We start from the raw sequence: 72,089 nt of genomic DNA, 5'->3' as shown, positions 1-72,089 counted from the left end.
ATGGGAAATCTTTCCTTTTGGAGAGATAGTTTGGCTTGGCATAAAATACCCAGTCAATGTTCTAAGGCTCCTTGACTGAGCGAGACTTGACTTAAAGGGACATCTCTTTGCTTAAAGTGACACTGTCACCCCCTTTTTGCATTCTGACATTTCTACACAGGTGTAAAGGGTAAATTTAGTGGTTTTTATACCTTATTTTATATCATACGTCATGGTGCTTGTTTAAGTAAAAAGTCATCTTTTATCAACTGCAGATTGTGTTAAGTAGGTGGGGCCTCGCGGCATTAGCGCCACTTAGCCCCGCCCATAATGCCACAGTTGGCCCCGCCCCCTTGCCGGCCATTGGAACAGGCTGGCCGGAAGGTCTAGACCCCACCCCCTTTACATCGACCAACCAATGGGAGTCAATGGGGCGGGGCCAATTGTGCCATTGTGGGCAGGACTAAGTGGTGCTAATGCTGCAAGGTCACGCCCACTTAATACAATCTGCAGTTGATAAAAGGACACTTTTTACTTGAACAAACACCATGACGTATGATATGAAATAAGGTATGAAAAACGCTAAATTTACCCTTTACACCAGTGTAGAGATGTCAGAATGCACAAAGGGGGTGACAGTGTCACTTTAAGAGGCGTGTGAGCTATTTTGCATTTCCTTTTCCCCCCAGAATTCTCAGTGGAGCAGCAATGGTTTGTAAGTCTCCACACGTCTTTATGACGAGCTCTCCTTAAGGAGAGTCACTACCCCTTTGACCCCTGACTATCACTTAAAACAGTTTAAAAAAAATTAACACGGAGACAGAAGGCTAAAGCACAGGGACATAGCATATATACATTATGTAAAGTGCATATAATGTAGGTAAGACCTGAGCTACAAACAATCATAAGTAGTATGTGACCCACCATAATGCTGAATAAATATTATTGCACATACTCTTCATGGGTTATTGTTACATACAAAAACCACATAGTACAGATTTAAAAGGATGAGCAAACTGAATTTTGTGAACCAAGATTTGTTGTTCAGTTTGGTAACTAATCGAACATTCTGAAATACATTGGATAATGGAGTGGAAAAACTTTGAAACATAGCCTTAGGAGAAATGCACAAGCAGCAGATTTTTTTAGAAATTGCTGGTACTGAAAATCCCTTTTATTTTTCTTTAATGGGTTGCATTTGCAATATACTGTATGGATGGATCTTTGCAAACTCTATTCAGATGAATAGGGCATCCAAATCTTCGTCATGAATTCCGTTCACACGCAGCAAACCAGGCGGAAATTCTCGGCGGAACTTGTACAGTGGACTGTGCTCGGAATCCCGCCTGCCTCACTGTCTCAATGTGATGTCTAAAGCGGCTTAAAGCGGAGGTGCGCAAGACATCACATTGAGACAGTGAGGAAGGTGGGATTCTGAACGGAGTCCATGGTGCGAGTTTATCTCAGAATTTCTGCCTGTATTGCTCAGTGTAAACGGGCCCTTAGGAAACATTTACATGTGGCCTACTATATTTTTTTGTGGATTTAGTTACTGTATGTATTTACCATGAGCTTGGTTCTGATTTGACCCTCTGCAGAGTAAAGTCCACAGCAAATCCACCAGATGTGCAAAAAAACAGCATGTTTTATGCCATGTTCACACCACGTTTTTGAATCTGCGCCACGCTCGCTCCTTATCACCGACAACCGCGAATGCAGCACATGGGGACCGGGACTCTGCCAGTGAGGTAGGCGATACCCTCCACAACTCCGGCCCCCTCCTAACACTGGCAGCGACCCAAGAAAATAGCACCTCACAGTCCCCTAAATATGGCCGGAGAGACGGGGAGACGCCATTACGGACACATGGGTCCCTAACTGACTTACCAAATGCATCCGCAGTCAACTTGCTAGATATGGATCCTCCCTCCTTGCCTCCCACGCCACTGTCATGGAAGATGCAGCAGGCACCAGATAAGCATCCCCTCATGGAGGGACGTCTGCATATCCCACAAGCCGCTGCCCCGATTTCTGAGGCCACAATGCGTTTGCTCCTGTCTGACCTAAAGATTTCATTTCAAAACACCATCCAGAAGCTGGTAGACAACATACAAAAAGATATGGGGGATCTTGGGGATCGCACGTCCCACATTGAAAACAAAATGGCGGAGCTCACTGAAGCACATAATGACCATGTGGATATGTCCACTGAAATGGAGGCGGATATAGAAGCCATTAAGCTTAAAATGGCGGACATTGAAGACCGTTCTCGCCGAAACAACGTCCGGCTGAGAGGGGTTCCAGAGGAGGTGAGGAGCGATATGTTGCATGAATATGTGGTTGACTTTCTATCCTGTCTGATGCCCCATGCCTCGCAAACTGATTTAATAGTGGACAGAGTCCCTCACTTGCCAGAGCCTAAGGGGTTGGCCCCGGACATTCCACGGGACGTGATCCTGCGGATCCACTTTTTCCATGTAAAAGAGAACCTAATGTCTGCCATGAGGAATGCACCGATCCTCCCTGAGCGGTTCAGACACGTTTCAGTATATGCGGATCTGTCGGCGGTCACTTTGGCCCGCAGGAGGGCCTTCCACACTAGTACGGCCACACTCCGTGCTAACGCTATACAGTACAGGTGGGGCTTCCCGGTGAAACTCCTCATCATCAAAAATGGCCAAACAGTGGTGGCCAACACACCGGAGGCGGCTATGAAGCTGTGTGAGGAATGGCAATTACAACCTCCTTCCCCACGTTCTGCACCGGCCAAGAGGATTGGCTCACCTAATGTACCAACGGAATGGGCCACGGTGTTCCGCAGCAAAAGACGCACTAACTGACTTAGCCGGTTGGGAATTCAAGTTTCTCCTGTGACCCACCCATTGGAGTCTGTTTGAGTTATACTATAGTTGGGTGTGCTTATCACCTAGATGCCGATGTTGGCACATGTTATTCCGGTGATTGAACCCGACCCCCCAGTAGTGGGTAATATACCCGCTGGACACAACTTTGTATCCTTCAGTTGGTTATATTCTGTTTTGAGTTATTTGTTTTGTTTAGTTTTTTTGCACATCCTGTTTTCCAGCATACCATGTAGCTATGGAACCACCTACCTGGGAGCCTGCCTGTATGTTAGATGGGGAAGTGGGTTGCTGTGGCGACCGCATGTGTGAATTAAGCATTGTTCTTAGACCACTGTTATGGTTTTTACAGTCACATCTTTGAATGTTAAGGGGCTTAATTCCCCGTATAAAAGATCCCTGGTCTGGAAGGAGGCGATGTCCACGTGCTCTGACGTATTTTGTATCCAGGAAACACACTTAAATTCAGAAGATCTGTGTAGACTGAAAAATAAAAAATTTCCTCACATTTTTTACGCACCAGCAATTAGGAAGAAAGGTGGGGTATCTATACTGGTCAGAGACTCTATGGCCTTTGCACTCCACCAGGTTAAGGTGGACTGCAAAGGCAGATATGTAATACTTGTATGTTCCATTAATGACTCCTATTACACAATAGTCTCTATATATGGCCCTAATGCTGGCCAACATAAGTTTATGCGGCATCTTCTTAGAGTCCTGAACCCGCTTAAAAAAGGATCTCTCATAATGGTGGGGGACTAAAACAAGGTGCTATGGGCAGATGTAGACTCAACCACGCCATGTAAAGCTGTAACTGCTATGTCACCTTTTACGCTTACTATACATAACAATGACCTGCACGACATATGGCGTATTCAACATCCCGGTGAGTTAGATTACACCTTTTATTCACACTCCCACAAAGTATACACTAGACTGGATTATTTCCTGGTGGACAGAACTTTAATCCCAAGGGTTCGGTCGTCTAGCATTGGGTCCATTAGTTGGTCCAACCATTCTCCCATATCTATAATGGTTCAGGAAAACTTTTCCTCTGCACGCAAGTCTCCTTGGAGACTACAGACTTACATACTGCGGCACCCTAAATATGCCCCTGCTACCAAGCAAGAATTTCAAAATTACTTTGCTCATAATGACAATCATATGGTTAGTGATACTACTTTATGGTGTGCCTTTAAGGCCACAGCAAGAGGACACTTTATAAAACAACTATCACATGAAACTAAAACTCGGACTGCAGAGCAAAAACTCGTATACCATACATATTAGCTTCCGATAACTCCCGTATTGCTGACCCTGAAGGTATAGCGAATGAGTTAGCTAAATTTTATGAGAAGCTGTATAATTTACACAAAGATGGAGATACCATACAACCGGATGAGACCAGTATTTCTAGGTTTTTGGATAAGTGTCATCTACCTAGCATTACGCCTTTACAACTAGAAGAACTGGTACGTCCTATCACAGAGGTGGAGGTATTGAGGGTGCTCAAACAAACAAAGTCCAACAAGGCGCCTGGCCCAGATGGCCTTCCCAGTGAAATTTATAGACAGAATGGGACACTGTTAGCTCCTTACCTGTCTAGAACTTTCAATGCATTTTTTAAGTCTGGAGTTATACCTAAGGAAATGCTTCAGGCATTGATTATTAAACGGCCTAAGCCAGGTAAAACCCCAAATACTCCAGCCAATTTCCGCCCTATATCTCTGCTTAATGCAGACCTAAAATTATACTCCAAGGTCCTGGCCAACTGCCTTGTGGACGTATTGCCTACTATTATACATTATGATCAGGTGGGTTTCACGAAAAGCAGACAGTCCCTGGACGGTACCAGGAGATTCCTGAAGATTATAGCAACAGTGGAAACCCGGCGAGCGCCTTCTCTGCTTCTTACCTTGGATGCGGAGAAGGCATTCGACAGGGTACACTGGGGGTACTTACGTCAGGTGTTGGGGAGGTTTGGGTTCACGGGGGGCATCCAGACGGCGATAATGGCCCTATACACGGTGCCCACGGCTAAGGTTTTCACTGCGGGCACATTGTCTACTGAATTTTTAATCACCAATGGTACACGTCAGGGGTGCCCCCTGTCACCCCTAATCTTTACTATGGCAATGGAGCCGCTGGCCCAACTTATACGTTTGGATACAGATATTAAAGGTATTACCATTGCTGATGTCGACCAACGCATAGGCCTGTTTGCTGACGATGTAATTTTAAGCCTGGCTTCTCCAGTAGACTCCCTGAAAGCAGCGACCAGTATCATGCAGGAGTTTGGGAGGGTGAGTTATTACAAGATTAATGCTTCCAAATCCATGATCCTCAACATGGGCATTCCGGCCCAAACACGGGATATTTTACAGGCCAGGTACCCATACAAGTGGGCTGATGGTCAAATAACATATTTAGGGATACTATTGACCTACCCCCTTGCCAAACTCCTTTCGACCAACAGTACTATGTTAATCTCCACAATATCCAGAGATTTAGAAGCATATAATAAGTTACCCATCTCGTGGGTTGTTCGCATTGCGACCACCAAAATGATGATCCTCTCTAAAATATTGTATTTTTTTCCTAATTTGCCTATTATTTATCCACAGAAAATCCTATCTCGCCTTCAGAGGCTCATTAATGCATTTATCTGGAAAGGACAGCATGCTAGGGTCAAAACTAGCATTTTATGTTTGCCTATAGCGAAAGGGGGTCTGGGGTGCCCTTCTGTAAAGCAATATTACCAGGCATCGATTTTAGATCAAACGAAATTATAGGCAATCGGGGATGAGTCCAGACAGTGGGTACAGATGGAGAAACATATGTTAGGATGCAGCTCCCTGAGTGAGGTGTTGTGGGAGACAGTACTCCCCAACGCTACAACCGTGAGAGATTTTGGGGGCCGTTCTCCAAAGATTAGGGCCACCCTGCAACTATGGCAGCAGGCTTTAACTTTGTTAGGCATACTCCCTCTTAGGCTATATAACCTACCCATAGCTGTTATACAACGTAAAATTCCCGATGCTAGCTTTGGGGGGTGGATAGGGGCTGGGATTACTAAGTTGGGACAGCTATTTGACATCGAAGGGAATATATTTCCCTTTTCCCATTTCGTCCAGACGTACCAGGTGTCGCATAAAGAATTCTTCAGATACCTTCAGCTCAGACACTTTGCAGGAAACCTGCCAATGAGCGAGCAGCAGCCTGGTAATCTGTACAAAATGTTCTTCTACAACAATAGGAAAACAGTTAAGGGTATATCCATAGCCTACAAACACCTGATAGACATGACCAGCGGCCCAATGCCTTACATACAAAAATGGGAACTTGAGTTGGGAAGGCATTACTCGGATGAGCAATGGGCTCAATCAAACACCCTCCCTAGTAAACTCTCCAAATGTGTGAATCACCTGGAGGCATCACGAAAGCTTACCTATAGGTGGTACCTAACCCCCTACCGCCTCTCCCAAATCTTTCCTGGAACATCCTCAGTATGCTGGAGATGCCAGGCCGACACAGGCACGTTATTACATATGTGGTGGTCCTGCAGCAATGTGGTTCTTTTTTGGAAACTGGTCAAAAGACTGGTGCGGAAGGTTTTGGGTTATAACCCACCATGGGACCTGGAAATGGTCTTGTTGTCCTTGGGACTGGGAGATCTCCCGTGGGAGGACCGGACGGTGTTGTTTCACATACTGGTCACGGCACGCTCTAAAATTGCTCAACACTGGAAGTCCCGGGACCTGCCCACGATGGCAGAGATTAACAGCATAGTCCATAGATAGTATATTAGAACATATGATGGGGGACCACAGTATGTCTGCAGATAAGAGTTTTCAAGTAAAGTGGTCCAAATGGTTGAAATTTCAAAACCTTGTACTCCTTTAAGCTTTGTGTACCTTACCCATCCTCCCCACTTCCTCTGTTTTCCAGCTCCCTTTTCCCCTTCCCCCTCCCTTCCTTCCCCTGACTCAGGCCCCTTACAAGGTCAATCTGTGTATGGCAATGTATCAGTTATAACATGGAACCATTGGTTAATTTTTGTATAACTGGATGTGCATTGTTTTGTTCTGTTGCTCTGTTTGGAGCTAAGTGTGTTTGTTGGCTCGGTTTCGGGCCTGATTTGTTTATACCCGTTTGTGCTGCGTTGGCAGCACTAGTTCTGTTGTATTGTACAAATCTGAAAATTCAATAAAAATAATTGAAATATAAAATATAATAATGTAATGTAGTGCTGATGTTGCCACTGACTTCTGTCTTGTCAAGAATGAGATCCGTCTGGATACTGTTAGAACAATTAGAACAGGTTAGAACAGGAGACACATCATTACTTTCATATATCTGTGACTCCAGAACATAGAAAAATGCTTTTAATATATAGTAAGAAGAGTCGAAGAAACTTTCCTGAGTCCCTGTAGTGCAGCAAACTGTAACACCTCCTTACTTCCCCCTCTTTGAATCCTTGTACCATAGAATAAAAATATTTTTCTACCTTTTGGAAGTACAGTTGGATATATGAAAGGTACCATGTGTCTCCTTGTCTTAACATCTAACAGTGTAAGCAGTTTGGAGCATGAATTACAGCTGACAGATTCCCTTTTTTAACAATACAGAAAAAGGAACCTGTATACTTTTTTGTGTCTTGTTACAGTCTGTTTTTAAAAAACAAACCACAAACAACAGGATTTAAAAACATTGCGAACCTGTTCTTTGTAGCAAATTCTCTGTGACCATATTAAAAAAAAACACCAAAATTTACCATGTGTGAATCTCATATTATAACTTCATATTGCGCATCTACTAATACAGAGAAATACGTTTCTATCTAAATCTCTGATACAGTGGTCCCTCACGTTAGAATATTAATTGGTTCTAGGATGACCATTGGATGTTAAAAATATTGTGTCTTCAGATCAAAATTCTATAGAAAACTGGTAATTGTTTCTGGAGCCCCAAAATGTCATCCTTACATGGGAAAAAATGTAGATTTAAAGGAAAATAATCAGATAACTTATATGGATAAAGCAAGTCCTTACAAACGTCAGAAAGAATGACTGGAAACTGTAAATTACTCTCTATGTAGAGGACTGGAGCATTTCCAGGGTCCTGTATAGGTCACACAGGGTCTCATAAAAATAAAAAGAAGCTGCCCTCATCTGGTGCCTAAAGGAGCAGCTCATCCTGGTGCAGGTAAAGAGCAGTACAGGACATGTAGCATCACAATGTACTGTAGAGAGGCTTATACAAAGAGATGCATATACAGGGATATTCACAAGTAATAAATACAATAATTTTTCAGTATTTTCTCTAAAAATCTATTTTTCCAAGGCTAAATTGAATAAATTTGTAAATCTAAGGAACCTGTCCTGGGTGTCCCTTGAAGCATTAATGATACTGAATAAAGTTTGGAGTTTATTTTATTCTTTAGAAACTCTTGCTGAAGTTTATTATTCTTTATGAGAGGTTTGGAGACTCGTGTTTTGCTCTATACAGCTTGTTTGAAAATGATTGATTCAAAATCTGTAATTGTTCGAGGGCTGGGGAGGGAGTTGATATGAGCCAGATGGTTAGCTTGATGAAATTGATTCAAATGCTGCTCAAAAATTGGGCAAATGCATTGATTTAACTTGACTGGCAGCATCTCTAACCTGCCAGGGGAATCGCAGTACACTGGGCAACAATGTTCCGGAAAAAAGGTTTTTCAGAATAAGGCATGTTAAATTTCTGATGTATAAAACTTGACAAGTTGAATATTTGCATACATTTAACAAGATCTAAACACTTCCTTGGCTTATTATTCTATAATACTAATAAGTCTGTACCCAGAAACTGCCATCTGCAGGCAAAGGGGTTATTGCAGACTTTCAATGTTTTTTGTATTGACCACATGAGTGCCTTGCCCTATTTTCATGATTTACCCTTAACGACAATGGACGTAAAGTAAAAGTATGCCATGGAAGTCTGTGCCTTAATAAATTTACGACACTAACTGCAGGGTCGGGTCATCACTGTTAATAACAAACAGCACTGATCGTTTTCCCGCCCATCATTAACCTCTCAAATGCAGCCAATAGCATAATTTTACTGTCAGTCACTGCTGAAGGTCTAATACTTACCCTTGTGCAGACTAAATGGCAGTCTGGTCATAGAGTCTGCCTCTCCCCCAATAAAAGTTTAAACCATCCCCTTTAACCATTTTACAAATAAAACATGTAACAATAAATAAAAAACATTGTGTATCGTAGTGTGCGTAATTGCCTGATCTATTAAGCTATAAAATACTATTCCCATATGGTAAACAGTTCAAACAAAAAGAGGAAAAAACTACAGGATTGCAGATTTTTTGTCACATAATTTTTTAGAAAAAAATAATAAAAAAAACCTATTTTTAAAAATGTAAAATATACTAATAAAAGCTAGAGCTTTCGGTACAAAAAATCATATCCCAACAAGCCTGGTAGATCATAAAATTAAAGTTCTATTGCTCTTAGAAGGAGGAAAAAGTGAAAACGCTAAAATAAAAACTGACTCTATCCTTAAAGGAGAAGTCAGGAGAATTGAAAAATTTCACAGCCACAGGGGCAGGGGGATACACAACAATCATTATTTACCTCTTGCCATGCCCAGGAAGCACCTCGTCACAGGCTATGGGACCCCTGCCTGAAGGCAGTCATGATGTCATTGGAACTTGTGGGAAAAATGCCCCACCTGCCCGATGAATTGCCTGCTAGCCAATCAGTGACTGCAGCGGTGTTCTAGCCACTGACTGGCTGAGTGGGCAGTCCACCAACTGGGTTGTGTCATTGGCTTTAGAGGAGATCCAGGAGCCTGGCGGTGGTCCCAGAAAAGTGATCTAGTGCTCCAATGGTACGGGGAGAGGTGAGTAGTGATTGTTTATTATGTTCCCCCCTTCCCTGCTGGATGAAAAATTTTTCAAATTGCCGGACTTCTCTTTTAAGACCAAATCCACTGTGTCCTTAAGAGGTTAAAATTGTGCTTTAAATAGATATATTTCACTGTTTTACTGTAAATTCTGTTGCATCCATGAGCCAAAAATATGTTTCGTGTTATTGTCAAATGAACCAATCAGTCAATTTCTGAATGAGCTCCCTAATAGAAGGGATATTCTAAAGAAAAAATTATATTATTATTTTAAAATTATGCCAGTACTTATAAGCTGGTAGAAGACATGCTGTTCTTTCTAATCCAACACTATACTCCCAGCTGCCCCCTCTGTCTTTGTCAGAAACTGCTCAAAGCAGAAACAAACCCTCAGAGCAACCTCTTCTGCTCTAGAAAGTTCTTAACACAAACAGATTTCTTTAAAGTGACAAGAGACAAGAATAATTTGCTCATAGTAATAATTAAAACTGAGCTTTAATTTTTAAATTGCTTTTCTCAAAATAAAAGCTAAGTTGTAATGTTTTCTTGTAATGTAAATGTAATGTTTTGTGATTGCAATTTTTGTCTTTTTTATGAATCTCGCAGCAGCAACCAGGGCATACAGGGCAAAAAACAAATTTTAAACTTTACTGGATGTTTTTGGTTGTCATGATTGACTTGGCATTGGCTACAGCAGAACAAAGTGAAGGTTCTGGAGTGGCCAGGAGTGGTCTCCTGACCTCAATATCATTGAGACACTCTGGGGAGATTTCAAGTGTGCAATTTATGTAAGACAGCCCAGGATATTACAGGAACTGGAGCGTTTTTGCCAAGAAGAATGGGCAGCTTTACCATCTGAGAAAATAAAGAGCCACATCCCCAACTACCACAAAAGACTTCAAGTTGTCACTGATGTTAGAGGAGGCACTATATGGTATTAAGAACTGGGGTGTGTAAACTTTTGATCAGGGTCATTTGGATGTTTTTGGTTGTCATTATGATTTAAAAAGAGAAAAAAACAGTAGTTTGACAGTAAATGGCAAAAATTCTGCCAGGTCTTGTAAACTTTTGAGCACAACTGTAATATATATGTATATATATATATAAACTCACTGGCCACTTTATTATGTACACCTGTCCAACTGCACGTTACCACTTAATATCTAATCAGCCAATCACATGGCGGCAACTCAGTGCATTTAGGCATGTAGACATGGTCAAGACAATCTCCTGCAGTTCAAACCGAGCATCAGTATGGGGAAGAAAGGTGATTTGAGTGCCTTTGAACGTGGCATGGTTGTTGGTGCCAGAAGGGCTGGTCTGAGTATTTCAGAAACTGCTGATCTACTGGGATTTTCACGCACAACCATCTCTAGGGTTTACAGAGAATGGTCCCAAAAAGAAAAAACATCCAGTGAGCGGCAGTTCTGTGGGCGGAAATGCCTTGTTGATGCCAGAGGTCAGAGGAGAATGGGCAGACTGGTTCGAGCTGATAGAAAGGCAACAGTGACTCAAATAGCCAACTGTACAACCAAGGTAGGCAGAAGAGCATCTCTGAACGCACAGTATGTCGAACTTTGAGGCAGATGGGCTACAGCAGCAGAAGACCACCTATTACTAGCATGGTGTACCTAATAAAGTGGCCGGTGAGTGTATATATATATATATATATATATATATATATATATATATATATATATATATACATATATATTTTTTTTTTACATGACATTGGAATACCCCTTTAGGTATAATATCTCTTAATACACAGTAGGTAAAACAAAAAAACAACAACAACCTTACAAATAGTTAAAAAATACCACCTTCAGTTAAATGTGACCTCTTACATCACATACTGTACTGCAAATGGATGTAGTCAGTTTATTGAAATATACTTAGGTTTCCCAGACGTGCCATTAAAATTCAATCACTTATAAATTTAAAATGCTGCATGTTCACTTCAATTAGTCCACAACCATGCTGCATTCTAAATAGAAAGTCAGGAGCTCAGGAAAATTAACAGTGAGCAGTGAGAGATTTCTAATCTGTGCCCAGGAATGTACTGGAGTACAGACACACAGGACATGGGTTTCCTAGCAGGTTCAAAGGAACTTGCAAACTTTTCTATATTTTTGTCTAAAATAGAAATTTTAGACTTGGTCAATTGTTTATTGAGGACAATCTCATATCACATATCTGTGAGTGGCAAAAGTGGGATTGGGAGATAATTATATGGTGAAGTTAGGGCCTTTTTTCACGAGCGATATGCGTTCGCAAATAAGTGCCGATCAGCGAGTTTGACAATGGCTTGTAGTATATTTACAAGGTTTGATTATTGGCATGGCCAGACCGCAATTGATGGGTGTATCGTCTTTTTAGATGTTTAGACTGGCAAAGAATGATTTTATTGGCCACACAAAAGATTATAACAGCCGACGAATAGGCGTTTGCTTGCTCATCTGGTGATCAATGGCCCTTTTAAACGAGCCAGTTATGGGGTGAATAAGCATTCCTAAAACACTCTTTAATCGATCATTAATCTCTAATCGGTCCATGTAAAAGGGCCTGTAACAGGACATGGCTGTGTCTGTTACCCCTACCGGTTAAGGTTCACACCATGTTGGGATCATCTCCCGCTTCTCCTGTGACAGCCTTCTTGCTTTGAGCTGATCTCCTGCTGGTTTGGGCTCCCTCTAGTGGCAAGCATGTGCCTGGTCTTCTGTATTTATAGCCCAGCCAGCAGGATCTGGAGGCTTCTGGCAAGTTCTGAGGGTGTATATATATATATATATATATATATATATATATATATATATATATATATTCTCCACCTCCATTCCTCTTTTCTCAGTAATTGTTGTTAATTCTTAGCAATCACTTCTGTGCTCCTTGGCTTCCAGCCACTTCCAAGCGATCCTCAGTTATCTGGATCTCCATTCCTTTTCCAGCTCCGACCCAGTTGTATCTGAACTACCTCCTAATGTGCATCCCACACTTCTACCAGAGGAAAAGCATCTATTACTGGACTCCAGCATTCCTGCAGTTCTTTGGTTATTATTATTATTTATTTTTAAAGCACCCTTAATTCCAGAGCGCTATACAAGCAATAGGGGTAACAAACAGGAACAATACAAGATCAAAACACATTACATGAAGGGAAATGGCAGACTGGTGCATGGGGGAGGAGGACCCTGCCCACAAGGGCTTACAATTTATAAGTTGGTGGTCACCATGTTCCTTCTCTAGCGACCTGGGAGTCTCCAGGAGTGAAGTCCAACTGGCTTTGCAGCCAGCACTAGTGAACACTGGGAACTCCTTAGACTCCGTTCCTCAGAGAAGGGATTTCAGCACTCCTCAGTGATCCAGAGGATCCACCTCTTCGTGCTTGTCCGCTGATTACAGGGCCCTTAAAGTAACGTTTCCCTCAATGGGATGACAATCAGGTGTGAGTGAGCTGTTTTATTTAAAGGGGTATCTCAAACATTTGTTGTATATATCTTTAGGGAAAAAGATTCATTTTGTGTTAATGAGTCCAGTGAACAGTGTCACTCAATTATAAGATAACTCTATGGATTCCTTAGGATGGAAACATCAGAAACTTAAATCTATAAATTACAAGTTCTACTGAATCTTTTCCCATAAAGATATATATAATGCACTGAGCTCTTTTTGCTCTATAACATGATCCCAAAAGCTAAGGTAGGATTTTCACGGTGGTTCCTTTAACATGTTTAACTGTGTTAGTTGGAAAATACCCCATGAATTATGATAGCAGTTATATATTATGGGTTTACTGTATACAATTGCATATGTGGATTGTTGTGTTGCCTAAGAACAACTCCATGGCAAGCTGAAATGTTGCAATGGGTAAAGAAACACATCATTTAACTGGAACGCCTCTCTTCTCTTGTACAACTTTGAAGTACATTGCATTACATATTTTTGAGGCTCCGCACCGTAAGCTGCATTGAATTTTAAACCAGTGCTGTTATATCTTTCCTTAATACACATACAGGGACACAAAGATTCACAGAACAGATAATTTTACTTTTTCATTTGAATTTGTTGTGTTGCCTTGGCTTAAAAGACACTAATCTTCCTTATCATAATGTAGCATTAAATATCTTGAAATAACATTACAATATGTACATTGCCTATTCAGTATTTACAGTATATAAGTACAGTATATAAGTATATATGAGTTTATTCAGTATTTACAGTATATAAGTACAGTATATAAGTATATATGAGTTTATTCAGTATTTACAGTATATAAGTACAGTATATAAGTATATATGAGTTTATTCAGTATTTACAGTATATAAGTACAGTATATAAGTATATATGAGTTTATTCAGTATTTACAGTATATAAGTACAGTATATAAGTATATATGAGTTTATTCAGTATTTACAGTATATAAGTACAGTATATAAGTATATATGAGTTTATTCAGTATTTACAGTATATAAGTACAGTATATAAGTATATATGAGTTTATTCAGTATTTACAGTATATAAGTACAGTATATAAGTATATATGAGTTTATTCAGTATTTACAGTATATAAGTACAGTATATAAGTATATATGAGTTTATTCAGTATTTACAGTATATAATTTGCTAATAAAAAACCAGGTTTTGAGAGTATCATACAATTCCTGTTGTCTTGTGATTTATTGCTGTAAAATAGTTATTATTGTCCAGTGGTTCCTTTCCCATATTCAGTACCTGGTGTCGGCTAGGTATTTACCTGCCTACTGATTTCAGTGATGTGTTTCTGCAGGCATACATTTACAGAATATGTTTTTATAGAAATGTGCTGTTACATAAGCTTTATGCAATTATTAGATCATCTGGCATCTACCCCACTTCTTTATGATATAGAAAGAGTGTCTGTTTTATGACAGCAGGAGGACTGCACAAGAACACAATATATCTAGGCAAGGCAACCAGTTGTGCCTCTCTACTTTACCGATTGTTCTTGCCTTCCTAAATATAGAATTTTAGAATTTTTATTTTAAACAGACGCAAACTCAAAAAAATAAAAAGTATTAAAGTTTGAGACAGTAACAACATATATGGAGAGGATATGCCAAACTGTTCTTTATGGGTCAAATGGTAATGTTTCCAGTGCCACTCAGAGGGACCAAAGTAGATGAGTACAGAGATACTTGGGTGGCCTGTTAATACAAGATTGAATTGGTCTCATGATAAGGAATTCATTTGAAACTTAACCCATACATAATGCTATTTTAAATATCAGGAGGTACTACAATTATAAAAACACTCTTTAAAACAAAAAGATAAGGCCAACGAGGTATTCCTCTGTGTACCTTGCTATCTTTATGCCAGGGGCGTAACTACCACCATAGCAGCCATAGAGGCCGCTATGGGACCCACCACATAAGGGGGCCCATCCCTGCAATACACTGGGCCTTCTGAGCTGTCATCATACTACCAAAGGAGTTGCCTACCATGGGAGACACTATGTACTGAGGGGTAGGATAATAGGGGAGCTATTTTGGGTGACACTATATATGAAGGGGGGGGGACACTAGGGGAGATGCCTACCATGGGGGACACTAGGGGAGAGGTCTACCATGCGGGGCACTGTCTACTAGGGGGATAACAGGGGAGATTCCTAACATATGCTATCTACTGGGCAAAGGGCTAACAAACAGGGGGATGGCCTACAGTGGGATGGGGGAGAGGAGGGGTTCTCAATCAAAAGTTTGCTATGGGGCTTAGCCCTTTCTAGTTACGCCCGTGCTTAATGCCACCACCACCGCCCACCACAATGTACTGCATTGCACAAGGACCTTTCCGCTTATCCAATTCATGGCGGCAGTGCCCTGCCTCAGCCACTGATATAGAAATGAAATTCTCCAGAATACCCCTTCTGGCTATGTTCACACACAGTAAAAAAATGGCCGTTCCGTGACCCGGCCGGTCTCTGAAAAGATCATCCTGGCCGGTACAGCAGTACTGGCCGTATGATCTTTGCAGCTGCAGAGTTCTGAAGTGGGCCGCTCGCTCCGAAGTGTGCACTGACAGGGTTTTCTGCGGCTGCTATTCACTGAATAGCGGCTGCAGAAAACTGGAATGTCAGTTTTCTTTGGCACCGCGAGAGATCCCGGCCGGAGCGTATACTATGTTTATACGCTCTGGCCAGGATCCCGTAGAAAGCAAGGCAACGTATGTTTTTGTACAAAGTACGGCCGATTGCCGATTGCAACAACGGCCGTACTTTTATGAAAATATATGTTGTGTGAACATAGCCTTAGGGTACACACACATATTGTATTGCAGCGGTATAGCAAAGTTTCTCACAGTGAAATTTACTGTGATTCTGATTAGCATTAGCCTGTGTATGGCACCCTATTCTTGCAACGGACTCTATAGCTGCATAAAAGGGAATATATAGTGCTACTGTTATGTTACAAATAATAAAGACAGTCTGTATTATTTTTACCATAGCAGCATTATATACTGTATTTTCTTTTACACCACTATGGACTCATAAACTTTAATGCTAATCAGAATCGCAGTGGATTTCAATGTGAGACTCGCAGTGTGAAATACGCTGCAATACAGTACATGTAAATATACAGTTGGGCTGGGTTCACACACAGTAATTTTGCTCAGTATTTTGGTCCTCATATTTCAACCAAAACCAGGAGTGGATTGAAAACACAGAAAGGCTATGTTCACACACTGATGAAATTTAGTGGATGGCCATCATTTTATGATGCCCATTTAATGGTCGTTATTTCATAACAACGGCTGATGTTTTAAAATAACGCCAACTATTTGCCAATAAATTACGGCCATCCACTAAATTTTATCAGAGTGTGAACATAGCCTTTCTGTGTTTTTAATCCACTCCTGGTTTTGGTTGAAATATTAGCACCAAAATACTGAGCAAAAATACTGTGTGTGAACATAGCCTTAAGGTTAACACTTTTACTGTTTTCTTTCAAGCAGTCATTATAAACTTGAGCCTGCTTGGATAATATACACTGCAGAATCTGTTGGCACTATACAAATAGATATTATTATTATTATTACTAATAATGTAAGGGGTCATTTACAAATTACGTGCACAATCCATAATTACAGACAATGTGCTATGGAAAGGGTTCGGAACTTCCGACATCATCATTCATTATGATGCAGTGAGCTCTAAAACAGTTTAATTTTAGATGCTGAACATTTGATGATATATATATAATCAAATGTTCAGCATGATGATGATATATATATATATATATATATATATATAATATCTTAGATGAATTCATAGGACCAATTTTTCTAGATAAATGAATTATTATTATAGTAGTATGTTCCCTACATGGTGTAAAATCATTTCATGGGGATCCTCAAAAATTTGATCCTATCTGTGAGTGTCCGCTACTTTTCTTCTATCTTTGTGGATTGCTAATCTACTAATCCAGTTGAGCACCACCTGGGATCTGATGAGCTGTTGGCTCCGAGTGCTGGAGATACAATGTGTGCAGTGGAGGGATCGGAGTGCTCGTCTTTCTTCTACTGGGTTAATGATTTCATGGGGATGTGTTCACACAGAATTTTTTTATTAGAACTATTGAAGCCGAAGGCAGGAAGAGATTATAGATGGAGGACATGTCCTAAAAGAAACACTGAAATATTTCCTCTTTTTAAATCCATTCCTGGCAATGTTTTATAAATTGTAACCAAAAAACTGAATGTGTGAACACACCCTAATAGATTTGTAGAGAAGTTTTTTTTACTGGGACAGTAACAGTGACAGTGACAGGGACAGTGAATAAAATGAGTAACATTTTAGGAAAGTGGAAATACTTTTTGCCACAGGGATTACATAGGTTGCACACTGTGCTCTGTCTTCATTCATTTTGCTTAAGATGGAAGAAAGTGTGATTAGTAAAGGCCGATCATGTGACCTACTTTCTCATAAACAGGAACTATAGATGGAGAAAAACATAGTTGGGTTTTTTTTTTTTTACTACTATAGTTATTCTACTCTATGTTGGTGTTCCATGTAATTTCTTACTCATTAGTTTCTAGCTGATTATTAGCAGTAATGAAATATTACTTCTAAGGGAGGTCTAGGTCAGAGATCGCTCAGTGTTTGTGGTGGAACCACTGTAATCAGAGTCAAGAAAAAGGATGTATGTCTCCTGTTGTATTTCTTTTTTCTTTTTCTTTTACATAAATTTGAATAAGTTACATAAGAAAGTCTATCTATCTATCTATCTATCTATCTATCTATATGTTTATGTGATAATCTTATGAAGTTGATACCACAGTTACAAAACACCGTGGTCTTACCGTGGTCTTATGTGACTGTCAGCCGGCTGGCCGACACGCAGCTGAGGCGCTCTGCACTCAGCCTGCAGTGCACCAGCTGCAATGTGGCTGAACTAAGGAGGCTGGACCAATCAGCCTTTGGTCCGGGCTCCTGGTCCAGAATAAAGTTTAGTCATAGCCAGTATGAGATCGCTGGCTATTAGGTTAACGCCTGGTCCCAGCTCCCCAGCGTCTGTTCTTGTAAACCCCTTCCTACTCCGCTATTGCTTCACCATGTTACCTGACCTTCGGCCTGACCCTTGACTATCCTATTGCCTTCTGATTTTGTGCTGCGCTGCCTGTTGGTTTTGACTTGGCCTGGTTGTTATTCCTTATTGTGTTTGTCTGTCCGTCTTGGTTTTGTGTTTCACGTATACAGTACAAGGAATGTCTACGTGGTTGTCCACGGCCGCCTAGGGCCGATCGAGGCAAGTAGGTAGGAACAGTGGGGTGGGTGCAGACTCAGGGCCCACTGTCTTGTCCTGTTTGTGTCTACCAGTCCTGACAGAATAGCCAGCCCAAATACTGCCTTTTGCCTCATGGACAACAGGACCGCCATGTCCAACATTGTGGACCAAATGCAGCGACTCAACACCATGGTCCAGGAGCTCGCTGTAAGAGTCCAGGATCAGGAGACGGCAGCCCGACAGCTTACTGTGACCTCCCCAGTACCCCCCGATCCACCCGTTCAGCTCCCAGACAAGTTCTCGGGGGACAGGAGGAAATTCCATACCTTCCGGGAGGGGTGCAAATAGTTTTTTAGGTTACGGCCCCGCTCCTCAGGAGATGAGACCCAGAGAGTAGGCATTATCATGTCCCTTCTGCAAGGGCCACCACAGGAATGGGAATTCTCCCTACCACCTGACTCCCCTGACCTAGGGACCACCGACCAGTTCTTTGTAGCGCTGGGACTACTGTACAATGACCCGGACAGTGTGACCAATGCTGAGCCTCAGCTGACTGGCTTGAGACAGGGCCGTCGTCCAGTGGAGGAGTACTGCTCTGAGTTTAGGCAGTGAAGCGGTCTCTCCACATGGAACGACTCACCCCTCCGATTTCAGTTTCGAGTGGGTCTTAGTGACCGACTGAAGGATATGTTGGCAGCATACCCCACTCCCGACTCGCTCAAAGAGAGCATGACCTTAGCTATTCGAGTTGACCGAAGGTTAAGGGACCGACAGAAGGAGAAGGGTACTCCTGACCATTCTAAAACCTCTATCTCCCCTATTCCGTACTCTAAGCCTCCCCTTCCTGTCTTACCCACATCCGAGGAGCCGATGCCAAGGCCCGATGAGCCCATCGCCTGCAGAATAATCTGTGTTTTTACTGTGGAAAGACAGGACACCAGGTTCGGCAATGTCCCTCCAAACCAGGATCACAGACTGAAAACTTCAGCGCCTGAGAGACTATCGAGGGGGTCTTTCAGGCGCACAGGCCTCCCCAGTACCCCCCGAACCACCCGTTCATCTCCCAGACAAGTTCTCGGGGGACAGGAGGAAATTCCATACCTTCTGGGAGGGGTGCAAATTGTTTTTTAGGTTACGGCCCCGCTCCTCAGGAGATGAGACCCAGAGAGTAGGCATTATCATGTCCCTTCTGCAAGGGCCACCACAGGAATGGGCATTCTCCCTACCACCTGACTCCCCTGACCTAGGGACCACCGACCAGTTCTTTGTAGCGCTGGGACTACTGTACGATGACCCGGACAGTGTGGCCAATGCTGAGCCTCAGCTGACTGGCTTGAGACAGGGCCGTCGTCCAGTGGAGGAGTACTGCTCTGAGTTTAGGCAGTGGAGCAGTCTCTCTACATGGAACGACTCACCCCTCCGATTTCAGTTTCGAGTGGGTCTTAGTGACCGACTGAAGGACATGTTGGTAGCATACCCCACTCCCGACTCGCTGGAAGAGAGCATGACCTTAGCTATTCGAGTTGACCGAAGGTTAAGGGACCGACAGAAGAAGGGTACTCCTGACCATTCTAGAACCTCTATCTCCCCTATTACATACTCTAAGCCTCCCCTTTCTGTCTTACCCACATCCGAGGAGCCGATGCAGGTGGACGCCGCCGATGCCAAGGCCTGATGAGCCCATCGCCTGCAGAATAATCTGTGTTTTTACTGTGGAAAGACAGGACACCAGGTTCGGCAATGTCCCTCCAAACCAGGATCACCGACTGAAAACTTCAGCGCTTGAGAGACTATTGAGGGGGTCTCTCAGGCGCACAGGTAACCTTCAAAAATAAGCTGTTGTTGCCTATTTCTTTGGTGTTGGGAAATAAAAGTATAAGTGGGTACGCCCAGATCGATTCTGGATCCTCAGCAAATTTTATTAATCCCATGTTTTTTTCAGGTTTAGAGGTATGTCCCTTACTGCTCCAACGTCTAGTTAATGTCACTGGAGCAGACTTTGCCCCCTTTGCCCAGGGTGATGTACGGTATATGACCCCCTGCCTGGAGGTTAAGGTGGGGTCCGTCCATATTGAAAATCTTGATTTTCTTATTATGCATAATTTATCGTCTGATGTTATTCTGGGATTACCCTGGCTGGATGCACATAACCCGGTCTTTGATTGGTCCAGCAGGGAACTTGTGCGGTGGGGGCCTGGGTGTGCTTCCCATTGTATTGCTGTGTCTCTTACGGAATGTTCCCATGCGGGGGGGGGGAGATTCCTGAATTCTTGGCAGATTATTCTGATGTGTTCGATGAAAAGGCGGTGGACGGGTTGCCACCCCATAGACCGTATGACTGTGCCATTGATTTAGTTCCCGGTGGCAAATATCCTCGGGGTCGAATTTTTAATCTGTCCAGCCCTGAGAGAGAGGCTATGCGAGAGTACATAAAGGACAGTCTACGCAAGGGCCACATACGTCCATCCTCTTCTCCCATGGGTGCAGGCTTCTTTTTTGTGGGCAAGAAGGATGGGGGTCTCCGGCCCTGTATTGATTACCGGGAACTGAACAAAATTACTGTTAAAAACCAACACCCATTGCCGTTAATTCCAGATCTGTTTAATCAAATTGTGGGTGCTAAATGGTTTTCCAAGGTTGATTTGCGGGGGGCTTATAATTTAATCAGAATTAAGGAAGGTGACAAGTGAAAGACCGCCTTCAATACCCCAGAGGGCCACTTTGAGTACCTTGTGATGCCCTTTGGGCATCCAACACTTTGTTAATGACATCTTCCGTGAGCACCTTGGATGTTTTCTTGTTGTCTACCTTGATGATATTTAGATTTTTCTCAGATTGGTCTTCCCATGTAAAGCATGTTCGCGTGGTAATGGAGCTTCTGAGATAAAATTATCTTTGCGCCAAGGTGTCGAAATACCAATTCGGTATTCAAGAGGTCTTGTTTCTGGGCTATAACATCACTCCCAATTCATTTTGTATGGATTCCCTTAAAGTAGCAGCCATTGAAAATTGGGAACGACCTAATAACCTGAAGGCCTTACAAAGGTTTTTAGGTTTCGCGAATTATTACAGGGATTCTCAGTAGGGATGGTCCGAACCTGCCGAGGTTCGGGTTCGTATGAACCTGAACGCTCGGCATCAGATTCCCGCTGTCTGCCCGCTCCATGGAGCGGGCGGATACAGCGGGAGTAACGCCTGGAAAACTGGGATACAGCCTATGGCTATGGCTGTATCCTAGTTTTCCAGGTGGTCCTCCCGCTGGATCCGCCCGCTCCACGGAGCAGGCAGACAGCGGGAATCATTACCGAGGGTTCGGGTTTGGACCATCCCTAATTCTCAGTCATAGCCAAACCTCTCACGGATTTAACCAGAAAGGGGGCGGATCTCGTACACTGGTCCACAGAGGCAGTCATGGCATTCGACACCCTTCAACACTGTTTTTTTTAGAGGCTCTAGTACTGGCCCAACCCGACTTCGAGCGCCCATTTTTTGTAGAAGTGGGTGCATCCGAGGTGGGCGTGGGAGCAGTATTATCCCAGGGAACTGACACTCTTACCCATCTTCGGCCAGTTGCGTACTTCTCGAGAAAGTTCTCTTAAGCAGAGCGCAACTACGATATTGGGAATAGAGAATTACTGGCTATTAAGATGGCATTCGATGAGTGGAGGCATTTCTTGGAAGGTGCCAAACATAAAGTCACTGTTTTGACGGACCATAAGAATCTGGTTTATCTTGATACCGCTAAACGTCTTTCTCCACGTCAGGCCAGATGGGCCTTATTTTTTACTAGATTTGACTTTGAGATCACATATCGACCTGGGTCTCGTAATATCAAAGCGGACGCCCTCTCTCGCAGCTTTGATCTCGAAGACATTCCTGAGAAACAGGTCGATATGATCTTAAAACCTGGTGTTGTGGTGTCCGTCCTGCAACCTGATCTGGTGACACTTGTGGCCGAGTCTCAGGATTTAGCCCCCCATAACACTCCTGATTCCCTCTTGTTTGTGCCGCCGAACCTTCGCCTCCGGGTTTTGGAGAAAATTCATAGTTCCGTTTTGGCAGGACATCCAGGAATTGCAGGCACTAAATATTTGCTCTTGCATCATTTCTGGTGGCCAACCTGTACCTGAGATGTCAAATCATTTGTTGAAGCATGTGAGGTCTGTGCTAGGTCCATGGTTCCCCGTAGGCCACCGGAGGGATTGTTACATCCTCTGCCGGTCCCTACAAGACCTTAGACGCATTTATCGATGGATTTTATTACCGACTTACCAGTATCTAGGGGTAAGACTGTCATTTGGGTGGTGGTGGATCGGTTTTCTAAAATGTGTCACCTCATTCCACTGTGTAAACTAGTTCCTAGCGCTCGTTTGCTGGCCACGCTATTTATCAATCATGTTCTTCGCTTACATGGTGTCCCGGAGAACATTGTTTCCGATAGAGGTGTCCAGTTTGTGGCTAGATTCTAGAGGGAGTTTTGTGGTAAGTTGGGGACCACTTTGTCCTTCTCATCCGCCTTTCCAGCCCCAGACGAATGGACAGACGGAGAGGGTCAACCAGTCCTTGGAGCAATTCCTGAGATGTTTCGTAGCTGATACTCAGGATAGGTGGCGAGATTTCATTTCTCTAGCTGAATTTGCTATTAACAACCATGAGCAACGTTCTACTAAAATGTCACCATTCTTTTGTAATTATGGTTTCAATCCTAGGTATTTGTCTGTTCACTCTGCGGAATCTGTTAACCCCTCAGCTGAGGCTATTTTTTCTAAACTGTGCACAGTTTGGGCCCAAGCTCATCAGAGTCTTACCAAACATTTGCTAACAAAAGAAGCATATCTGGCCATCAATATGTAGTAGGTGATAAGGTCTGGCTCTCTACTAGAAATCTTAAATTAAGGGTACAATCTGGGAAACTGGCGCCCAAATACATTGGGCCATATACTATTGCAGAGGTCATTAACCCGGTTACTTTCAGACTTAAACTACCTACTGCGTTGAGGATTCATTCCGTATTTCATAAGGCTCTGCTGAAGAAATATGTGCCGCCGGTATCCCCGTCGCCTCCCCCTGCTACACTCGTCATTCAAGGGGAGTTGGAGTATGAGGTGGAGAGAATACTGAACTCTCGTTGGGTACAGGGCTCATTACAATATCTAGTCCACTGGAAGGGCTTCGGACCAGAGGAGTGTACATGGGTAACACTTAGGGAAATGCACGCTCCTCAGTTCGTCCGACGATACCATGCCGTCTAGGCCTGGTCCATTGGATAATAGTCCTGAGGCCCCTCATAAGAGGGGGGGGGGTAATGTCAGGAACTCACCTTGCCTGGCTCCAGCGGAGTCTGCTTCCAGCTTGGCTCCGGCGGCCGGCTCGAGAGTGCGCTGTCGCTCCCCCCGTCGGAGCCGAGTGACGTCACTGAGACCCGACGGCGTCCCTAGCAACCGGGGACACCGTGGTCTCACGTGACTGTCAGCCGGCCAGCCGACACGCAGCTGAGGCGCTCTGCACTCAGGCTGAGTGACAGGTCGCCCTGCCACTCAGCCTGCAGTGCACCAGCTGCAATGTGGCTGGACTCAGGAGGCCGGACCAATCAGCCTTTGGTCCGGGCTCCTGGTCCAGTATAAAGTTTAGTCATAGCCAGTATGAGATCGCTGGCTATTAGATTAACCCCTGGTCCCAGCTCCCCAGCGTCTGTTCCCGTTAACCCCTTCCTACTCCTGCTATTGCTTCACCGTGTTACTTGACCTTCGGCCTGACCCTTGACTATCCTATTGCCTTCTGATTTTGTGCTGCGCTGCTCGTTGGTTTTGACTTGGCCTGGTTGTTATTCCTTATTGTGTTTGTATGTCCGTCTCGGTTTTGTGTTTCACGTATACAGTACAGGAAACGTCTACGTGGTTGTCCACGGCCGCCTAGGGCCGATCGAGGCAAGTAGGTAGGGACAGTGGGGTGGGTGCAGACTCAGGGCCCACTGTCTTGTCCTGTTTGTGTCTACCAGTCCTTACAACCTGATTCTATATTCTTCAAAGCTAATATGAGATTACAAATGTAGGAAATTGGACAAGACTCAGACATACACAGGTGGTAGAAAATACTTTTGTCTTTTGGCAAAATATAAGAAGTAATTACAAAGTGTAATTAATATTTTCACTTATTCAAATCACTTAGAAAACTTTGTAGATTTCAGGCATAAAAATATACACCCATACCAGTCATTGTCAACCTTTTATTCCATCAAACCTAGACAGCTCTACATCATATTTTGACAGTGTGATTAAATCATCATTTTAGACACAAAGCTGTCTGTCAAAAATGAGACTTGGACACCAAGGGAGAAATTAGGTTGGAGTAGACTGACACGCTGAAGTGCACTAAACTATAAAAATGTCAATGTACTAAGTGGTTTCAGCAATTATTTGTATAAAGTGCCAGATCTAAACTATTCCTGGTCCATGTACTAAAGAATCAATCACACATAACATAAACAAAATGAAAGTGGAACTTGAGTTCTCAAAGTTTTTGTTTTGGTAATTTAGATGTTTAAGTAAATATGTCACCCCCTGACTGCCGAGCTGGGCAATCAATATACCAATAAAAGGATTCAAAATATTCCTTTGTTGCCTTTATCTCAATGTACTGTATGCCTATAGAAAAATCTCTAAGCAAGGGGTCAATCCAGCTTGTCTGGATCCGGTTGACTGATGCATTTCAGCTAAGGGGCCTATTCCACGGAGCGATAAATGGGCGAATCGGAGCAATAATCGTCCGAATCGGCCCAATTCGGCCGATTATCGCTCCGTGGAATAGAGAGAACGATCAGCCGATGATCGTTTATTTAGGTTCAGACCTAAAATCATCGTTCGCCACCAGCGCATTGCTGCGGTGCAATAGCAGTGCGCGGCGCCGACCAACAATTTTAGCAGCATCATACAATGCCTGTCCGGGCTGCAGGTCATCTCCTTCTCTCGGGGCCCAGCACAGCAGCTTCGGAGCAGGCCTGTTTGAACTGACAGACCACATTACCATATAAAATAAACTGCTAATATCCCATATCCCAAGAATGAAGGTAAGAAACGTATCTTCATCCTTAGGGCCCTATTCACCATATGGACATATCAGCAGGTTAGATGTTTCTAACTTACTTATATTTTCCCTTCAGTGTTAATGTAATCAAAAATTCCATCTGTCCTACGAAATTATCATGCTGTTTTGTTAGGGTTAAGCGAAACAGAACCTCAACACTTTTTGTTAAAAGAAAAAAAAGTGCCAGTTATAATTTTGAACATGTTTTCACCAACAAAGTGGTGTGCTTACTTTTGCAGTTGACATTTTTATTGGTACCAGTTTGGTACATGCTGAGATTTATGTAAGCCATGTCAGGTGCAGACCCAGCAAAATGTTACAATTGGGCGAGCAGGGAACAGAGCACGGTATGAAGAGGCTTTGCTAAGGTTGTGTTCACACATGCATTAATGTGCAATAAAAATGCAATGTGAATGCAATATTTAATTGCACTAATTGATCACTTCATTGCAGTAATTGTGTTGACGCAATGAGATTCTGTGTGTGAACACTTATTCCCATGATTCGTGAGACACAGAACCCTCAGACGAGGAAGCCTTGTAGTGGACTGTTTTTCTGCCCGGCATCATGTGGAGTATCAATATGATGGAAGGAGCTGGGAAAGTGTTTGAATCTTTGCGGCACTCTAATGACACAGCTTCCCTCTCTGTTGGTTTTGTGTTTAACGGAACATGAGAATACACCCTTAGGCCATGTTCACATGTTGTAAGAGACCGTCCGTTCCGTGAAAAGATCATCCCAGCCAGTACTGCAGTAGAGGCCGGATGATCTTTCGGGCTGCAGAGTTCTGATGCGGTCGCATCCGCACACGCCCATTTCAGAACACTCCACTGCACACTATGGAGCAAGCAGCTCACTCCACAGTGTGCACTGACCTAAGTTTCTATGGCCGCTATTCACTATGGCCCGCAGAAAACTGACATGTCAGTTGCTTTTGGCGCTGCGAGAGACTCTGGCCGGAGTGTATACTATATGTATATGCTCCGGACGTGATCCCATAGGGGAATAGGCAACGTATGTTTTCGTGAAAAGTACAGCCGTTGTTGCCAATTACAACGGCCGTACTTTTACGAAAACATAAGTTGTGTGAACATAGTCTTAATCTATCACAATTTACATCTGTAAACAGGTATTATAATCTATAAGGGTATAAATCTATGCCAGGGCAGCCTCAGATACAGTGGAGCTATTAAGAGGCTGGCACCTCTCAATAAATCTGGCATAGTTAAGAAGAGCAGCAGTTCACTTAAGACCATTGAATGAATACAATTTATTATAAAAAACAAATGTTATATGGGTACATTAGTCTCGGTAAACTCCCCCCATTGATCTCTATTTATTTTGTTTTTATCATGGCGGAATAACAAAAGCAGTCATTTTGGTGTGGTTTTTATTGATTTATTTTATGTAGTTTACCCTGTGGTTTAAATAATATTTAACAGCCCACTTCATTATGGAAGTGGCAATATAAATTATGTTTACTTTTTTCTCTTCTAAATAAACCATGTTTAATGGAGGGAAGGGGGATTCTGTGTTTTCCCTTTTTACATTTTTTGTGTATTTTTACTTTGTGTATTTTCTGCTTTTGCAGACAGCAGACCTGTGCCTGTTTCTCAGGGAGCCAATCAATGGGAAGCAGAGGGAGCCTCCTCCCTCTGTCAACCTGCTAGATGCTGAGGTTGAGGTTGCTTCTTATTGCTGCATCTAAAGGTTAAATGCTAGGATTGAAGCAAGCGCAAAAGAAGCTGATGGATCCTATGGACATAAGTGTACTCACCTATAGTATTATAGTGTCCTTGTGCTCACATCATAGTGTCTTATTGAAGAGGGTTCAAGTGTTGGACCCACACCTATCATGAGATTGGGGAGCCTGTGTCCTTCTGGTTGAATTGAACAGAAGTCAGACATGCATGTATGGGATGGCCATAGATAGCCAAGTACTTAGGAAAAAAACTTTAAATTGTGTTTAGTATTTTTATAATGACTAGCCACAACTTGGCCATTGTAATAAACTTATAACGCTTTCTCTTCACATTAACCCCCTTAAGACCAAGCCCATTGATGTACAGATGTTCTGGTCATATTAATGTAATGTTACTCCCCGCCTCCTCGCCTTCTTGCGCCATGATCTCTAGTTTTTATTAATATCATATTGGTATAACAGAAAAATTTAGATCACTTTTTAATAATTTTTTTTCTATTATATAATTTAAAAAAATCAGCAATCCTGGTGTTTTTTTTTTGTTTACGCGGTTCACCATGCGGAATAATTTATTATAGTTATATTTTATTGGATTGGACAATTCTGCACGCTACGATATATAATTTGTTTATTTTTCACTTTAAAGCATGCAATATGCAATAAATTGCATATACTGATGTATGCCATAGTATAGCATAGATCAGTGTTATCGGCGATCTTTGCATAGAACCTGCCTGAGAGCAGACTCTATGCATAGATTGCGGATCTGACAGGACGGAGATAAGTGGCTTACCCCCACCCGCTGGTACAAGCGATCGCAACCCTAGCAGGATGGCTGCGGGGGTCCCAATCACTCAGTGACAGGTGCTTGTCCTGTCACTGACTACCTTAAATGCTGCAACTGCTATAGATCACTATAGATCGGGTTAGCAGCTGCCTGTCATTATTCTGGGATCCGCAGACACTGATGTGTCACATAAGTCAGCCCCTCAGTGAGGAACGTATATGTACACTGCCACTGCACGGGGTATGTGCAGTAGAAACTATATATTCGGATTGCTGATGTGAAGCGGTTAAATAGGAGTAATATATTTTTTTTCTACAGCAAAGATACCATAGTATTCAAGTGTATATTTCCCAAGATCTGAGAAGAGCATTTTAGTTGATATATATATATAACAGGATATAGAGTAACCATATGCTTAGTGACATAAGCTATGCAAAGACCCAAGGCACTTCAACATATTTTACTTTCTCACCTAACCAGTATGGTAATCAGAAGACTGCCAGTAGCGGAGAATATAATTTAATTATTATTTGATTAGTTGAAATCTACAGACGAAAACTATCAAATTAACACTCCCCTAAGATGTGTCAAATGCTGTAAGAGGTACTGAATAAACATGGAAATATTACAGGAAAAGTGACTTGAAGAAAAATAGACTTAAAGCTCCAGGCTTCAAGAACGGATTTTTATAAATGTCTCATGAGATAAAGTTACAGAATAGAATATTTTCCGGTGTGTTCTATAAAGCAATGTTTCTCAACCTGCGGTACACGTACCACAGGGGTTTTGTAGGGCAGGTTGACGGCGTATATGGGAGGGGTAAAGAAAAAGACAAAAAACAAATGAGAACTTTAGCTTTAGGTGCCAGGACATTGCTATCATTCAGCAGTGTCCTTATGCCAATCACCACCTCTCCTGACTCCACCCACCTTCCTTTCCCCAGCAGTTCTGTACAGGGGGTGGGGCTTGGTGATGCTGCTGGGAAATGGAAGGAGAGGAGGAGCACGACCTCAGCAGCTTCACTGATTGGTCCTCACTAACAGCACTGAACCTGCCCTCCCCTAGCTCCTCCCACCAGCCTCGTCCTTCCTGCTTTAGTGCCTGCCATGCAACCCTGGCTACAAAGGGACATGTATCTGGCTACAAGGGGGGAGGTAGATGGCAGCAGGGGGACATGCATCTGGCTACAAGGTGGAGTTAACTGGCTTCAAAGGGACATGTATCTGACTACAGAGAGAGGCATCAGGCTGCAAGGGAGCATGTATATGGCTGCAAGGAGGGAGGTATATGACAGCAAGAACACATGTATTTGGCTACGGGGGGGAGGGTAGGTATTTGGCTGCAAGGAGACATGTATATGGCTGCAGGGGGTCAAAGTATCTGGCTTTGGGGGGGAGGTATCTGGTTGCAAGGGCTGCATGGGGACATGTCTGGCTGCAAGAGAAGCATATTTAGCTGGAGGGGGGCATACCTTGCTAGGGGCACATCTGGCTGCAGGAAGCATACCTAGCTAGGGGCATATCCGGCTGCAGGGGACATACCTGGCATCAATAGACATAACTGACTGCCGGTGCCATACCTAGCAGAAAGGGGATTATCCATCTACAGGTGGCATATCTGGCTGCAAAGGGCATATTAAACTTCAGAGGACACATCTGGCTGCAAGAGGGCATACCTGGCTTGGGGCACATCCACTTTCAGGGGGAAGCCAGTTTCCAGAATGGCTGTACAATGGCCAGTTTCTAAATGGCCGTACAAAGATGCGATCAGCTGACAAGAAAAAAATATGTTAATATCCATTCATATTTTGTATTTCTCTAATTACCACAAAATGTATTATATATGTAAATTTGATGATCATTTATGGATTATTTAAAGGGTTTGTCCATCATTTTTGTTATTTTATTTTAAATAAACTGGTGCCAGAAATTGTAATTTACTTCTATTGAAAAAAATTTTAAGCCAGTAATTACTAACTGCTGTTTGTTCCACAGGAAGTGGTGTATTTTCTCCAGTGTGACACAGTGCTCTCTGCTGACACCTCAGTCCATGTCAGGAACCAAAGCACTGGCAAATCCACATACAAAACCTCTCCTGCTGTCCAGACTGGAAAGAACACTACTGCAGGACATACAGCAGCTGATATATACTGGAAGAGTTGAGATTTTTTTAATAGATGCAAATTACAAAGCTCTGGCTCTGGCACCAGTTGATTTAAAAGAAAACATTTTTGCTGAACTACCCCTTTAAAACAAAAAGAGAAAAACTTGCCAAAGTAGTATATATTTTCAATAAATATAGAAGCAAATGAATATGTTATTGACCCTGATCAATTTGTGTGAAAGTAAAACTGGTGTAATTTGCTTGGTGTAAAAGCTAGTTCAGCTTTTATTTTTCCAAAGCTTGTGATGAGCTGTGATTGGTTGTTATGGACAAATTACACAATTTTTTTTTTCTTAGATTGATAAATCTGGGCCATTAACTCTAAAATGATGAGAAGATCAAAGTACTGTACTATATGTATGATTCCTGTAGCTGCACAAGTGGGATATCTAAGGTTAAAGCGATAACAAATCTTGCTTTCTCTTAACCCCTTCATCTTTAATCTCTTTTTCATAAAGGAATTATCTGGCATGAGAAACTTTATGCTTACCCCTCTTATGCTCCTCTGATGTCCTCCTGTGGTGTCTCCAGCTCCCCCGTTAAAAAATCCTGCCACCACTTCTGAGATTAACTCACTCAGCCAATCACTGTCTCAGTCAGTGATTGGCTGAGTGGGCTGTCACTACTGAGACCAGTCTGTCTTGATGGTGGGATTGTTCAGTGGGGGACCATGGAGAGATATACGTAGGCTTTTTATTATTTTCTATATAACCGCAGCTAGTGTGTCAGATAACTTCTTTAAAGCAAACCAATCACCTTCCTAATGTAGTGTGAACCGGAGTGTATCTTTCATGGCACTCATGTACAGTATTTCACCCTCCTGCCTACACTCATTCTCTTCTAGTCACCTGTCTAGTCAGTTCCTGTCTTATTGCTTTCTTTGGGTCTCAGCTCTCATTTGGGTATCATCCCAGCCCACACCGTTTACCCCTCTAAACAGTGCAGGGCATTATCCTAGGACAGAGAAACTGACCCGGATAGAGCAAAGGTACTATAACGAAGGTCTACATACTCTATCTCGTAGCGCGGGTGACACCGGATAATTTCGGACACTTAGCTACCCCCAGATAACCAAGACTGGGGCTTGTGTAACCCTGGTAGGACAGGTACCCCGACACTGCAGGGCAGAAGGTGTTCAAGCAACAGTATAGTCAAATCACAGGCACAGGCAAGTATCTCTCTCTCAAGTATTTGTCTCTCAAGTATCTCTCTCTCTCAAGTTGCGGCACAGCACATTACTACCCTGGGTTTGAACCCACACAACAAACTTCTCTCTTCTTCTTTCCACTGCTTAACTGTAAGCTATGCGTAGCACTATTCTACCTCAGCACTTAAAATATCTCCTAGCACAGATCCACAAGTCGTACCAAAGAGAAGTCATTTATTGTCCTGTATCCTAAAAGATATCCTGTATCCTAAAAGACTGTTCAGTAAAGCCATTACATTTATTCTATTGGGATTCAGTCATCATTGCACCTGCACAATCAGCTACACACCTTGGGTCACTCTCCCCTTTCTGTGGGTGGCGGTACCAACAGTCCAGGCGAGTCACCCCCCCACTCTGGACCACTGTGACAGGAGCCCGAGGGACCCATCACACCCGGCAGGTCACTGACCATTGGGGAATAGTACAGCCAGTCCTAACAACAAAGCAGGTATACAACCACACCCGTGTGCTGACCGAGCACTGGCATCACAACATTTCCATCACTGGCTAAGCTGTACTACACCACCAACCACCACCACAAAAGTGTTTTTACAAGGAACAACTTAACAGGTGACCGGTCGCGCTACCACACCGCCTCAGTCACTGACCGTCTTAGCTGGAATTTCTCAGCCGAGTCATGAGGTCACTGCATCGGGATATCTAGGAGGCTGGCTTTAAGTGGTGCTGTTGTGGGAGGACGGGGAGAGTTCTCCTTTAAGATAAAAATATACAATATATATTGAAAAACTAGCGACTGTATTATTATCGCCTCCAAGTTTGTTCACACAGCAGGGACTAGCAGCAGGGTTGTAAGACCTCAGTAGCCCCCTTTCTGAAAGTGACAGAATCTATAATATCCTGAGAACATAGAGGGGCTCTTTAGACCTGGGAACTTCATACCATGCTATAGAAGCAGTAGAAGACAAGAACCCTACCTGGTAGTAATATTTTGGGGCAAAGGCTTAAAGGGGTTGGCCACTTTATAGAAAAAGTGTTCAGTGTGTGGTATTGATAATTGTACTCACTGTATATACTGACAGCAGCAAAATAAAACTCCTCTCCTCCCCTGCTCTGCTGTGATTCTGTCCATAAGATGGAGGACATTGAGGAGCATGTAACCATACCCTACTCTCTGTGTCCTTCATAGGCATATACAGGCTCAGCGGTGGACACTGGGGGGCGGGGCAGGGTCACATACTTCTCCATATTGGCCATCTTATGGACAGAATCATCACAGAGCAGGACAGCACAACCTGGAAGAGGGGAGTCTGATTAAAGCTGTATAAGGCACACAGGGAGCTGCTGTAAGTGCAGTGAGTACACTAATAATTCAGTAATAATATACAGTGAACAATTTAACTATAAAGTGGCCAACCCTTTAACTTGAAGCTCATAAGCCTCAGATAAAATAGGTCTTTGGCCCTCTCATGCTCTAAAGCCTGGGTTGGATACTAACTCTGTACTGTCATAATTATGCCTCTGGTTTGGAGGGAAGTTTCCCTGAAATGTGATTTTATGTTTTCATTATTACTTTCCTAATATTGCTTGTCTTTAAGTAAACTGAAACCAGCAATAAAAAAAACTTTAAATGTCTTCTCCACCTAAACAGTTAAAATTATCAGTGTTCTGAGCAGACAATAAAAAGTTGTTTACTATATAGACTCCTGGTTTAAAGTGTGTAAAAGAGAACAGGACAGTTTTAATAAGCAGTGTAAATAAACACAAAGGCAGTGTGTAAAATACAGACACTTCGCTCTTAGCTTCTGCTTCAAACTTGGATAACAGCCAAATGTATTTGTTCTGTGTATGGACACAAGGAGATGTTCTGGCTTTATGTAATCTGAAGGAATAATATCGTTACAAGGCACACAGAGGGAAATCTTTGCATCTGTCAGGTTGGATCAGCATTTTATGCCACAGAAATAAAACCAGAGATACAAAAATCATAACAGCTTGATAACACACTTGCCGAAATTGCAAAAAGTTCTGCAAGTCTATTCATCAGTATAATCTATTTCTATCTTCTGTACTTTAATAGTGCTCCACTCTATTCCAAGTGTTCCATCACATAACATTAATGGGGTCACATACAATGTCATTGATTTCACCTTATACAAACCTATGCAGTATTTAGTAGCTGTGAGGCTGTGGCCAGAGCAGAATGGCCCTGCAGGCTTTTCTGATTTAGCTTGAAGGCATTGTGTGCAGAAAAGAAAAACAAATGATTGGAATTTTTTTTTCTAATCCTTAAAAATGATGTGAATATCAAACATAGAGAGCTGTCCATTGTCATATATAAAACTAGAAAAGAACAAGATTTGTTCATGTTCTCTCAACGTTCCACTGTGTTTTTTTTATCAACTGTGTTTCAAGCTGTGAAGATGTCTATCTTTTACAAAATAAAAAGTAAGAAAAGTATACTGGAAATATACATGATAATATGGTAATAATCTAATTTATTACAAGATTTTGTGTTTTTCTTTGCAGATTATGTCACGTAATAGGAACATGTAAGTAGGATCACTAAGCTGCATACACCACCAGCAACACTAAAAGGGCTCCGAAGCATTCAGAGACTGTATTCCAGTAATACTGCTCCGAGAACAATTGCTAAAGGGAACTGTGACTAAGTATTGTACTTCATAGTGTGTGTCTTCTAACAATAGCTAAGGTTGTTTCATGCTTTGATTGCACAACATTTGGCATCTTTTTGCTGGGTGCACGTAAGTTAAATTATTTTATGAAACCCTTCATTTTCAGGATGTGGGGGTGAGGTGTAAATGCTTCAGACCAGTAGATATTTCATTTAGGTTCTGGCTTGTCATGTATAAAGATGTCACCACCTTAGTCTGACCAAGATAAATAAGAAAAGGAAAGAGATTTTCTACAGTCAGAGAATATATATCCTGTGAGTTACCAGATGTAATGTTATTTTGCCTGTTACTGCATCTAAACAGTGCGGTATATGCTTGTATAGTCTACAGTATGATGATACCATCGGTAGTCTTTCTGTAACTAACAACTATACAATTACTGTATAGTATTTGGTGCCTGGTATGGTGGTATTATTGGTTATATTGGTGCTTGTGTAGTAGTAACACTTGTGCCTGATTGTCTGACCAAAAGAGTGCGTGCATGCCTGTTTTGATTATATGGCTATTTCATAATAAATGTAAGTTGGAAGGGGGTGGGGATTCTATTTGCCAGCTTGACTAGAGCACCAATATCTAGTCCCAGCCCTACCCCTAGGACACTTGTATAAGCAATTGAATCCAATGCAATGACCCCCTAACAGCCTGCCTAGATCAAAGTTCACTCTCTGCAATCACTTTATGGAAAGCTGACCAATCACCAATGAACCACCAATAATCCACCACCGAAGCTTAAGGTGATACCATCACCCCCCCCCCATCCCTTATGTGCAGTTCTGTGCAGTGGACAGTGTCACCTAGGTGGGGCTTCATGGCAGTTCGACCCCCTCTTTCCAGGGGAGAGGGGGCCAAACTGCTATGAAACCCTTGTAGATGACACTGTCCAGATGACACTGAAATATGGCACTTTTAGAACAGAAAAAAGACACAGACAAGTTTTATACAGGTATATATCGAATGTGCAGCATCTAAGCTTGTGGATGGTGTGGAGAACCACACATAGAGTAAGGGACCCTATAACAAAAAAAGATTATTGTGTGAAAAATCAGTATATTGTCCTAATTAAAATAATAAGATTTCTGTGTGTATGCAGACAAGGATCAAATGACTAAAATATTTTTTTTTTGTATGTCATTGATAGCATCTTTTGAGTTGACCCTAAAATCATTGTTAATCGAATTGTTCGCTAATCATTAGTAAATCTTTCGATGTATGTACACAATATTCGTTTTTTATTACAATAGAGTATATGAACGATCATTATAATAGGACCCTTAGGGGTGTGAAAGTATCACTTTAAATGCCATTGTCAGCAGCATTTAAACAATTAAATAACTAGTAGCAGAGATCACTCTATGCTGAATGATGCTCACAGTCTCCAGATATAAAGTGATCTACAGTCATGGGCAAAAGTTTTGAGAAAGACACAAATATTATATTTTAACATGATCTGCTGCCTTCTGTTTTTTATGCGTGTTTGTCAGATTTTTTTTTATCACATACAGAAATATAATTGTAATCATATTATGAGTAACAAAAGCTTATATTGACAGAATGAGTTAATGCAGCAAGTTAATATTTGCAGTGTTGACCCTACTTCTTCAGGACCTCTGCAATTCTCCCTGGCATGCCCTCAATCAACTTCTGAATCAAATCCTGACTGATAGCAGTCCATTCTTGCACAATCAATGTTTGCATTTTGTCAGAATTTGTTGGTTTTTGTTTGTCTACCCATCTCTTGATGATTGGCCACAAGATCTCAATCATCTGGGGAGATCTGGGGAGTTTCCAGGCCATGGACCCAAAATCTCTCTGTTTTGTTCCCTGAGCCATTTAGTTGTCACCTTTGCTTTATGGCAAGCTTCTCCATCATGCTGGAAAAGGCATCATTGATCGCCAAACTGCTCTTGGACGGTTGGGAGAAGTTGCTCTTGGAGGACATTCTGGTACCAGTCTTTATTCATGGCTGTGTTTTTAGGCAAGACTGTGAGAGCCGATTCCCTTGGCTGAGAAGCAACCCCACACATGAATGGTTTCAGGATGCTTTACAGTTGGCATGACACAAGACTGGTGGTAGCGCTCACCTCGTCTTCTCCGAATAAGCTGTTTTCCAGATGTCCCAAACAATTGGAAAGGGGATTCTTTAGAGAAAATGACTTTACCCCAGTCCTCAGCAGTCCACTCCCTGTACCTTTTGCAAAATATCAGTCTGTCCCTGATGTTTTTTCTGGAGAGAAGTGGCTTCTTTGCTGCCCTCCTTGAGACCAGGCCTTGCTCCAAGAGTCTCCGCCTCACAGTGCGTGCAGATGCACTCACACCTGCCTGCTGCCATTCCTGAGCAAGCTCTGCACTGCTGGAGCACCCTTTTTGGCAACAATGGAACCTTTCTCCTTGAAGTTCTTAATGATGCGATAGATTGTTGACTGAGGTGCAATCTTTCTAGCTGTGATACTCTTCCCTGTTAGGCCATTTTTGTGCAGTGCAATGATGACTGCACTTGTTTCTTTAGAAATAACCATGGTTAACAGAAGAGAAACAATGATGCCAAGCACCAGCCTCCTTTTAAAGTGTCCAGTGGTGTCATTCTTACTTAATCATGACAGATTGATCTCCAGCCCTGTCCTCATCAACACCCACACCTGTGTTAATTGAGCAATCACTGAAACGATGTTAGCTGGTCCTTTTAAGGCAGGGCTGCAATGATGTTGAAATGTGTTTTGGGGGATAAAGTTCATTTTCTAGGCAAATATTGACTTTGCAAGTAATTGCTTTTAAGCTGATCACTTTTTATAACATTCTGGAGTGTATGCAAATTGCCATTTTAAAAACTGAAGCAGTAGACTTAAAAATTAATATTTGTATCATTCTCAAAACTTTTGGCCATGACTGTAGGCCCGCTTCATACATCCTTAATATCACCATGACATGCATCATCCGTCATAAGGAGTTAAAGTACTAATGTGCTCCAGAGTCTTTCATGGCAGGGGTGGATATCCAATAAGAATCAACTTGAAAACCTAATGGGAATAAAGCAATAAGAATTTATGTTTTTTTAATCGGATACTACTAAAGAGAGTGAAAAAAAAAATCTGCATTCATATGCATTTTTCTTCAGAGAGCATGGGATCTGACCCCATTTTGCACAGCTGACTTGGGCAATAGATACGGAAATAATAAGATTTGTCACATTAGAAGTACTACTTTTCTAAAAACCTTTGTTCTCTTCTTTATTTGAAAGACCCTAAACAATGTTTTATAAGAAACTACCGAAATCCAATGGCCTGAAAGAATTAAGCAGAACTAGGTAACATATCCTTAGAACAGTTTGAGGGGTAGATACCATGTAGAAAAATAAGAAGGCCTTATTTTTTCCACAAAAAAACATGGATCAAATCTATGCAAACTAGTACTATTCACCTTTTACAAAAACGGATACTGAAACGGATGCAAAACAGATGCAAATACAGTTGAATTTATGTGGACCACGGAGTAAAAATAGCAGGAGGTTTTGCAGTCTAGAAAAATTACTGATTACATGTTAATGAGGCTTAACTAAGGAGCAGGAACAGTCTACAATTGTCAGTTTATAAGGGTACTTGACTAGAACAAGTCACAATACTCAAGCACTTTTTAGATTTCCATGTGTTTGTAGGCAAAAACAGTAGGCAAAAACAGGAAGCAACGTGGCTTTAAATAGCAACAACAATGGCCATCTTGGCTAAGGGCAAATTTAAAGGGAACATTTCAGATGTTTAATGCTGGGCTTGACTGAAAAGTCTGTCCCCTATACACACAATGAGAGACCTGTCAGTTAAGCCCAGTGAAAATCAGAGCAGTGGTGAAGAGCTACATCCTTGACTATATCTCTGGTTGTTGATTCATCTTTAAAACTATGATTTCTGTGGCCTTTCAAAATAAACCATAATTCATTGTAGTGGGGGTTCTTATACCTGTTTCCTGCTACCTGTGGTGGCTGCACAAAACAGCTGTCAAGTTCCTTTTCAGGGCAAAATGGCAGCTGTAGTAGTCATGTGAAAGTGAAGCACATCAGTTTTTGTCCTTAAGCTGAAAAAAATTTCAGTTTTCCGGATTGTAAGAAAAATAAATCACAAAAATATTATCTGGCTGTCATAAGCAAATCAACCACTTTAGTAAGAACCTTTGTCAAACCCGTATCCACAAATTAAGGAATTATATTGAGCTTGATAGGTTTGCAGGAACACACTGAACTGAAATTGATTTAAGCAATTAACAGTTAAATGAGTAATCTTCACTTGCTGAACAGACAAAAATTAAAGTAGACAGAATTCAATAAAAGGGCTACTTTTCCCTTCATTCTCTGCCTCAAATGCAATGTATTTTATGTGCTACCAAGACTGTAAAGGTTGTTTGCTAACAAACATATCTGATGCATTGCTTCAAATGTTGGCAAAAAGATGACTATAGTTTTACAGATCAGCAATAATTAATTAGAAATCTAAATCTAATTGGATAAATGACATATGTATAAACATATATAGACAATCCAGCTTAATTTTCCATGTTAAGAGCCAAGAGATCCTGAAAACAAAAACAAAATCATTTCCTTTAGGGTTAACAGTAGCGAGACTGGATTAGAAACAAAAGATTTCAAAGTCTATGGCTTTCAAGCTTTTATTGTGTGTTGATATTGTGTGGTGAAGTCTCAATCATTTGCAAAGTCAATGTCAGACCTGTATAAAAGGTAGAGATAGATTTCACATTAACTTGAAGTAGTTTGTAACAATATGCCATCAGAAACTTAATAGTTGTCCACAACATTGCAAAATGTATGGAATATTGAAAAGCTTTAACTTGAAGCCCCTGGGACCAAATGCAAAATCTGCTCTCAAGGCTTCTACCTTCTCTGTACCATGGATAATAGTGTTGTCTTAGGGATCACAGCTCAGTCCTCAATGCAACCACTACATTATTTCCCCCCTATAACTAAAAGCCATATTACCATGGCTGATCGTCCGGGCAGCCCATAGGATATATTCCATAGGATATATTCCAATTACATCCCGCTGTGTATATGTAAGTTAACCCCCCACTGGCCAGAACTAACATCACCTGCTCCTTACCTGCAACCCACTTCAGGGGGTTCTCAGCGTCTACTCATCCCGCGCAGCCAATCAGTGTGCTGCCCTGCGCAGCCACTGATTAGCTGAGCGGGACGTCCTGCTGAGAACCCCCAAAGCAAAGCGGAGCGGGGAGCAGGTGATGTATGTTTCGGCCAGCGGGGGGGTTAACTTACATACACGCAGTGGGATGTCATTCCCGCTGCGAGTATGCATTCTCATAGGGATGAACAGGCACTGGATGCGCAGTGAATCCGGTGTGTGTGAAGGCACCCTTAGAGGGTGTGTGTAAGTGTTATGCTTTTACATTATATTACCACCTATCCAGGGGAGAGAGTGGCAGGACGGATGGGAAAGGGTAAGAGGTGCGGGTGGCAGGGGAGGTGAGAGGGTGGCAGGAGTGGGGGAAAGGGTGGCAGCGGAGAAGAGTGGCAGGACAGAGGAGAGAGGGTGGCAGCGGAGAGGGTTGCAGCAGAGAGGGGAGAGGGTGGCAGGACACAGGAAAGGGGGGCAGGAGAGGGTAAGAGGAGAGGGTGTAAGCGAGGAGGGGAGAGGGTAAGAGGAGAGGGGGCAGCAGAGAGGGGAGAGGTTGGCAGGATGGAGGGTGGCAGGGGAGGGGAAAGGGTAAGAGGAAGGGGTGGCAGGAGAGAGGGGGCGGGAGCAGGGAGAGGGTGGCAGCAGGAAAGGGGTGGCAGGAGAGAGGGGGTAGCAGGAGAGAGGGGGTTGACGGAGGAACACGGGGACGGTGAGAACACCGGAGAGAGCATAGGGTATGGAGGAGAAAGCACCTGGGGATCGATTCGGTTGATTACAATATACCACACAAGATGGGCTGAGATGACGGAGGTACTTAGAAAACATTGGCTAATATTGTAACATGATCCTGACCTAAAAATGTTTTTGTCCCCCCCAACCTTTGGTTACATCTAAACGTAGTCGTTCTTGTGTGATCAATTAGTACAGAGTCACTATATACCATCTAAATCTAACATCATTTTTCAGACACAGGGCCCAAATGGGGATTGTTCCCATGCTGTAGATGTTCCATCTATCCACATGTGATTAAAACAGATTGTTTCTGGGATTCAACTAAGGAACAGGAATACCGCATTGTGCATCACATTGACTGCCGGATCACTGGGGTTATATACTATGCCACTTGTCCCTGTGACTTGATATATATTGGACTCACATCCAGAGATTTGAGAGTTAAAACACAAGAGCACATTTGTGACATCAAGGGGGCCATGAATATTCCATTGGATGATAACTTTGCCATCAGACAGCTCAAACCATTGGCTCGTCATTTTCGTGTGAAACATGGTGGAAGATGGAAAGAACTGCGCATACGTGGGATTGATCATGTGCGCCTTGCATCCAGGGGGGGAGATATGGCCAAAGTTTTGGGACAACGCGAATGTAAATGGATGACGAAATTAAAGACAATCGCACCTGATGGTTTAAATGAACAGTGGACATTCTCAAGCTTTCTGCGAAGCTAGCATGGATACCAGATAAGGCTGGGTTCACACTACGTATATTTCAGTCAGTATTGTGGTCCTCATATTGCAACCAAAACCAGGAGTGGATTAAAAACACAGAAAGGCTCTGTTCACACAATGTTGTGCGAAGCTAGCATGGATACCAGATAAATATCTAATTCAAACTTTAGGGTCTTTTCTAATTCTTTTTGAATTTAAGGGTCAGTTTTTAACACACTGTGGTTTACAATATCTGGGTGGTTAGGACTTTACCTATATGGACATTGTTTATGGTGGTATGTATATGGGATATATGTATCAACCACAAATGGTTTGCCCTTGCCTTGTCAATTATTTACTATATCTGATTTTTCTCCTTTTCTTTTTTCTCCATTTTCTCCCTCTTTTTCCCTTCACCTCTCCTCTTCCCTTCCCTTTCCCATTTTTCTTCCCTTTTTCCTTCAGTTTTTGTTTTCCTTTTCTTTTTTCAAAATTCTTTTTTTTCAGCCATGGTTCACTATCAATAGGTTTTTTACATTTTCACCCTCAAGTTTCTTTGCGACTGATCACAGTTGTATCACATCAACACAATTTTTTCATCATTTGGCACCTTGACTAATATTGCAATTTTGCACCTTGCTTTTTTAATATTATCCTGGTTCTTTACAATGGAATTTTCACATTCATTTTTCACACATGCACTCTTCACTTAATACATATTTGCATTTTTGCACATTGCCATCTAGGTTCTATGGCATGGTACATTCACATCCACCATTCAGCATACACTTACCATCATTTTCCTCATATATTTTATTTTATTGTTTTGTTTTAATTCATCCAATCATTCCCACAGTGTTCAGGATACTTTAATATACACAGCACATGTGTTATTCACATGTGTTAAGGTTATCCTTACACACACAGCACAGTCACATGTCTTATTTTCAGCACAGTTCACATATATCATTTTTATCCCAACAATTTATCCCCACACAATTCATTTTTATTTCTTTTAATTATTTAATTTAATTTTTAAATTTAATTATTTTCATTTAATTTATTTATACATGGTGAGGTTATATATTAATCACTTAATCAATTTGTTCTTTACCTTATCTTCCTACTATTTGTTTGCAACATGAATTGTTCCTTACAGGGCGATTTGGTATAAAATTGAACTAATTTTAATCTTTCATTTATATCTCTGCTATTATTCTATTTAAATGTATATTGGGTGAAATCTAGAGCTTGCCCTTTTTCAAGATGGCCGCCGCGATTGAGCACTCCGGTGCGCATGCGCTCCCTCCTCCGTGACGTCTTCCAGTCTGGCATCTGCATCACTGACGGCGCACGTCATGCATCCTCTGTGACGCGGTGCCAGGATGGGCGGACGATCGGAGGATGGGGGCAGCATGGCGTTGGAGCGCCTGGTAATTATAATCTTGGCATGTTATTGGACTATGCTCGCAGCACCAGATATATAAGCATGCCCAGTCCTGCATACCTCACCACTCCTTGATAAAGGTCTATGAAACGCGTTGGGTGAGGTGCAGGGGTTGTGTCTCATGGGGGAAGAGGATTTCTGTGCATAGTTTGAGCTGAGTTGGCGACTAAAAACTTTTTTGCAAAGGGCAATTTAGCCCCTGATTTTTGCTGTATTGCACTCAGCACCTTTGATTTACATACTTTCATGCACATTGCACTTGATTGATTTTGGAATCCTATTTATTTATTTATTTGAGTATGTATTGTTCCCCCAGTGTTAGTAATGATATGTGATTTTGTTTGTATTATGGTATGGTCCCCTGCACCTTGTTTTTGTGTGTCCTTATTGTGTATATATTGTTTTATGGGATGATTTGGGGATTTATGAATATCAATTTTGGTCATGTAATTGTGGTTATAATTTTTATTTCTTGATTAATCAGAGTTTTTATGTTGGTTGTCAGTTTAGTGACTGAAACCCTTGTAAGGTTATAATTGATGTCAGAGGTCCTAATTATAGATTTTGTGAGAGGAGGTGGCAGGAGAGAGGGGGTGGCAGCCGAGAGGGGTTGACAGCAGAGAGGGGTTGGCAGGAGGGAGGGGTTGGAAGCAGAGAGGGGGTGGCAGGAGGGAGTGGGTGTCAGGGGAAAGGGTGGTGGCGGTGGCGGAACACTGGGGCGGCGGGAGCACCGGAGAGAGCACGGGGACGGAGGAGGAGGATGCACCCGGAGGAGGACTGGCACTAGAGGAGGTGGTATCACGGGGGGGAGGTGGCGGAGGCACGGCGGAGCAGGTGACAGCACAGGGAGATCAGCTAGCAGCAGGGAGCTGCTAGCTGATCTCCCTGTAACTGGAGGCAGAGAAGGGGGGGGCGGAGGAGGAGGAGGGTGCATGGGGGGAGGGGGGCACCCGCCGCCCACCAGGAAAGCACCAGGCACAGGGCACACCACTCCCATCATCTCCTTCTCTGCTGCTTATTCTCGGCAAGCAGAGAAGGAGATGATGGGGTAGTAGTAAAGATCGCCCTTGAATGGCCGGCCGGTGGCTACTGGCCAATCAAGGTCGATCGTGGGCCGGAATCCACGGGAGGGTAATGCTTGGGCACAGCTGTCTGAGACAGCACCAATCACAACTCAATGCCAGGGTCTGGTCCTGGAAACAAAGGAAATTGCTGTGATTGGCCAATGAAAAGTCACCGGCCAATCACAGCGATTGTCGTCACGTGGGGAAGGGAAACTGCCCCCTACGTGACATAGGAAGATGGCTGCTGTATGAATCAGCAGCCATCTTCACCGGAGCAACGCGTGGCGCTCCCTTAAAGGGCCCGCGTACAGGTACGGCATGGGTCCTTAAGCGACAGGGATCCATGCCGTAAACGTACGGCATGGGTCCTCAAGAGGTTAAAACGTCACAAATTATAAATTGGGCGGAAATCCAATTCTTAAAACGGGCACATTAAAAAAAGTTGCTTCTAAAAAATATCCCCCCCTCGAATACTGGTTTATAAATAGAACTTAGACTAAAAATGGGTGAAAAACACAATTATTCACCTAAAAATAGGAGCAAAGCCCTTGATAAATTTCCCCCTGTGTGTGAACAACTAAAAAATAATGTTTGCAAAATACATCCACAAATAATTGTCACAATTAGAGATGAGCGAACCGGGTTCGAGTTTGAGTCGTTCCAAACCTGAACGTTCGGGGCTGCTGAACTTGGATAAAGCTCTAAGGTTGTCTGGAAAACATGGTTACAGCGAATGACTATATCCATGTTTTCCACATAGCCTTAGGGCTTTATACAAGTTCAGCAGCCACCACTAATCAAATGCCGAAAGTTCGGGTTCGGATCGACTCGAGCATGTTCGTGGTTCGCTCATCTCTAGTCACAATCATTATTTTGATGTCCACGCAAACAACGTCTGTTATTTAATACACTGTGTGCATTGGGTGGCCGTCATTCCATTGACTTTGATGCATTCTGTTGAGATAAATTTAAATGTGGTAATAACAGACATATAGATATAGATAACAGGATATAGATAACAATGGTACACACAATAACTGTTGCTCACAAATGTGCACCCCCTCCCTGTATAATGACTTTTATAAAGGTCATTAAGCATGCCCAGAAGCCTTTCTCATCTAAATAGGACAGATCCAATCCATTGTGCCTATGATCCATGGGGCTTGCGGTAAACCTTATCACTAAGTGCTGTTAAAACAGCTGCAATATATATATATACCAAAAAATAAAATAAAAAATACTTTAACCCCAAAACAACCAAGGATGTACTGGTACGCCCTGGAAGTCTGTGCCCAGACGACCCAGGGCATTCCGGTACGTCCTTTCCTATGAAGCGCGCTCTGGAGCAGTGAGCAGCCGGCACCTCACCGTTAATGACAGGCTGCAGCGATCGCACGTGTAAGTGACGGGGGGACTCCACTGTCACTTACCGATCGGGACCCCCACAGTGTGACACTGTGTCACACTGTGGGGGTCCCGTTTGTTGTAACAGACCACCGGAGGTCTCTCACCTGCCTCTGTGCGGTCCGATTGGTGATCTGCTTACTGAGCCTGCTATCACACTGGCATAGCAATGATCAGTGTATAAAATCAAAGTAATGTTTGTAAAAGTCCCCCAGGGGGACTTTAAATGTGTTAAAAAATTGTTAAAATCATTATTACATTACCCCAAAGCCCCTCCCCAATAAAAGTTTAAATCACCCCCTTTCCCATTATATAAATAAAACATATAAACATAAATAAATAAACGTATAGTATACTGTAGCGTGTGTAATTGTCTAATCTATTAAGATATAACAAGCGTCATCTCGAACGGCGTAAACGAAAAGGGGGAAAAAAGCGCCAGGATTATCGATTTTATGTTACATTATATATAAAAAAATAAATAATAGAAAGTGATCAAAACGTCCGTAAAAACGTCAGTAAAAAAACAAACAAAAAAACCTAGGTTATACATTACCTTTAATTTATCATTATATTGTCTCATGTTCACACAACGTCTTGTTTACACCATTTTACGTCTGTTTTTTTTTTTTAATGGACATGATTTTGGTGACAAAATAATGCAAGTTTATTCAAATTAAAAAACGGAAGCTAAACAGCCAAAAAATAAAGACGTCGTGTGAACATAACTGCTTATTGTACTACTGTAGACCTAGATAATAGAATACCTATAATCTACATTTCTTTATCAGTTGACTTCTAGTCATCTTAGCTACTACATGGCACGAACAAGCTTACTTTCTATATAAACAGTACAGGAAGAACGTGTGTATTTTCAGTATGGATGTCCCTATTAAAGTTTTTAGGATTAAAAAAAAGCCATTGAACATTTAAAACAAAACAAATTATTTCATTTTTATGGACTTATATCCAACTAATGAAATTTACATAATAAACCTGACACATTCTCTCTAACAAATAAAAAAAAAGTTCATACAAAACAGTGCAATAGTTTGATAATCGCCCTTTAGGTATTTTCTTTCTGATAACTTTAATAGAGACATCAATTATTTATAATGCTATGTACTAAAGTAAAAGGCAATAGTAGAAAGCTGCAATTACTGAAACGCCATTTTTCTTAATCTGCAGACTGGAATGGTGTTTCACAGAAAAATTAAATACATTGAAGGCGATGCCAAATTCTGCAGCTGTTGGCAACTCAGAATGGAACCTAGGCATAATTCAATAAAAACACACCTAAAAATCCATGTCTATGTTTTTCTCATCACCCAGGGTCACAGAATAGACTTCAGTGTGTTTACCAGAGCCATCTATCCTAATCTAACAGAAAGCAATAGAAAAACAAAGCGTGCGCATATTGCTCTGCAAGCTGAAGATAATAATGGGCTTTATTTGTTCTCCTTTGAATATATTAAAAACTTTTTTAGAAATAGGTTTTGAGCTGTCTAAACGGCAAGACCCACCTTAATGATTAGTTATCGTGTGAGCACTTTCCTTTGGGAAAGAATAAAAACCATAAAATAGCATTAGCTATGTTAGAATTACTGCCACAAAGTGCTGGTAATTTTGTATAGCCTCTGCTTTGAGTTATTAAATAGGAATGTAGTTTTTATTTTATTATGTATTATTTTTGTACTGGTTAGGTGATAAAATGGTTTATTTGTAGTCATTTTCTTTCAGGGAAATTCAGTTTTTTTGTTGTAGAAAATAAAGGTATTCTAACAAGGCATGAAGTTTACTGGTTACACATAGCTGCATTTATAGATACCTATTATTTGGTTGAAATATAAATTGCTAATGCATTAATCCAGCAAATAAAAAACTGTGGATAAAAGTCTGATTGTGGGGATCTGACCTCTCAGGACACGCACCCAGCTGCTTCATTAATTCTGTCTAGAGCCATGGAGATAGCTGAATGCTGTACTAGGCTATCTCCAGTGGTTCCATCGAGAATAAATGCAGTGCATGCCAACATCTCCCTACATTCAGCAGGGAGAGTCCTAGAGGTCAGACACTCATCGCCTATTCTATTCTGTTGTTTTTATCATTGGGGTACCCCTTTAATTAACCACTTGATCAGTGACAATATTACTAATAATACCACTATACAGAGAAGAAATAATGGATAAGTGCCACATCATGACTACATATCACTACCACATAGTAACTTAATAATATACTGTTACCAAATAATATTGCCACACCATGACCACTACCATTAACACCACATAAAGATCAGAGGACTGTTTGTCTCTAATGAAGGATAAGGGGGTAGTCCGGCAAATAAATGTTATTTTATTTCTTTAGTACATTTATATAATTTTATTTATTCATTCATTTTTTCATTTTTACATTGAGTGACAGCAGTAAAGGGCAACAGGGCCCCTTTGCTGTCACCAATGGCTGCATCAGTAACCACAGGGCTGAAGAAGCCCTGGTCCCTACACAGTAACACATTATTAATGCTACATTCTGGGTCTCCCCTGATACTTCTTGAATGCATGTTAGAATTGCAACAGACATCAGAGTTGGGGCAGCGGTCCACATCAGCTCTCTACTGCTGCCAGTAGCAAAGCACACAGTCATTGATAGTTATCCCTGCTGGTTCTGCAACACTGTGGCTCCTCTGTAACATATATCTATTCCAGCTACCCTTTTATCCCCCCCCCTCCCCCTGTTTTCACTTGGTCTCTCCCAGTGGATATTTGTACTTTCTCTTCATCCTAGCAGTCCGGCACCAGAATCACCATCCTGGGCACGCTGGGGGTAGTGAGTAATCCCTGTGGGGATGAGTGCACCATATCTGCACTGTGACTTATCATGATGGCTGTCTTGGCAAACACTGTCAGTATATATGCTTCATGCACTTGCCAGTTTCTGTGATTGTACCTGCTGTATGAGACTTTTCATCTTCCAGGATTGGATGTTCCTCTAGTACTCGGCAGACATAGCTAGTATATACATGGTTGCCATAGATTATCATAGAGGTTATGCATGTTATCATATTTGCAAGTGGCTTGTGACATCATAGGATACTGGTATCTAACCTGAACCCCATAGGACTGTCTCTGAGGGTTACTGCTATCCCTATTGGTCATACATACAGTTCCTGACGTGTAATACTGCAGCCATTAAAGTGTACTCCTTACTGTGTTGTGTGTGCCTTGTCTGTGTCTTGGGATTATCCTGACCTGTCGCTCCAAGTGTTTATTGGAGGCCGGGCCGGGGTGACCACCCAACGCACGGACGGAGTACACACACTATATCCCCACTTGTCTCCTACCCTTTTCTATATTCATTTGATTTTTCTATTTATTTAAACACAACAATTCTATATAATCTCTAAACCGCAACCATTGTGTTTTGTGAAGGTCTCCTGATGATCCCAGGGACATATCTTGGTGAAACGCGTAGAGACTTGGATTGAGACAGAGATACTTGTTTATCGCAATTTTTTCTGAAGTCTGGTTTTATCCCTATATATCTGGGCTAATTTATCCCTAAGTATACCAGTCTATCAGAGGGTCAACACCCTAGATCTGTTGTGAAGTGCCGATTTCATATGTGTAGAACACTTGTTTTAATAAATTTTTTACTTTTAATGCATATCTAATAAAAGGTAGATTTTATACGTGATTCTGGGAAATTAAATATAATTTACACGTATTTGGACCGTGGTTACTGCACGCCCACACGAGGTGGTGCATCTGTGATTTTCTGCAACACTGTGCCTTGTCTCTTGTCTAGGTGGTTTATCTAGAGCTTTGAGTTGCATGAAAGTCAATGTAAGTTACATTCATATATTCATATTTTAGGACAGATGTCAATTTGATGCCAAATTATGAGAACTATGACTGTAATTTGCAGAATTAGGCCTGTATTTTGGCGCCAAAATGATTGCTGCCCAAAAATGTGGCCACAAAATGGCCATCTGCCATTTTCAGTGGGCTTGGCCACATGCAGAGGGCATGCAGCCTTTGTATGTGACGCATTTACAACTTTTGCTGACTTGTCTGCTCTGGCTCTGAGCTCTGGACCTAAGCTGGCGTAGATTTCACTGTGTGCGCACAGGGCGCTCTAGTGCTCATGGGATTTTTGAAGAGATATGTGACTCTAAATCAGTCTTGCAAGCCTGTGCAGATATTGAAAATTATGTGCCACATTTCCGCCAATGTTCTAAAAGATTCTAATTTGACTATGTTCTTTAGACACATTTTTTAAAAGTGGCACGTGGTTAGACACTTTGAAATTTTCCTACAAGATAAAATTTGGTTCATCATTTTTAAGATGTTTTGTTGAAGTTTTAACCTTTTGGGGGAGATTTATCAAAGGGTGTAAAATTTAGACTGGTGCAAACTGCCCACAGCGACCAATCACAGCTCAGCTTTAGGCAGTGCTGAAAGGAAAGAGGAGCTGTGATTGGTTGCTGTGGGCAGTTTGCACGAGTCTCAATTTTACACCCTTTGATAAATCTCTCCCTTTATGTTAAAAGTGTTTTTCTGATTTTTTTTAATGAAACACTCTCCAGGTTTTTTTATGAACTTGAAAAATGCAATAAAAAAGTGAAAAAATATTTGCAATTTATGTCAAACATTTAGAAATAGTTTTTTCAGAACAATGTCTATGTATATTGGTGATTTGTATAACTTTTTTTTTTTTTTGGGGGGGGGGGAATACTTTAATGGAAATTTTCACCGGATTTCTCCTTTAATGCTATGTTCACACAATGTAAAATAAGGGCAAAAAACATCTGTAATTCTTTATCAAAATTATGGCCATATTTTGCCCTTGCGTGCGTGAACATAGCCTTAAGGCTCGCAGACGAGAGAATTTTGAGCATTTTGGGCATTTTTTTTGTTTAAAAACATTGTGGACACATGTTAGCTGAGAGTCAATGTGGAAAAAGGAAAGGCAATACACACGTGATGTAGTGTGTGTAGCCGAAACTGGCATGAAGGAGAAATAAGGTGTGAAAATAAGGTGTTACAAATGATAAATTTCCCAATGAGTTATGGTGAAGACTTTAGGCCTTGTTCACATCTGTTCCTATGAATAAAGCTTTACTTATACTGTAAAGTGACTTCATGTGTCCATACAGGTTTTAAATTCTAATACTTTTTTTTAACAAAATGAATAACTGACCCTAGTGCTGACCTTAATGCAAACAAAAGTTTAATATTTCCACCGAGGAAACAGAAAATGAGAAAGTTAAGCTTTAGAGCACAGTGCAGCCGTTAACATAGGTTTAAATATATCCTTAATCAATAGAATACTAAAATCTGAAAAGCATAATAAACTGGGGCAGTACTTAGAGCAGAAGGTCAGCAAAACCAGACTTTAGCTCATTGTAAATTGGAAGAGGAGCCTGAAATCAAACTTTTGGATAAATAATACACCACAGCCCCACAGATACTGAATGAATTCCGATGCTCAGCATGTTTCCTAAAGAGAGTGGGAACATTAATTATTTACAGTGATTTCCAATTCTTTCAGACAGGTGTTGCTCTTTGCACTTAGATAGTTGTTAACACAAGAAATATGCTGCATCTACAAATGACAGAAATTATACTTAGAAGCACTGTGTGTGGCTTGACTATAGAATGTGAAGTCATTGTTTGTTTTAAAGTTAGAAGGCAAAAATTCATTTGGTGAAGGGAATTGGGCATGGTCACACTGTCTACCAGACAAAGTCTACCTAGCAGAATTTGTTCTACCTTTAGATTCTACTTGACTAAAACAACTTTGGGAATAATGAATATGGTGGAAATCTATATGAAGTCCTAGCATCCTCCTTCTGTACCTAGATGCTGCTGGTGAAACCACCATGATTGTGCAGAAGCTTGTAATTGGACACCCACACAGTCTATGGCTATGTTCACATAAAGTCTTTTCAGCTCCGTTTAAAATTACGTCCGTCATCTTCAGTCTACAATAACAGACCTCATTTAGCTGTCTGGCTGCCCCAGAGAGCTAAATGTCTGGTACATTATTCTAGTTTGGGGTTACTAATGGGCCTTTGGGTATGGCTTAATTGAAAAGTCCATTTAGATTAATAGTAAAAACAGAGAAAGAACGGAGACAAAAGAAAAACTGTGTGTGAACAACTAATAAAAAACGTCTGGTGTTTGCAAAATACATCCCCAAATAATTGTCATGATCATTATTTTGACGTCCGTGTCGATAACGTGTATTATTCAATACATCGTGTGCATTGGACGCCCGTCTTCAAATTGACTGCAATGCAATTAAAACGCGACAATAACGTCCATTTTTAAAAATTGCAAAAGCAGGCGCCTTTTCTCTATTTTTGACATTGTGTGAACATAGCCTATGGCTCACCATGCATTAAAGATAAAGGCATGATATCATAAATGTATAGGACATGTATATGTCAGTCCCTTTATCACAAATCCAGGCGTAAAAAAAATTGGTCGAGAGTATGCAAAAGAGGAGAGCTGGTATAACAATTGTTCGAAATTAAAATTTTGTTTTTAAGTTTCATAAATATTCCCATAAATATTTGCGATGATTTAATGATTTACACTATGTATATGAAACAATCTATTTTCTATTGTAAGAAACAAATATAGTAAATACATGGCACTGGCAACCCAGCGATAACAAAAATAAACAACCATGAAAGTTCAAACATTAAATTTAACTTTTTTCCATCGGCTGTATTGTTTGTTCCCAGCTTGTGTGTCCTTTAACATTTTCAGCCCTTTCAAACAGACTTCTAGTGTTTCCATAACATCCTCTTTATTCATACCTGTGGGGAAAAGCTCAAAAACCTGAACAAAAAAGCATTAGTTTTATGATGAGCATGTGAGTGAACCTAGCTTTTTCTCACAGTACTTAACTTTTTTTTTTTTTTTAACTGAGGCTGGGTTCAAACTGCATTTTTGGAGTTTGTTTAGAGTATATGTTTTATGGGAGAAAAAAAAATGGATTAAAAAATGGATGCAATTGTGTGCAATCTGTTTGGATCTGTATTTCCATTGACTTCCATTATAAAAAAAAAAAAAGGATCAAAACATGCATTTTTTTGTTTGTTTCTTTTAATCGTAAACAAAAACATGGTTGACCACGTTTTTGTGTATGTTAAAAGTAACCATATAAAATGGATATGTTAAACTGCAACATTTTTTTTAACATTTTTAATCTGTTTCAACTTTTTGAAAGTAAGTTTTTTAACATTTAATTTTCAGGACATCTTACCAGGTTTATGTCAGTGCTTGAAGTTCGAGTTTTTCTTGCATATAGATTTAATAGAGAAACAGTGAGTTGCAGTCACTATTTACTGATTCTCTGATGCTGGGCCGCCATGCCTCTTCACTCATAGTGACATGCCATGTGCTTCCAGCCTGCAGCTACGTAATCACTGTGTGCTTTTTAACTGACTGCTTGCTTACCAACACATTCAAGTGACGACAGTCATGCACTAGAGCATGGGTCTCCAAACTGCGGCCCTCCAGTTGTTGCAAAACTACATTTCCCATCATGCCTGGACAGCCAAATCCAAAGCTTTAGTTGTCCAGGCATGATGGGAGTTGTAGTTTCGCAACAGCTGGAGGGCCGCAGTTTGGAGACCGATGCACTAGAGGTTTTAGTCTTCATTATGTTGAGAGGCTGTGAGTGCAGCAGGAGACAGAATTTGCCTAGAAGTCCTGGCAGTGATAATGTCCCAGTAGTGCAATGTGCCATAGTCCTCTCAGGACCAGTGTTGTCCAAAAAAAGAAAAAAAAAAAAGCCATTTGTATTGTCATACAATCAGATTTAGTCCATACAAATATAATCCATATTGTTCTTCTCCTCTTTGTAGTTTTACATATTACATGGGGTGATATTGCCCTTTATAATGCACTCACAGATCAGCTGATGATACATAAGATTTCAGTCAGCTCTTTAAAGGCAACCATAAGGATCTGGCCCTCTGTGAAAATTTGACACCCCTGTGTTAGAGCAAGTCCCAAGATTTAACATACTGGAGGGGCCCCTATTCACTTTTTTCTTGATAACTTTGCACATATCATTGTACAGGATGGGGGAGGCTGAGCTCTGAGCATCACCCTCTGTGAATATACTATATACATACTGGTGTCACCTTTTACTATAATCCTACCTGTGATGATGAGGATAAAGGGTTATGCAGAACCAGGCCAGAATAGGTAGACCCTTAGTCAGGGCCGGCATATGGGGGGGCAAACAGGGCAAATAGGAGGTGCGGGGTGGGGCTGCCCGGATGATTGCTTCATCGTTCGGGCAGCCTATAGCATGTAGCAGCAATGTGCTGCCACCTCTCCTATTCGACGGAGCGACGGCAGCAGATCATTGCTGTATGAGACGTTTGTCTTTCTACATGTTGAAAGACAAACAACTGCAACGATCAGCCGATATCGTTCATATGTATGAATATGTAATATGTATAGTGTATGTAATATACGTGGTGTATGTGTGATATTTGTATACTGTATGTTATATACATGGTGTATGTGTGATATATGTGTACTGTATGTAATATACATGGTGTATATGTGATATATGTATGCTGTATACATGGTGTATGTGTAATAAATGTATATGTGGTGTGCCCCCAGATGATGTTGTAGCGGTAGGACGGCTGGTCACTTGCTAGGTGGAAGTGTGACGCCACTCCTGGTGGTGGATGGCCGAGGCACAGACAGACTGTCAGGACAGGGAGGTACAGACAATACATGATAGTGGGCCCTAAGTCTCAACCCACCCACTGTCCTTACCTACTTGCCTCAGTCGGCCCTAGGCGGCCGCGGACAACCACAAAGGTGTTCCCTATGCTGTATATGTGGAACACAATATGGGATAGTAAACAAGCCAAGTCAAAACCAAATGGGCAATGCAGTACAAAATCAGCAACCAAATCGGATAGTCTAAAGTCGGGCGGAAGGTCAGATAACAAGTCAAGCAATCAGAGGGAGTTAGGAAGGGAATCGCAGTAAAAGACACAGAAAAAGTTGAGATCAGGGTATTAATCTAATAGCCAGCTCTGAGATACAGTACTGCCTTAGCTTTGTTTTATGCTGACAAGGAGCCCGGTCTGGATCCTCATTGGACTGGCGCTCTGATGCTCCAGGCTGCAGACAGGCAGAAAAACCAGTCAATCAAACAGACCACCCAGCTGTGTAAACCAAGTCCCACAGCTTCTCAGCTTAAGGCTGGGTTCACACTATGTATGTTTCAGTCAGTATTGTGGTCCTCATATTGCAACCAAAACCAGGAGTGGATTAAAAACACAGAAAGGCTCTGTCCACACAATGGTGAAATTGAGTGGATGGACGCCATATAACAGTAAATAACTGCCATTATTTCAATATAACAGCCGTTGTTTTAAAATAACAGCAAATATTTGCGATTAAATGGCGGCCATTCACTCAATTTCAACATTGTGTGAACAGAGCCTTTCTGTGTTTTTAATCCACTCCTGGTTTTGGTTGCAATGTGAGGACCACAATACTGACTGAAATATACGTAGTGTGAACCCAGCCTAATAGGCTAGGTTCACACTATCTATATTTGAGGCTGTATGTTTGAGGCTGTATAGCAACCAAAACAAGGAGTGGATTGAAAACACAGAAAGGCTCTGTTCACATAATGTTGTAATTGAGTGGATGACCGTCATTTAATGGCAAATATGTGCTGTTATTTTAAAACAACGGCTGTTGTATTGAAATAATGGAAGATATTTACTGTTATATGGCGGCCATCCACTCAATTTCAACATTATGTGAACAGAGCCTTTCTGTGTTTTCAATCCACTCCTGGTTTTGGTTGCTATGAGGACCTGACATGAGGACCAAATACAGCCTCAAATATACATAGTGTGAACCCAGTAAGGGTGCGTTCACACCTACAGGATCCGCAGCAGATCTGCAGCAGATCCGCAGCAGATTTGATGGTGCAGATTTGATGCTGTTTTCAGTTATTTAAATGAAATCTGCTGCGGATCCGGTAAGTGTGAACATACCCTAACTCCTGCATTGCCAGAAAGATGAGAAGCAAGTGTGTGTATCATACAAAAGCAAAACAGACCCAGTTCACACCAGGTTACTGCACAATCCTGACAGGGACCTTAAGGGTTTTGTCACGTGACGCCAGTGCCTGGTGGGCACACAGGTGTGATGGCACGCCTTCTTTTTAAGTTCAAGGCCGGTTGTACCCTTCTCCTTTGTGGCCGGAGTCCTCTTGGTCCCTTGGGATAGTGTAGTCACGGGTGTCCAGAGTGGTGTAGTAACCCTTCCGAATAGTGGTAGGATCTGCCACCCACAGAAAGGGGAAATGTCCCAAGGTTGCGGTGCAAGTGCTGTGCAGGTGGTAGCGAGTAATCACAGACTCAGGTGATAATGTTGACTTGGTTTACTACTTGTTAATATGCAGCAGGTAATACAAAGAATCTTGAAGACACTTGATACAGTTCCAATAACATGTACATAGAACTACCAGATCTGTGAGATTAGTGCTGAGTAGGATATAGTAGAGTGGATTAGATTGTTATGACGTACTAGAGAGGAGGGTGCCGTGACATCTCAACCCAATTAGTAATGTGCTCTGCCAGGAGGTTAGAGTGCATAGAAGAATACTTGTAGAAGAAGAAGAAACAACAACCTGTGCCTGTGTTTTGACCTTTCCTATAGTCTCCACACGACCTGATGGCCACTAGCTTTGGCTGAACAGTACTGATGGGTGTCACAGGCCCCAGACCATTACCTGGGTTGAGCGGAATGGTTAGGATTTCCTAAGTACACCCGTACTGCGAGATGGAGTTCATCGACTTTTGAAACTTTGCTCCACCCGGATCAGTTCCTAGCGCTTTGGCGGATACTGTCCTGCACTGTAGTGACTCCTAGTCCTTCGGCGTGGGTTGAGGTTACCTGTAGGCTAGTCCTCTCCTGAAGGGTTTAACAGTGCATCACACAGCTTGTGTGGTGCTTCAAGAAAGAAAGTTGTCAGAGCGGACTGGTCTGCGTTCTACCCCTGTGGAGTACTGACTAAGAACCAACACTACTTGTTAACTCCTCCCCCTACCCGTTCAACGTGCGTGTACAGTGCGCTTTGGTTGGGTGGAAAGGGTGCAATAGAGAAGGGTAAAGAAAGAGAGAATAGGATAGAAGAAAGGAGTGATCCTACTGGATAACAGAATCTGGTACACACACACACACACAAATAACTCTTGAGATACTTCAGCTGTTGAACTTCTGGACCTTGGTTATACTATACAGCGACGTCTAGTGGTAATCTTTGGCAATACTACAGTTACAAGACCACAAACACGTACAGACTTTTACCAGGGGTGTAAGGATAGCAACACCCACAGTGGGACACCACATATACTGTATGTTATATACATGGTGTATGTAAGATATAAAGTATGTATACTGTATGTAATATACGTACTGTATGTGTCATATATGTGTACTGTATGTAATGCGAACATGATGTGTTGTTTATGTATACTGTATGTTATATACATGCTGTATGTGTGATATTTTGTATACTCTATGCTATATACATGGTGTATGTGTGATATATGTATACTGTATGTAATATACATGCTGTATGTGTGATATATATATATATATATATATATATATATATATATACTGTATGCTATATACATGGTGTATGTGTGATATATGTATACTGTATGTAATATACATGCTGTATGTGTGATATATATATGTATATATATATATATATATATATATTGTATGCTATATACATGGTGTATGTGTGATATATGTATACTGTATGTAATATACATGCTGTATGTGTGATATATGTATACTGTATGCTATATACATGGTGTATGTGTGATATATGTATACTGTATGTAATATACATGCTGTATGTGTGATATATGTATACTGTATGCTATATACATGCTGTATGTGTGATATATGTATACAGTATGTTATATACATGGTGTATGTGTGATATATGTATACTGTATGTAATATACATGCTGTATGTGTTCTGTATTCTCATTACTGTATGAAGCTGGGTTGCAGCTGTCGATCCATGTGAATAGGAATTTCATCAAAAGAACTTGGCAGGGTCATGAAGCCACATACAGATATAATTATTTAACGTGACTCTGCTCTGTGGTAAATCACTCGTATATGAGTAATGGTTTATTTTAAAAATGAAAAAAAAAAAAAAAAAGTTAAAAACAAATCCCTGTTACTCTAGAGCAGTGCGATACTGGAACTACATACAAGAGTTAGAATTGTTCTGCACATATTCACTGGGCTTGGATGCAGCAATGTATGGTTATACTGCTCAGTAAGTACAGGAGCAGGGACAACAGGGTACCAGAACCTGTCTTTTGGCATGGAACTGGCAACAGAACCTCTGTCAGTGTGTGGATACAGATGGAAGTTCTGTGTCCTGCCACTTACCCACATTTATTTCCACTCAACTCTAACGCTATAAGTAAAATCTGGGAGGGATAGAACAGCTTATTTCCATGATATTCAATGGTACATTAATGTTTTATACATGTAAAGGATTACTAACCAATATGGATCCTATCTGCGGATTATACTAACTAATATAGAACATCAGGTAAACTTATTTGTGAAGTTGGAAGCATCCAACTGAGCACAATAATAATAATAATAATATTAATAATAATTTGTATACCATCAATAGATTCTGCAGTGCTTAGTATTGCTTCATTGTGTGGTGATGTTATTATTACTGATTGGAAAAGGACACTTAGTAGCGTATAAACTTATATACTGGACAGGCTAACAAGCTATTACTTTGATGTCTGCAGGATTCATGTACTTTAATATTAACACATACTAATTTCTGACACAAAGAAGCATCAACCACCATTGTGCTGTTACCAGGGAGGCAAACTGTAAATATGCTAAGCTTGTCAATTGTGCTACATCGCTTTTTTTTTAACATTAGTCAATTGGCGCCAGCATGGGGATCCTGGTGGTGCGGTTGTTTAAAAAAAAAAAAAAAAAAATACTGCCTCAGTCACAAGCTCAATGCTATTTTTTTCCCCTGTGCACCAGCCTGGGACTATGCACAGGAGGAAGGCTTGCCACCCCCAGTGGGATGTCATTCCCTCCCCTCTGTGACGTGGCCCCATTAGAATCATTGGAGCCATGTCACAGAAGGGATGGGATATGGTCAAAATGAGGGGCAGTGGGCCTGCCTCCAGTGCATAGAGCCAAGTTGGTGCACGAGAAAAGAACAGCACAGAGCACGGGAACCAGGCAGTGTTTCAACAAAAGGACCACGCCAAGAGGATACCCTACTAGCCAACCATGGATATACTTTTAGAACTTTATTGGGCTGAAGCTATACCAGTTCTTTCCTCAATTAAAAATTCTGTGGCTTTTAAAATGCTTTAGAGAGAAAAAAAGCACAGCTTTTAGTAGTTTTTCTCACCTGAACCCTGGATTATTAGCTACAGATGTAGTGGCCGCAATCATGAGTGCATCTATATCATTGTACTGCAGTATGCTGCAGTTCTCATGACTTCCTGGTGTATCCCTGATGCATACACTTCAGCACTGTAGAGAACAAAGGGCGCATGCACCATTTTAGCACAGGAAGCCGGACTATCTATCTCCATATTTCCCTCATGCACACTAATGTAGAAAACAGATCCTGACTACAATGCAATTGCATAAAATGGAGCTCTTTATACCACCATGGTGGGAAAATGTAGTGTGGCTTTCTTTGTTTTCTTGATCTCTTGACAAAATCAGTATACACCTTTCGAATGTTTTCAACACATTAGTAAATGTTCCTTGTTTTGTTACACCCCACTAATTGCCATTCTCTTTATTGATTTTATGTCAGTTATTCTGTATCTGTGATAGTTATCTGGCCTGCTGATAAATGCCAATTCTGTTTACTTGCTCTCTTAACCTTTTCTCCAGCAACCAAGCAGCTAAAAGGCTTATAAACTAAAAGTCTTATTTTAAACATTATAAAATACTATTATTATACTCACTGCTGAATATTTAATGTACGGTACATAAGCTAAAACTAGAAAGAACATTTCTCACTATGCTATAAAAGCCATGTAGCACCATATTTTTTGCTATTGCTGTTTTTAAAACCCCTCATAAACTATTGTCTTTTCTATATGCTAATATACACAAAGCATTACCAGAGAAACTTGGCCTATGTTTTTTGTAAACAATATAAAATATGGGTTTTTATAAAACATACTATTTATTTTCAGCCATTCAGTGAATGAATTTATTGGTCAAGTTAATTATAGGTCTACTAGTATAGCATTATTTGTTGTGTATTACCATAACTTAATTGTATAATATTATCATACAGTAGAAGCAATGTCTAGTAGTATAGATTCATTAAATAATACCCGTGGTTGAAAATCTGCAACTATGGCCGCTGTTTAATGAACTAATACGTAGTGTGAACTTAGCCTCTATGGGATCTCGGCCGGAGTGAATACACATACTATACACTCCAGCCGGGATCCCTAGCGGTGACATGTCAGTTTTCTGCGGCCACAATTCATTGAATAGCGGCCGCAGAAAACCCTGTCAGTGCACACTATGGAGCGAGCGGCTCCGGCCGCACGCTCCATAGTGTGCAGTGGACAGTTCTAATGCAGGCGTGCACGGGTGCGCCCGCATCAGAACTCCTGGGATGATCTTTAATAAGACCGGCCGTTCTTTGACCGCTCTCTAAGGGCGGGTTCAGACTACGGAATTCTTGCAGATAAATTCCGCCAAATTCCGTTGCCTGTACACGCTCATGGCCGCACGCCTTTTCGCCGGCTCCACAGACACCATTCTATGGGCCGGCTGAATCCGTTATCCACCGAAAGATTTGATGTTTCAATTCTTTTGGCGGAATGCGGAATCCGCCCATGCATAGAATGGTGTCTATGGCAGGGGGCGGAGAGGCGCGGCCCTGAGAGCGTACAGGCAACGGAATTCAGTGGAATTTAGGGGTGGAATTCCGTAGTCTGAACCAGCCCTAACAGAGTGTGCACATAGCCTTATGCTGCGTTATTAGGTTATGGTCATGCAACATTTTTTAAGGAAAAAATACGGTCATATTTTTTAATTACTGCCGTAAATAATTATCATGCTCTTTAATTATGTCCACAATGATCAAAATACAGACGTATTTTTGCCTCAAAAATTGTTGTGTTTGTTAAGTTTAAATTTTGATGTTGACCTAACTCTATGGAGACAGGTCACTACCCAGGTATAGAATGGTTTCAGATTTAGAGTTAGCAGCTGCAGTTCTGCTTACACCTTAAAATCACAGACACAGACATCTGATGTACGTATCAGTAATGTAAGTTTGGGAAGCGCCCCTTCATTGATTTGTGTTTACTTTTGTAGACAGAATATGGGGCGGTACTACTCATGCACAGTGTATTCACATGAATTACATAAACATTCAATACAGGTGGGGTTTCAAGTCACAAGACACATACATGTCACACTCTGATAGGTCAATCCATAAATGGTCAGCAGTTTCCTGTCCTGCGCAGTCAAGCTGGCACAATGTCTTGTTTACCATAAATTGTTTATATATCAGTGTCTCTCTTGCTTCTATATTGTGACTACAATGATAAGTTCAAGGAGCTGTGCTCATTGGCCTGCTGCCAGCATTCCTTTCCTTCTTCCAGACCATCTTTCTGTTACCCTCTAATCATCTTCTAATTCAGAGGCCTGTATATATAGGTGTTTTATAATATTCTTATGGCCCTATTGTGCTTTCCGAGGAAACAACAGTAACCACTCCTCTAAGCTATAGCACAATAGAAAGAAAAATAAAAAATATGATAAATGCCAATAAATAAAATAATATTTATATAGTAAATAAAATGGATCTCGCTGTTAATCCGGAAGCGGACTATTGTGACTGGTAGACGTTAAAGTGCTCAGTGCAAAGCAGGACCAGGGTCCGCATGGTCTGAATGAGACCATAGAAAACCCCAAGTAATTCCAGCTTACATTTAATATGCAGGGTATTGGGGGGGGGGGGGGGGATGGGGTTGTGTTAGGCATCTTTTCTTGGTAACCTTTTCTACAGGAATGTCTGTTAAGTATATTACCCTTTGTTATATATACATTTTTATTTCTTTTTTAATGCAGTTTTTTATGCATTTTCTCTACTTGAACATGTTTCATTGCAGTTTTATACATGTGTATTTAATAACTCATATTGGTTGTTTTTTGGTTATACCTTAGACCTTATACCTTAACATTCCTGATACCCCACTCAGCTGATCAACATTTTAGAGTTGTATTATATAAGGTTGTTTTGTCATGTTAATGTTATTGACACTTGAGAAAGAGATTGGACCGCTCTCGAAACGCATTGTGTCTTGTATCATATATATTATTCAATTATTTTAAATATTAGCTAATGATTCCTGGCTACCTGGACTTGCACTCGCCATCCTGTTGTTGAAGTGGATGAGTTTTTCTAAGATGGATTTGGGACAGTTTCCAAACAATAAAAGTAGAGAATAGATTCAGGACAACAAATACACAAGGCTATGCTCACTCGCTGTACAAACAATGGCTGTTCCACCGTGAAGTGCTGTTGTTTAACACTACCAACAGACAAAATTAATGATCATGATCATTAAAGCGACTCTGTATCCACCAATCCACCCCACCAAACTGCTGGTAGCATCCTTTTGATAAGAGTAAACCCTTACCAGTCGTGTCTTTTAAAATGTGCCCTTTGCCTTGGTTAGAGCAAAAAAAATGGTCTTTCAATCTGCAGAGCTATGTCAAAGTGGTGTGTCTGTGCAATGGGTCTGTAACGCCACTCTTTCCTTCCTCCCCACCCTCCTCATCATTAGGAACACCCCCAGGCAGGATTTCTCCTATTCATCACATATCTATACTGCACCTGTGCTGCACCAGGTTCAGTTTAGATGAGCAATGAATAGAAATCCTGCCTGTGGGTGTTCTTAAAGATGAGGAGTTTGGGGAGGAAGAAACGAAAGGCGTCGCAGGACCTGGGACACAAGCACACCACTTTGCAGATTAAATAAAATAAATGGAAATTAAATAAAGATTAAATGCAAGTGGAAATAAAAATAAACCTAAAAAAATTTGCATCAAAAATATATACAACAGTACTGTAGAATTCACAGCTACACAGGTATAGCAGCTGGGTTACTACAAATTGTTGAGGATATCCAACCTGGAACTCATATTGCAGAAAGAGATATTCAATTTCCAATTCAACGTTTAGACCCTTAGGGGGAGATTTATCAATGGGTGTAAAATTTAGACTGATGCAAACTGGCCACAGCAACCAATCACAGCTCCTCTTTTCTTTCACCAGAGCTGGAAGCTGAGCTGTAATTGGTTGCTGTGGCCAGTTTGCACCAGTCTAAATTTTACACCCTTTGATAAATCTCCCCTTTAGTCTCCAACATTTGATCCGACATTTTGTTGCCTTGCAAATGGAACATGCACAACAACGGTGGATTCCCTTGTTAGTGAGCCAAATAGACTGTCAAGATGGTTGCTGGTTGTTTCTAATGGAAGGAGCAACCTAAGCAGCTTAATTTTGAGCCCTAGAATACACTAGAGGGGGTTAATTGGAATAGATGCTCCAATGCATCTACCTATGCATGTATGTAAGTGGTGATGTCTTCTGTCTCCCAAACCAAGATCCCAGGTTTGCAGAGTAAGGCTATGTTCACACAATGTATGGACAACAGGCGTTATTTGGTATGCAAAAACAATGTTGCACCAATTGAAAATCAATGCACAGTGGCCGGAAATAATTGACATGTCAATTATTTCAACAGCCGTAGCAAACATTGGCCATTGTTCAATACATTGTTTGAATAAAGGCCATTGTTTGCATTGACTTCAATGCAACACATTTATATAGGAAAAGAACGTCTGTTGTTTTTATTAAAACAGCCATTCTTGTCATAAAATGTATGTTGTGAGAACATTGCCTAACAGTGCATGAGATCTTGGGCCAGAGAATAAGAGGTCACTACTTTATGCCTACATGCAATGTGTAAGTAGACGGGGCGAGGATTTAAAGGGAATCCTTCAGCTCCCGGGCACTACCTAAGGTGTTGACAGTGTGCTGTAGCTGGCAGTTCCCTTAGTGAGCATGTTGCTTTTTGGTAATTTTCCGTGCAGTGGATTATGTACAATCTTATATCTCCTACTGTCACAGAGCTGTTGTTCGTGCCACACTTGTCATGCATCCTCCTTCCTCTTCATGAATAATCAATGCTGCCCGGCCTCCTGCTCGCTCAGCTGTCAGATTGCAGATCAGTCCTCTGTAGGCAGGTTATCTCTGAAAAAATCTCTGAGCTGTGGTCTAGGGGTAACTCACCTGTCTAGAGACCTGACAGCAGTTCATTCTCTAGTTCGAATCCCCTGATGGAAATTAAATAGATGTCTTTTTTTTCTTCTCATTATTGTATCATTTTTAAGGCTATGTTCACACACAGTATTTTGGTCAGTATTTTGCAACCAAAACCAGGAGTGGTTTGAGAACACAGAAAGGCTATGTTCTCACACTGTTGAAATTGAGCAGATGGCCGTCATTTAATGGCAAATATTGGACGTTGTTTTAAAAAAACTGTAATTATTTGCCATTAAATGACAGCCATCCACTCAATTTCAACAGTGTGTGAACATAGCCTTTCAGTGTTTTCAATCCACTTCTGGTTTTGGTTGCAAAATACTGATCAAAATACTGAGCAAAAACACTGTTTGTGTGAACATAGCCTTAAAAATGATACAATAATGAGGGGAAAAAAAAGACATTTAATTTCCATCAGGGGATTCAAACCAGAGAATGATGACTGCTGTCAGGTCTCTAAACAGGTGAGTTACCCCTAGACCACAGCTCCAACACATCACAGAGAAAAGATTCTTTCAGACATAACCTGCGTACAGAGGACTGATTTGCAATCTGACAGCTGAGCGAGCAGGAGGCCAGGCAGCATTGATTATTCATGAAGAGGGAGGAGGATGCATGACAAGTGTGGCACGAACAACTGCTCTGTGACAGTAGGAGACATAAGATTGTACATAATCCGCTGCACGGAAAATTACCAAAAAGGCACCATGCTTACTGGGGGCTGCCAGCTACAGCACACTGTCAACACCTTAGGTAGTGCCCGGGAGTTGACGGATTCCCTTTAAGTTCCTTATGGTGCGTTTACACAGACAGATTTATCTGACAGATCTTTGAAGGCAAAACCAGGAACAGACTATAAACAGGGATCAGGTCATAAAGAAAAGACTGGGATCTATCCTTTTTTCAAATCCATTTCTGGCTTTGGCTTCCAAAATCTGTCAGATAAATCTTTCTGTGTAAATGTACCCTTACACTCCTTCCTCAGCATTTTTTTGGACTGTCTGTTTAAAGGGGTTATCTAGATAACTTTTAATACATTACTGCTGTTATACAGAAAATAAGAAAGAGTCTATGCTTATTTCTCCATGCTAACCCCCTGATATCCTCCTACAGGTCTCAGTATCCTCAGCAGCTGCCTCTGTTTTCAAGACAAACTTGTCTCAGGAGTAAGAATCTGCTCAACCACTTACTGTCCGCTGTGCTTTCCCATCTCAGTCAGTGGTTTTCTGAGCGGGCTGTCACTCCCAAGACTAGTTTATCTCAGAAGTGGAGTCAGCTGTGATCAGCAGGGGACACCAGAGACCTGTCAGATAAGCCCCTCATACCAAAGGTCATTAATGCATAAATAAAGGAAATTTCCGCCACTCACTTAGCATAACTTGCAATTAAGCTTTATTCCTTTTGGAGGTGTACGTAACAAACAACAGGCCGCGTTTCGGTGTGGTCCGTCTTTCTCAACTATCTAGTACAATGTGAACGCTTTCTTACTCATATACATCGGAACAAGGCAAACAATGATGACGTTTCACGTTCAGACGTATGACGCTCTCACTGGGCATCATCGTCGTCATGGGAACAGCAAACAAGTTGCCTAATTGCCTAATTGCAAGTTATGCCAAGTGAGTGCCGGGAATTTCCTTTGTGGCTGCTGTATATCTAATCCACGAAGCACCACGCTCCCGAGTGCTGACATCCTGTGTATTGATGCATCAATGTCCAGGTCAAATTGAAGCAATGTTCCATAACTAGAGATGAGTGAAGCAAATCCGGTGAAGCAACATTCGCTACGCATCGGGCTCTCAATTTGCTTTGTTCTTCAAAGCAAAATTCTGTCCATTTATTAACCCCTTAACAACAGGGCTTAGCATCGGAATGACACTGATCCCGGCTCAGCAATCCATTTAGATGGTCTCTAGCAGACCATTATAATAGAGCACCCATCTGATGGATCGGTGCTCTGTTATGTACACAGCATTGATCTCAATGGGAGTTCAGTGCTGTGTATGTAGAAGTCCCCCAGGGGCCTTCTAATTATTGTATGTGAAAATAAAATAAAGTGTTTTTATTAATAAATAATCTCCTCCCCTAATAAAAGTTTGAATCACCCCCCTTTATCCATTTTATAAATAAAAATAAATAAATAAAAAATAAACATATTTGGTATCGCCGCGCCCGAACTATTAAATGATTACATTCCTGATCTTGCAGGGTAAACGGCGTAAGCGCAAAAACACGCAAAAGTGCAAAATTGCTCATTTTTGTTTACATTAAATCCAGAAAAAATGTAATAAATAGTGATCAAAAAGTCGCATATACGCAAACAAGGTACCAAAAGAAAGAACAGATCGTGGCACACAAAATGACACCTCTCACAGCCCCATAGACCAAACAATAAAAGCGCTATAAGGATGGGAATAGAGCAATTTTAAACACATTTAGTTTTCTTTAAAGGTTTAAATTTTTTAAAAGCCATCAGATAATATAAAAGTTATACATGTTACATATCGTTGTAATCGTACTGACTTGAGGAACATAGATAACAAGTCAGTTTTACCATAGGGCGAACGGCGTAAAAACGAAACCCCTCAAAATCAAAGGAATTGCACCCTTTTTTTTTCAAATTTCACTGCACATATAATTTTTTTCTGCTTTTACAGCATATTTTATAGAAAAATTAAATCTGTATTTGCAAAGTATAATTGGTGTCACAAAAAATTAGGGCTCATGTGGGTCTGTAGGGGGAAATATGCAAGCGCATATATTTTAAACATGAGGAGGAAAAAACGAAAGCGCAAAAATGAAAACTGGCTCTGTCCTTAAGGGGTTAAGGAAGTTCACAAAAAACAAACAAAAACAAAATGGCGTCTGTACATGCTATCTGGAGCATCACTGGGCGGGAGAAAGGGATTAACCATAATCCCCAGCATCCGTCCAATCAGCTGCAGGCCCCTCTGTGATGTCAGCACCTCCCCCTTCCCCTCTATATAATGTGATTCTTTTCCTGAGATGGCCAGTCGGCTGTGTGTGGGGTAGAAAGCAGGATCTCAGCAGGCAGTTAGTGCAGAGCAGGGAGAGACTAACAGAGTGATTTAGGGACACAGAGGATAGGATAGGAGAGCTGATTTTGATGTCCAGTTTACTAACTGGGTGCCTATAGGAATTCACTGAGACTAGTGAAGACACAGTCCATATTATTCCCTCACTGGGCATTGTAAACTCCTGTAAACTCCTATTGAGTTATAACAGTTTACTGGGATCAGTGAATGGAGTGTGCGCCTTACATAATCAGTGCTCGCACTCCACTCCTACTGTGTTCCAAAAATTTGTAAAAGTGTCACTTTATGCTGCTCATTTACCAATATCCACTGCTGTCCTGGGAGAAAACAGATGATGCGCCGCTGCCCCACCAATGTCCACTGCTGTCCATGGCGGAAATTGAATGATTGACTAGCAGATTTAATTTTTTTTTTTAGATTTTTAGATTTTTGACACTTTTACAAGAACATGTGTTACCAAATTCTGTAATAGTCCCAGTACTGTAGCTACTATAATTTAGCTGTTTTATTGAAATTCATTAAGATCCGATTCGTGAATTTTGACGAGTTTGACCCAAAATTTGCTCATCTCTATCTATAACCATAACGTTTTTACATTTTCCACATACAGGGCTTGTTGGGGTGTTATTTTTTGTGACATGACCTCTAGTTTTTGTTGGTATCATATTGGTGTAAAAGAAAAATTTTGATTGGTCTTTTATACATTTTTTTTTGTTTATTGTAAAAATGTTTTACAAGAACATTTAAAAATGTTTTAATTTATTAAAAATATATATTTTTTTTATTTTTACACATTTTAGGCCACGTTCACACAACATATGTTTTGTATAAGTTTTCTGCGCCACTATTGATTGAATAGCGGCCGCAGAGAACCTGTCAGTTCACACAATGGAGCTGTTAGGAATATGACTTTGCGCTCCTCGGTCCGTGCTGGGCGGTCGAGGAAGCACTGAGTTTGTCTGTTTCTTTTTTACTCTGTCTGAATTATGTTGTATTTGCCAGCCACACCCGGTTTTCCTGGCAGACTCCTGGCAGTGCAGGGGTTAATGCTCTGCTTGATCTTCTCAGCTGAACTTGCTGCTGGGATCAGGGCTGGTCCAATTATCTGCTGGACTTAAGTCTCTGATCCAAGATAAAAAGCAGCAAGTTTCTCCCTTCCCTGCTGACTATTAGAGTTCACTCGCCTGCTCAGCTCCCTGTTTAGTTCCTCTGATCTCTGTATTCTGGACCTTCTGCATCTGACCTTGACTATTCTCTTGTTTGCTGTTTTTGTACTTCTCCGCTCGACTGTTGCTGACCTGGTTTGTCTGACACCTCTTATTGTGTTTTGTTCGTCTGTCCGTGCTTTGTGTGTCGCACCTATTCAGTGTAGGGACCGACTCCGTGGTTGTCCGGGCCATTTAGGGCCGTCCATGGCAAGTAGGCAGGGTCAGTGGGTGGGGTCAGCTCAGGGCTCACTGTCCGTGTCTTGTCAGACTGCCTTTGCCATACTGACCTTAACAGGATCGTGCGGCTATAGCCGAATGCTCCATTGTGTGTGGCGTGAATTCGGATTTGGGTGCACATGGGTGCACCCGCATCCAAATTTAGCAGAAATGAAGATCATCTGGCCGGTGTTATACACCATGTGAACATGGCCTTATATTTCATTTATAGGTCCCTTAGGGGACTTATTTATGCAGTGCTCTCACATTGCATATACTGATCAATGCTATGTGTTTGCGAGACTGCTCACAATGGAGCGGCCCTGCACACATTTAAAGCCCCTTTACTGCAGGAACGTATATATATCATGGTAGCCTGCCTGCTGGTACACCAGCGGGTCTGGCGGCGCTATGACATGAATGGCATAAACAAAAAGCAGTAAAAAAATGCCATGATGATTTTTATTACATTTTATATAAAAAAATAAATAAATAATAAAAAGTGATCAATATGTCCCACAAAAACGGTATTAATAGATCATGGCACAAAAAATTGATGCCCCATACAGCCCCATAGGTGAAAAAACCAAAGCGTCATAAGAGTCACAATAGGGCCATTTTAATCATACCTATTTGCAAGTTAAAAAAAAAATAATAGTAAAACATTAGAAATGCTATATATATAAGGGGCGTGTCTGGCCGCTGGAGAAGATGGCCGCCTGAGCAAAGAGCTCAGCTCACCCACCGCCTGCTACATCTGCAAACCGATGTCCCTAGCCATCCCACTCACCCGCTGATCACCTCTCTAAGCACCGGAGACCCCCAGGAGGCACCGAAGAACGATCCCGGAGACCCCTGAGCAGGGGGAGGAGAAAGCAGCGGCGGGCGCCCTGCTCTTACAGAGAGACCGGATTTCCACATCGGTAGGCTCACTGTACCCCAGCCGACCACCGAAGGGCCTACACTCCATTCCTGCACTCCTGCATTCTTGCTATAGAAGCAGCCGGCACGTACTAGCTGGATCCCCTGCATACCGAACGTGACCGACGCCATCTTACCCGCCCTGGGGAAAGCAAGGTACCGTACAGGAGTAGCCTGAAATGCCTCTGCCCGGGCTTTTGAGGCGGTGTTGACTGGGAGACCCACATCCCCCTACCCGGCTAGTGGCAGGCTCGGCCGAACCTGGACGTCGGCTTTCCTCCCTCACACCACATGACCGCCGCCATTTTACACCCCCGGCAGAGACACGCCGCAGCATACAGAGAGCTGCACATATAACACAGCAGCTTACTCCCCTATACTACCCCTGTAGCTGCTCCCCTACGGCTATTCCCTGGCTGCTAAATATAAGGACACTGTGATTGAGAGGGGTGAGTGATACTTCACAGCACAGTGCCCCAGAGCCACCTAAGGAATCATAAGCAAAGGGCTAAAGCCACCAGACATCCAAATTGAACCCCCTCTGAGAGACAGGGACCTTTCAGGGCATACTGTAGCTACCATTACCATCAACTTACACAGAGGACCCTGCATCACTTCTTTACTACTATACAGTCTACGCCGATTCCACAGAGACTGAATACTGTTTCACCCCCTATCTACCAAGGAAATAACTCAGCAATGCTACCACTTACTACAAAGGGTGTATCTCCTCACCCCTCTCAGGCAGACTCTGATACCCAGTGCGGAATCATGCCCTTTTAAAAGCACCCGTTCTGCTTCTCACACAAAAAAAGGCCCAGCAGGGTCCTCGCAAAGACTGGCTGAATGGCAATCCTCACGTGATGAGGATTATGGTGCTACCCCAACTTTATTGGTGCAACGCCTAGACTGGCGCTCCTCTACAGAGTCAGTAGCAGAGGACACAGCTGACCAAACACTAGTGGCTCCAGACCCATCAGAATGGCATAAACTTCTCCAAGCACTGCCTACCAAAGTGGATTTTCAGACATTAGTATCTGAGGTCAAAGAAACCTGCCGAGCGGAAATTGCTCACCTCCGTAAAGACCTTAAACAAGTGACTGACCGAGTAGACTCCTTGGAACAGGACCACACTGACACTAGAAAACACCTCTTTATCCTCCAGAAAACATGCCACTATGACCACCAAACACCTCCAAGAGACTACCAGGCATCTGGAAGACCTAGATAATAGAGGCCGCAGGCATAATATAAAAATACGGGGTCTCCCAGAGGATTCTTCAGAAGACCTTAAAGTAGTTCTTCAGTCTTTGTTTAACTCTCTATTAGAGCCTTTACCACCTCGGGCTCCCCCCCCTGACCGTCTCCGCAGGGACTCCCAAAAACGAAAGCACACCCCACCTAGAGGATCTGCTGGAACCTCCCCAACCTGAATTCGAAACACTGCAATTCACTGCCCCTGTGCCCTGATAGGACAGAGGAGTTATTGATGCTTTGGTCACACTATGCCTACCTGTGAACCCCTCCCCTTCTTCTCCCCTTCTTTTCTCCTCTTCTTCCCCCACCTTCCTTCCCCCCCTTTTCTCCTTTACCCCCCCTCCCCCTCTCCAGCTCACCGATTGAGCATCCTACCATCCTCCTCAATGGGAGGCTGATTTGCTAAAGTATTATTGTACCTCAGGTCCTCTGATAATGGGATGTACACAATATGCTGGTTAAAATGGAGTGGGAATAGTTTAAGCATTGTGCCTGGCACGACATCTTTGTGCCATGATATAAGTTATAAGCTTAGTGGCGGTTTGGCATGTTGAGCTCTTCAGTTGATTTAACGTTCACTTTGTGCCATATTTGGTTGCCCTGTTTTCCGGAGGGCTAGTGCACCTCCTCACTTACTGGGGTGGATATTGGACTCCCCTGATTCCTTCTCCCTCAGATTTTCTGTTTCTGGGTGGACGAGGACTCAGGGCTCCCTTTAAAAGAAAGGTCAATTACATAACGTTATACTGTTGCCCCAACCCAAGGTTTCCTGGGGGGCCTTTACGATGCCCTAGGTGTCTCTTGGTATTATCTATTTGAATATTGTTCTGACTGTTGTTGTATTAATTTGTTTTCTCTCTACCCTTCCTTCTTAATAGGGTTTTTTTTGTTTGTGTTTCCCTTCGTGTCTTCTCCCCTTCTGTACGACCCGTCCCCCCTACTGGATTAACTGCTCTTCTTGGGGCTGGTGAGTAGACTTATACTTTATCACTAGGGGACTCCCCCTACTTCACTGAATCACGCTGGTTAGATTATTGTCATTGAATGTCCTTGGCCTTAACTCTAACACTAAACGCAGACTCGCTCTGACAGAATTCACCAAAGCGGTTGCGGAGATAGTGTTTCTCCAAGAAACCCACTTCGATGCTACTGGGAATTTTAACTTTGCCAAACACAAATACCCTATCTCATACTCGGCCCCCTGTGACCGCAAACGGGCAGGAGTACCAATCCTTATATCCCGTACGTGCCCCATTTAAGTTCACTCCTCAACGCTGGAGGGAGATATATCATCCTCCAAGGCACAGGGGCCTTCCCATTACTCTATGTAACATGTATGCCCCTAATTCCCACCAAATCCGTTACCTAAACAGACTACTGCTCAAACTCTCCCGATTGCCTCCCTCCACCCTGATTTTAGGAGGTGACTTTAACGCTATTTTCTCTGAACACATCAACCGCTTCTCTCCAAATATTGTCCGACCCCCGCACTCACTAACTGCCTTAGCCAAGGAGTTCCGCAAGGTGATTAGGAAGTATTCTTTATATGACCTTTGGAGGATTAACCACCCCACAGATAGGTCCTACTCTTTCTACTCCTCACCACATGGTACATTCACTCGCATAGATTATTTTTTTGGGAACGTCCCAGCGGTGCGGATAATGAAAGACGCCCACATGGGCCTCATTACATGGTCAGACCACGCTCCAGTGGTATTAGACCTTAAAGACTCTGCTTTATTCACTAGGCCTTGCCACTGGCGTCTTAATGAATCGCTTTTAAAAAAACCCCATTTGAAGGACAATCTGACCACTTCTCTAAAGGAATACTTCATGGTCAATACGGGCTCAGTGGGGTCACCGGTGGTACAAGGCGGTGATGAGAGGTCATTGTATATCCCTGAGTGCTAAATTAAAAAAAGATAGGAACTATATGATTAATAAGTTTTCTGCTCAACTACGGTCCCTTGAAACCAAATTGGTTACATCCTCTTCGGTGGCACTGTTACGGAAGGTTATGAGTGTTAGAGCCAAAGTAAAAAGCTTAACATTACACAGAGTTGAAAAACTCTTACTATATACCAAACAGAGATACTACGAGAGAGGCAACAAGGTGCACACTCTCCTAGCTAAACAATTAAGGGACCAAGCGGAGCAGCGAGTGCCACATATCATTAGAGGACGAAACGGTACTCTGATACATGACCCTACTGCTATTGCAGAGGCCTTCAGGGAATACTTTGCTCATCTCTATAGCCTCCCGGACTTGTTACCGAGGATCCCGGCTGACCGTACACAGTTACTTGATGCCTTCCTCACTACCTGTAAACTCCCCAAATTGCCTGCAGAGGCTCGAGAGGCGTTAAATTCAGAGATCAC

The sequence above is a fragment of the Dendropsophus ebraccatus genome, chromosome 7 (assembly GCF_027789765.1).
Source record: "Dendropsophus ebraccatus isolate aDenEbr1 chromosome 7, aDenEbr1.pat, whole genome shotgun sequence".
In the NCBI taxonomy this organism is placed as follows: domain Eukaryota; kingdom Metazoa; phylum Chordata; class Amphibia; order Anura; family Hylidae; genus Dendropsophus; species Dendropsophus ebraccatus.
Note: the sequence above shows the minus strand (reverse complement) of the source record.